General features: G+C 47.2%; 5 protein-coding genes, 1 non-coding gene and 1 pseudogene across 7 annotated transcripts; 5 read left to right on the top strand and 2 right to left on the bottom strand.

Moving 5' to 3' along the window:
• The first annotated feature begins 547 nt into the window (after window positions 1-547).
• Window positions 548-6037, top strand: LOC100844975 (lysM domain receptor-like kinase 3). Its single transcript, XM_003567054.4, has 11 exons — window positions 548-1346; window positions 2348-2419; window positions 2699-2998; window positions 3587-3732; window positions 3826-3915; window positions 4018-4123; window positions 4452-4603; window positions 4694-4791; window positions 4885-5035; window positions 5224-5331; window positions 5455-6037. The coding sequence occupies exons 1-11, from the start codon at window positions 707-709 to the stop codon at window positions 5617-5619; spliced, it is 2028 nt and encodes a 675-aa protein (XP_003567102.3). The 5' UTR covers window positions 548-706; the 3' UTR covers window positions 5620-6037.
• Window positions 6038-6043: 6 nt separating this feature from the next.
• MIR9489 (microRNA MIR9489) lies at window positions 6044-6164 on the top strand. Its single transcript, NR_127091.1, has one exon. It is a non-coding gene; the product is annotated as a microRNA MIR9489 (primary transcript).
• Window positions 6165-10854: 4690 nt separating this feature from the next.
• On the top strand, window positions 10855-15287 carry LOC100823266 (probable glutamate carboxypeptidase LAMP1). Its single transcript, XM_003569721.4, has 12 exons — window positions 10855-12059; window positions 12180-12247; window positions 12450-12531; window positions 12614-12706; window positions 12790-12945; window positions 13122-13184; window positions 13311-13398; window positions 13607-13696; window positions 13778-13866; window positions 14054-14170; window positions 14262-14402; window positions 14499-15287. Exons 1-12 carry the CDS (start codon window positions 11004-11006, stop codon window positions 14679-14681), a joined length of 2226 nt encoding a protein of 741 aa, XP_003569769.2. The 5' UTR covers window positions 10855-11003; the 3' UTR covers window positions 14682-15287.
• A 4033-nt stretch (window positions 15288-19320) lies between these two features.
• On the top strand, window positions 19321-25286 carry LOC100822748 (probable glutamate carboxypeptidase LAMP1). Of its 2 annotated transcripts, none has more exons than XM_010233986.3 (12): window positions 19321-20451; window positions 20556-20623; window positions 22546-22627; window positions 22800-22892; window positions 22984-23136; window positions 23517-23585; window positions 23751-23841; window positions 23919-24008; window positions 24098-24186; window positions 24289-24405; window positions 24503-24643; window positions 24737-25286. In XM_010233986.3, exons 1-12 carry the CDS (start codon window positions 19426-19428, stop codon window positions 24917-24919), a joined length of 2202 nt encoding a protein of 733 aa, XP_010232288.1. In that variant the 5' UTR covers window positions 19321-19425; the 3' UTR covers window positions 24920-25286. The 2 variants fall into 2 exon arrangements, with proteins under 2 accessions (XP_010232288.1, XP_010232289.1); XM_010233987.3 differs by having other exon boundaries at window positions 19322-20451; window positions 23754-23841.
• A 6516-nt stretch (window positions 25287-31802) lies between these two features.
• Window positions 31803-37267, top strand: LOC100844364 (annotated as a pseudogene).
• Window positions 37268-40006: 2739 nt separating this feature from the next.
• Window positions 40007-43290, bottom strand: LOC100822437. The gene is made up of 2 exons (XM_010233985.3): window positions 42380-43290; window positions 40007-40929 (listed from the first exon to the last, which is right to left on the bottom strand). The coding sequence occupies exons 1-2, from the start codon at window positions 43042-43044 to the stop codon at window positions 40242-40244; spliced, it is 1353 nt and encodes a 450-aa protein (XP_010232287.1). The 5' UTR covers window positions 43045-43290; the 3' UTR covers window positions 40007-40241.
• Window positions 43291-55827: 12537 nt separating this feature from the next.
• Window positions 55828-57001, bottom strand: LOC100822123 (profilin-2). The gene is made up of 3 exons (XM_003569717.4): window positions 56751-57001; window positions 56450-56587; window positions 55828-56357 (listed from the first exon to the last, which is right to left on the bottom strand). The coding sequence occupies exons 1-3, from the start codon at window positions 56871-56873 to the stop codon at window positions 56223-56225; spliced, it is 396 nt and encodes a 131-aa protein (XP_003569765.1). The 5' UTR covers window positions 56874-57001; the 3' UTR covers window positions 55828-56222.
• Window positions 57002-60160: the final 3159 nt, after the last annotated feature.

Raw genomic sequence — 60160 nt, 5'->3', positions numbered from 1 at the left:
ATGTCGGTAGAATAGGGAAAAGGTGTGGGTGGAAACTAAAACTAGGGTTCTAGGGACTTTGGTGGCACCTTTTGAAGAGAAGGAGGAAGAGCCATTACGATCACTATCACATATGCATGCCACATCACGAAGTGTAAGAGATAGAGCCCACATGATGAGCTTTATAGTAACAAGCTTGTCTTCGATAAACTAAAGGGTTGTTATCTGTTAGAAACGTCTTGATATACAAGCCAAGCGGTTTCTCTCGAGAGTGACGTCCTTTTATTTTTGCTTTTATTTTCTTCTCTACATCATCTTCATCGAGAGTAATGTGACTACTTTTTTATGTAAGGATGCAATCCGAGTCCCATTTATCCTGTTTAATTGATGTGTTAGTTCAAATATCTGGCCAAAATTTACATGAAGATTTAGAAACGGGATATATGCAGATCCCGTTTGCTCCTATGTTTTCAGTAACGTCACGCTCCACGTCACAGTAAACAGTCGTCAACCTGCCGCGCCGGTGCTTCTTTCTCTTCCCGGGCCGTGAGTGAGGCAGTGAGCCCGGGCAGGTGCTAATTAACCCCGTCTTCCCGCAACTGCGCGTTGGGTACTTTGGGTGACCCGACCACGCGAAGCATCCAGGGCTCTGCTCGCCACTGCCACCTCCAAGCTCCAGCCCCACCACCACCTCGCCACCCCGAGGTCCCAACCCTAGCCGGTCCCAATGCCTCTCCGTCGCCGCCGCCTCGTCTTCCTCCTCTTCCTGGCCCTTGCCTGCTCCGGCAGGGGCGCCGGCGCCGAGACAACCTCGGGGAACGCCACCTCGCCGCCTCTCTCTTGCTCCGAGCTGTCGCGCGTCTGCACGGCATTCCTCGCCTTCCCGGCTGCTGGCGCGGCCGCCAACGCCAGCGTGCTCGAGTCCATGTTCGACGCCTCGCCCGGCGACCTCACAGCCGACGCCGCCGCCAGCCCGGGCTACGCCTTCGTGCGCAAGAACTGCTCCTGCCTCGCCTCTCGCACATACCTAGCTAACACCACCTACACAGTTCCCTCGGCAGCGCCCCCCAACGCCACCGCGGCCGAAGTGGCGGCCGCGGCGTACGCGGGCCTCGCCGTGCCGCCGCCGGGTGGAGCGGCTCATCGGCCGCCGCGCCCCAGCGCCGTGGTGGCGCTCCACCTGCTTTGCGGCTGCTCGTCCGGCCCCTGGAACTACCTCCTCAGCTACGTGGGTGCTGACGGCGACACGGTGGAGTCTCTATCGAGTAGGTTCGGGGCAAGCATGGACGCCATTGAGGCCACCAACGACATGGCCGGCCCTGACCCCATCAACACGGGGAAGGTGTACTACATCCCACTCAACTCAGGTGAGCCAATGTTTACTGACCATTTTGTATAATTTGATCAAAATTATAAGAGTATTTTGTGGTTCTTTTCTCTTCCCTCGGCTTGTTGTGTTGTTGCAAGCATGGATCTCTAATTAATTGATCGCAATGAATATCTGATTCTTCGGATTGTGGGCCTGAGTTTGTGAATAGAGGTTGCATGCCAATCAACTTCTTATTCTTGCAGCTGCAACGAACTTGCTAATTATTTCATGTAGAATTTCAATTTTTGTGTGCGGAAACTCACATTTGTGTTCTTTTGTGAGGTGGCACCGACTTGCTTCCCCATTAACCGGTTAGAACGGGCTTCCACAGCTGATTTATCTCTAGATGATTTGATTCATTCAAATGGGAAGGTGTAGGAATACAATCTGAACCTCGAAGGATATTTAGTCCAATCTGTTTCGACAAGTTTGTAAAAATTGTATCAGTAAATGGACTAAAATAATCCCTTCACGGATATGGTAGCATCTCTAGATATGCTGCTAAGCTATGCACAAGTGAGCACAAGGAGGCACATTATGGCATTGCGTGATTGCAGGTAACATATGCCACGCGCCTAATTTGATTTTATAGCACAACTTAGTTACTGTCTCACCAAATAGTTATATATTTATTAGAATGTTTAATAGTAGCATTGACCATTGAGGCGGCATAGGTCAGAGTACTTCAACGCTGAGCTGAGCTGCTCAAAAGAACGAGGCAAGGCCAGCCTTATCAGCAACAATGTCTCTTATAATTTTTCTTTTTTCGCGGAGTCACCTTTCCTTACTGTTATATAGCATTTCCCCCTTGGCATAATTACAGTGAATAGTATTTGGTGTCATCAACATCCTTACTGTTATTTTTCGTTTCTGACTTCTACTCTGTAATGAAGTTTATCCTGGAAAGTATCTTTTCTTTTTTTTTTTTTTAGAAAATGATCCTGGAAAGTATTCGTCTCTTTCTTTTTTAAAACTTAATTATTGCATATGCATGTGCAGTTCCTGGTCAACCTTATTCTGAGAAGTCTCCTGCTCCCGCTTTTGCGCCATCACCACAAAATACTCTTTCAGGTACTACCTGCAATATTGAGTTTTACGGAGCTGTTCGATATTTTAAGAACAATTACTGCAATGCAATGATTATTTGCTGTACTTGTGGCCCCACAGTGTTGATATTTTTATTTTATTTTTTCAGCATATTATTCATGTCATTCCAAGGGTCATTGCAATATAGGTCTCTTTAAGTGTTAATGTAAAAAAAATGTCAATCATGTTTTGCTAGGAGTATCTCCAATTAACATGTTTATTTGTGATAACTTTAACTGAGTGTTGTATGGCATACAACTGCAGAGATATCAGATCATCATCCAGCAAGATTCCCTTATGGATGGGTTATTGGCAGCATGGGAGTTGCATTTGCTTTGATTGCTATTGCTCTCCTTGTAGTTGTGATGTGCAAATTCTTCCAATATAACCACCAAGTTCCAGATAACCAGAGAAAAAGTCCAGACCAGCCTATGTCACATGACTTTCGACTACTTAAGAGTGGTAGTTTTTGTTATGATTCCGGCAGATACTTGTGCTGCCAATTTGGTAATGCAAAAAAATCAAGAAAGGGTGCTGGAGATCACCGTATCAATGTCCCGAAAGGTCAGCTCACCTTCTTCTAACAATCCTGTAACTCTGCATCATCATGACTCTTGCGGGAAAACAGTTTTACGAAGTTCATATCACGTGGATATATTTAATTATCTTACATGAAAGGGTGGATTGATATGGTATTTTATAGTGACATTTTGCTATTGGACATGTAGTAAAGTGTAACTAAGTTCCTGATGGGATTGTGTAATCTGAGGGATTTCATAGAACATTTGTGTCAGTATTTTATTTACATTATCTGTTACCTGTCCTACCATATGTTAAGCAAGCCTACAAGTTCCATAACCAATTCAGTCACGTATGCTGATATGCCTTCAAGTAACACCAAATATAAATAAGCATATATCTGCACCCAAACTATGTTGAAATCGGATCCAAGGAAAAGAGAACTTTTTTTTTTGCAGGGCAAGGAAAAGAAAACTGTTGAGATACATATTCAGAATTATAGTTTCATTTAATGTAATGTCTTGACTTGACAAGCTGTTGTTACCACAGCACATACTAATTTAGATTCCTTGTATTTTTCCTTTGTTACTATCATTTATTAGCTGTTCTGGCCTTTTTTCCTCTCTATCACAGGTATGGTAGTAGACGTGTTTGATAGAGAAAAGCCTATTGTGTTTACATATGAAGAAATACTTGAATCGACTGATCTATTTTCTGATGCAAATCTTCTGGGTCATGGTACATATGGCTCTGTTTACTATGGTGTTCTTCGAGATCAGGTCTGAGATCCAAGGCTCCAAGCTGAGCATTTTCGTGGAGTACTTTTCCTATGATATACCTTGTCAGTAACAACTAACAAGTGTTGTTTGCAGGAGGTTGCAATAAAGAAAATGACAGCAACAAATGCTAAAGAATTCATAGTAGAGATGAAAGTTCTTTGTAAGGTCCATCATGCCAGTCTGGTATGCCATGTTACAATTGTCGCAAATTTCTCAGTCTAGGTTTTGAACTTAAATGTGCTATTATTTTGAACTTTAATTTGTGTCATCCATGGTTTGTCAAAGGTAGAGTTGATTGGCTATGCAGCAAGTAAGGATGAACTGTTCCTGGTTTATGAGTACTCTCAAAAAGGTTCACTGAAAAATCATCTTCATGATCCTCAAAGCAAAGGTATACTGCTTTCTGGTACTTGATTTATGAAAGGATATTGTGACTTTTAACAAGGCATTTATAATTGTTTAAGCCCTACCTTTTCGGTTTAACTCTGATAACTTTCACTTGTATGTTACCTTAAAGAAAAGGTAAGAAAAACATTCTGTTCCTAGAGTAACAGGTCGAAAAGTATAACACAAAAATTCTGAACGCTGAGTGCTTGAATGACTGTTAACTTGGTTTTGACGCCTCACTTCTTAAGCTACTTCGGTGTTTAGACACTCATTTATACTTTCTACAAGGTTACCACTTACCATAATTGATTGATTTTGTTTTCATCTTCCAGGTTACACATCACTTTCTTGGATTTATAGGGTTCAAATTGCTCTTGATGCTGCTAGAGGACTTGAGTACATTCATGAGCACACAAAGGATCATTATGTTCATAGAGACATCAAGTCAAGTAACATCTTGCTCGATGGTTCCTTCAGAGCGAAGGTTATGCGATATGAAATCGTTGACTTCGTGTTTTCCTGCATTGATTATACCGGTTTACAGACTGTCACATTGCAATTTCTTTGTCTGTAGATTTCAGACTTTGGTCTTGCAAAACTGGCTGTAAGGTCCAATGACGCTGAGGCTTCTGTCACCAAAGTTGTGGGTACTTTCGGTTATTTGGCTCCAGAGTAAGCACAGCTTGCTAGTAGCCTGGTACTCATTTAAGAAAAAACTTTTTGGCTCTAGTTCTGGTTCATAACAACATGTGTTTATTCTTGTAGATACCTGCGGGATGGCCTGGCAACTTCGAAATGCGATGTTTATGCTTTTGGGGTTGTACTTTTTGAATTAATATCTGGAAAGGAGGCTATTACGAAGACTGATGCAATTAGTGCAGGTTCAAACTCTGAGAGGCGTTCCTTAGCATCAGTTGTAAGTATTCGAAATTGTACACGAGTAATTGAATATGACTATGAATTTGCAACTTATGCATTTAGAATTATCTTGCCATCTGGGTTCTAGAGTGCCTTTTGTCAGCTTTGTTTGAGTTTCAGTGTATTTTACTCTTGTCTTTACACTTACTACAAAATATTTGAGCAACTTCTTGCTTGACTGGGCAGATGTTGACAGCACTGAGGAATTGTCACAATCCAGCGTGTGTCGGGACCTTGAAAGACTGTATTGACCCTAATCTGATGGAACTTTATCCTCATGACTGCATATACCAGGTATGGCCAGAATCCAACAACTATCCTGCTTGAACTCAGCATTACTTTCTAGCCTTTTCGAAACAGCATGTTTGCTTCAAAGCTAAATCATGAATCTTAGCGCTCTAAAATTCTTGTGTAAAGATGGCTATGCTAGCGAAACAATGTGTCGATGAAGATCCTGTTCTACGGCCAGACATGAAGCAGGCAGTAATCACGCTGTCGCAGATACTGCTTTCGTCCATCGAGTGGGAAGCGACGCTAGGAGGAAACAGCCAAGTGTTCAGTGGTCTTGTGGCCGGAAGGTGATCCTGTGAAACTACCTTGCTTGCTTCCCTGCTAGGTGGAAACAGCCAAGTGTTCAGTGGTCTTGTGGCCGGAAGGTGATCCTGTGAAACTACCTTGCTTGCTTCCCTGTGCTCTTTGGTATTCTCCTTTTCTGATCTGCTAGGGGCAATGTTCTCCCATAGTCTTGTCCTAAATTTCACTGGCCCCTTGTCCAGTTTGAGCAATTTCCCCTAGCTTCACCTGAGAATATGGAGCACAATGTCACATGTTTTTGGTTGGTCGTACAGCATGTAACTATGTATCTATACCGGACTGCAGGTTCTGGCAGTCCCGTGTTGTACTACTTCGTCTGTCGTGCTGCATGTATGTATACCGGAGTACCGGACAGCACGCTCTGTCAGTTTATCTTGCATGATTTTGTCTTTTTTAGGGAATCTTATTCCGGGTGTGTCTGGATTCTGGAACAGTTTCAGCTCCACGGACTTGGTGAAGCTGATTACTCATAGCTTCATATGAATGACTATCTCCACCAAATCTGTGGAGTTGGAGTGATCCCAAACACATCCTTGTTCTGTTATGCTGCAGCTCCAGCTGCATCGATGCTTCGGCTTGTGAACCAGCTTCGCAGTTTTTTAAGCAATCCCAAACCCGTATGTTGGTCCCTTTCTTTTCAGCTTGTAAACCAGTTTCAAGGTTTCAGAAAATCAACGGATGAAAAGGATAAAATGATAATTTCTATGTAGCTTTTCCTTTTGCCGTCCATCTTACCTCTCGTTCATTTTGAAAAGCTATGGTAGATCAGTTTTCTGAGCTTCTGCTTGACTTATACCCCCTCCGATCCATAAAGTGTCACTCATTTTGGCACTTTTTATGTATTGGAGGGAGTAAAAAATATCATCAAACTTTGCTCGCAAATTACGCCTCCTGTGTGAGGCAAGACTCTGACTCCCTGACCCGTCCACCTCGAGCGATTAGATTTTGTTTTCTCTATAAATAGAAAGATTTGGAAATACAGTAAAAAAATATTTGGAATTGTCAACGAGGAGAAGAATGTTCACAGGTGCTTCGTCTGAAGCAGAACGGGCCCACTCGGCCTGTTCTCTCCGATACTAAATTTTTATCGTGTTTTAAGTTCAAATTTGTACTAAATCACGGCAATAATTTAAAATTGGAGGGAGTATGTTTTATTGCTTAGTTTTTTTAAAATGCACAGAGGGTGCATGGCGGATCAAACGAAACAGGAACGTACCCAACCACACTAATGGGCCGGCGGTAAGCGCGGCTTTCTTATTTTGGCAACGTGCAGGAAACAGGAAATCCATTGCCGGTGCTCCCATGCCCAAACAATTTATTAAAAGACAATGAAAGTTTCTCAAAATAAATTATCAGATGTGAAATATATCTACCATGTCACAAAATTTCAAAGAAAAATCTGATTTACAATCTGAAGCAAAAAGATTTTGTCTTCAGCGATGAATAATACATATTTTAAATTGGGCTATTAGTCAGGCCCGTCGTCACTTGCAAACATATTCTTTTTTTCTTTTTAACACATCTTCTTGCTAATATAATTTTGACATGAACTTTTGTGTCATACACTAGATGTTGTACATACGTGATGAATTATTTTGAGAAATTTCTGTATTTTTTCCAACCGCCCGTGAAACAGTAAAGAAGAAACTTTTACTGGTTCGCTAGAGATGAAGAAACATGGGACAAGTTCTCCAAACCAAGCGCACAGCGCCCCTCCGTCACAACAAATCAATTGCGTGGACATGCACTCCAATATCCAAATGCACTGCCAACCTTCTGATAATCCAAAACTTTTCCAGTCGATGATCCAGCTTCAGTCTTCCGGCGAGGCCCCTCCTCCAGCAACCGCGTCATCCCGCCCAGGGGCGGAGCTAAAAAAAAATATAACCAAGTGTACAACTTTGACATTCACACAAAAGTGTGCGCAATTTCAACCAAAAATCATTGAAACTGGTGCACTGCTACTGCTAATTCCTGGTGCACCATAAAAAACTAGGTATAATTAGACATTAATTGTTGTTTTGACCCTAGTGCCTGTGCACTGGGGAGCTACCATGTAGCTCCGCCCCTGATCCCGCCCTGAGCATCGCCGGCATGCACCCGTAGCGCAACTTTCTAATAAGTGCTCCGGATTGCAGCGCCTCTTTATCCGCATAAATGAGGAGAGCACATGGACAAAATCCGGCCAAGGTCATATATTAAATCAACCGACCCTTACATACAGAACCATCTTTAAATTAAATGAAAACTACACTTAAATTCTTGTGGGTAAACGTTGTTGTCTTTCACCTGCACTCGCCGGTGGCGCGCCGTGAGCGAACCTCGATGTTGCCTCTGAGTCTTCGAACCACGTCGGAGCCAGGAAAACATTGTTGACGTAGCAGCCGGTAAGTCGCCGGTCGGAGCTAAAAGACGCTGGCGACTGTGAACTGTGAAACAGACCACCATCCCGGAGAAGAATGCGACGAAGCAGATTGGATGACCATCCCAGATCTATCTGAGATGACCTAGCCTTGCTAACTTCACAATAAGAGTCGAAGCTGGCCGAGCCTCGCCGATCGGAGAAGGAACCAATAAACGGAAGCACGCAGACTACCTGCAAAACACAAACACAAATCTAGATCCATCACTCCAAAAGAGCAACGACCAACCGTCCCGTAATTCTCAATGTTACCGGCGAGATCGCCTTCGACGAGGTGGACGAGGAATTGAAAAAACCTTATTCTAAATCCGCACATCGCCACTGAAGCGTCACTGTCAGTTGACCAAATACTAACTTTTGGAGACCTAGTAAAGCACCAAACGCAGGAGCTACAAGCAGAGGAGGCAGGGACGTTATTGCCGGCCGGCCGGGCAGAGGACGGATGCTGCTGGCGGCTAGGGCACCGGAGGCAGGAGACCGGACGTGAAAAAACAATTCGCTTAGTTAGATCCTATACGAGTTGTGCATGAACGATCCACTGTGTGGACCAAACTTCGCACGGTTGGATCATCCGATTGAATTGTAATCGAATGCCAACTGCACTTGTTGGCTCCATCAGAATAAATAGTGCGGTCAATGCAAGAGTCCAGTCTCCAGAGGGAGGTTCGTATAGGAGTAGGAATTTTCTTCCAGAGAACATAATGTTCTCCACTTCGGTTGGTGTTTTACTTTTATATCGTTGCCTCCCATTGAAACCTGGGGTCTATCTGATGAGCTACAGCCACATGGTGAGAAGGAAGGGCCGGATCACCGGAGCACATGGAGTAGAACACCATCTCGCGTACGCCAGCTCGGGCATGGTCGAAACAACAAGCGGCCACCAGGTTGACTCGTTTCACTCTATTTTTTTTTTACCAAACAAATTCTGGAATCTTTCTACTATCTCTCGTTCTCTCAACTGGCATTCGTCCCTGCTCCGGGGCTTCCGCGGTCTTAGGTCGTGATGCACGCAGCATGCGAGTTCCTTGTCAACGTCTAGAGCTTCCTCTCTGTACTTGCTCAATAATGCAAGCGTACATGCTTACACTACATGGGTTCTCCAGCGCTAGGGAAAAAGACATGGACTTGCACTGTTGTTCCCCGTCTCCTTCAGGTTCGGTACTATCATCAGGCTTGGAACGCTTGATTGTATCGTCCTCCTGTCCATTCCTGTTTCTATTCCGAAAATGACTTCAGAGAGTGGTTGTCAATAGCCAGTATCTTGCATTCTTGCTTCATCAACGATGACGTCTGGATGATGTGACTGCTCCGTGCTCCCGTTAATCCGTTATGATTGCCCTTAATCTCCCTTGTGGAGCAAGATAGTGCTCCCTACAACAACCACAAAAAGAGAAGAAAAAACCCTCCCTTGTGGGGCACTCATCCTCCTGGAATGTCCTTCTCGCGCTCGCACTTTGCTTATTAACAGTTTGGCAAAGGAAGACGCAGTACTTAGAATCCTGCGTTTTTTCTCAAGTTAATGAAAGAACTCATGGTACTCTTAGGTAGTGTTTGGTTGGTGAAACGAGGTGAAATGTGATGGGACCATTCTAGATTTGAGAGTGATCCATGCGTTTGGTTGAGAGAATATGTCAAAGTGGAATGGAACCAACTGGTTCCCACGGAAGGAATATTCCCTTGTTATTCGGAACCACCTCGTTCCTCCGAAAACAAGGAATGGTTTGGTTCCACTTCTTTCTCCTCTCGCGCCTGCTCTTCTCCTCACCGCCCATGCTCTTCTCCTCCCGGGCCACCATCTCGGCAAGATCCAGTGCGGATGCCGGAGGTCGACGATGGCGACTAGAATCCTGTCCTCCTCACCTGCCGGCGGCGGGGCGCTGTTGCGCGCGATGGGGAGCGGCTGTGGGCGGCAGGGAAAAGCTGCGGCGACGGTTCTCCTGCGCGGCTTCGCCTCCCTCCTCTTCTCTCTCGCGCGCTGCCCCTCTGCTGCTCCCCTCGCGCCAGCGCCCCTCTGCTATTTCATCTAGCCCGCCCCTCTGCTGTTGTGCCTCTCGATCCGCCCCTCTGTGCTTCCCTCTAGCACCACCCCCTCTGCTGGATTTGTTTTTTGAGAAACCATCTGCTGAATTTGTTGCTCTGCTGGCGACGGAGAGAGGAGGTTGGCGATGGGAACATCCCAGCTAGTACTATTGATCGATTGATGAGTAAATCTGATTAATCGGCTAAATTATTTTTTCTCCATGTGTATTTGCCTCTCTCATCCCAATCTCTCTGTATGGATCTCCATGGCCGTGGCTGCTGTACAGGATGCTTCTTTGGTGGTAAAAAAATTGTTGATGCTGATAAATGCAAATAACATGTTGATTTTTTTATCTAATGGTTGCATCCATACTCCAGTTTACAATGGTAACCTGACCGGTGGTGATTGCATCGATGTTATCTCATTCCATCCTCTCAACCATACACAAAATGGAACCATTTCATTCCATCTCCTTAACCAAACAAGATTCATAGTCATTTCATCTTCTCAACCAAACACTTGAACCTAATGAAATGAAATGTAATGTAATTGAATGGAACGGAACAATTCTATTCCATTCCATTCCACCCCACTCTCAAACAACCACAGCCTTATAAGATTACGGTTGCGCAGTAGTATGTCCATGTAACATTGCATTTCTGACGGCTTCTCTATTCCTGCGTTTTTGCAGCTCCTGCGCACGTTGATGGCGACTCGATTTATTTTTGCGATAAAGAAACATATACTGTCCTCTTCCTCTGCACCAAAAGTATACGATACAACGTCACTCGGCTGCTCGCTGGACTGCGTTCCAGGCACGTCGCCTGGACCGGCGATGATATAAAGCTCGCATCAATCAAACTCGTGGTTTGCGCCGACGACTCTTCAAATCGAATACTCCCATGTCAGTGCAGGTGCAGCAGTAGTAGCATGTCCGGTACTCCAGCGACTGCGCGCCCCATGGCCATGGACAAGCAGCAGCCGCTCCTATTCTACCCTGCGGCCGCCGCCGGCAGCGGCATGAGGAGACACAGGTACCTCACCTTCCTCGCCATCGCCGCGGCCTTGGTCGCCTCCTACCACATCCTCCACGCGCCCACCCCGTCCTCGCGCTACCACGCGCTCTTCCTCTCCCTCGGCTCCAACGCCACCGCCGCCGCGCACCTCCGCGCGCTCACCCTCCGCCCGCACGTCGCCGGCACCGAGGCCAACGCCCTCGCCGCCGAGTACGTCCGCGCCGCGCTCTCCTCCTTCGCCTTCCCCACCCGCGTCACGCCCTACTCCGTCCTCCTCTCCTACCCCGTCCACCGCTCCCTCTCCCTCTCCGCGGGGCCCGGCCGCCCCAACAGCGCGTTCTCCTTGGTCCAGGAGACCTACCCTGGCGACCCCTACGCCGCGGCGGCCGCGGAGGTCATCCCCACCTACTTCGCCTACTCCGGGTCCGGTTCCGTCGCCGCTGAGGTCGTGTACGCCAACTACGGCGACAGGAAGGACTACGCCTACCTCGCCTCCCGCGGCGTCGACGTCGCCGGGAAGGTCGCGCTCGTGCGCTACGGGGACATCCACTGCGAGGACATGGTGCGGAACGCCCGCGACGCGGGCGCCGCGGCGGCAATCGTCTACACGGACATCAAGGACTTCGGCGGCGGTGGGGCGAAGGGGAAGCGGAAGTGGTTCCCCAACACGCGGTGGCTGCCGCCGACCGGCGTGCAGGTAGGGACCCTCTACTACGGGAACGGCGACCCGACCACGCCGATGTGGCCGTCGTGCGCGGCAGGGGAGGACTGCGAGCGTCTGAGCATGGAGGAGCTGGACGGGAGCGGGGTGATGCCCGGCATCCCCGCGCTGCCGGTGTCGGGGAGGGACGGAGAGACAATCCAGAAGGCCATGGGCGGCGCCGTGGCTCCACCGGAGTGGCAGGGCGGCGAGGGCGCGCCCGTGTACCGGATCGGGCCCGGCCCGGCCGTGCTAAACCTGACTTACATCGTGAGTGGGCCTGCAGTTCCTGGAGCCACGGGTCATTCTCGTCGGGCGTACCGCGTACATCATTGAGCAGATTTTGGAGATCCCTTGCTCCACCCTCATTTGTGCTCTTGTAACCTGCAGGGAAACGACACCTTAGCAACCATAGAAAACGTCTTTGCTGTGATCGAAGGAAAAGAAGAGCCTGACAGGTAAAGACTCGACTATTCTCCCGTAGGTTCTTACGGCCAACTTTGATAAATCAAATCAAGGGTAAATTAGATGTTACAGCCACAATAGTTCCTTTACTTTCTCAACCGAAAAATAAAATACAGAAATCATGCAGAACAGTCAGGTAAAGGTTACAACTTACAACAGGACGATGTATGAACTGCCATTTTTGTATTTCTGCAGGTATGTGATCATAGGAAATCATCGTGATGCTTGGACATTTGGGGCAGTTGATCCCAACAGTGGGACAGCAGCTATGCTCGAGGTAATCAATACGGAACTGATTTGCAGGCAAGGCATCTTTTAATAAACTGAAGATCATGTCAGTACCCTACTTTTGTTCATAGATTGCGGAGAGGCTATCCAAGCTAGAAAAGAAAGGATGGAGACCTAGGCGGACAATCATCGTATGCAGTTGGGATGCTGAAGAGTTTGCTCTGGTTTGTTCTTGCTCCCATACTCTGAAATTCTTTAGCTATTTGCTGGTGTAAGCACTTAAATGTAGAAACATGCAACGCCTCAGATAGGGTCTACGGAATGGGCCGAGGAGAACATGGATATGCTGGCTTCAAGAGCTATTGCTTATCTGAATGTGGACATCTCAGTGTTTGGGCCTGGAGGTCTTATGCCCCGTGCAACTCCTCAACTCGATGAATTGATCAAAGAAGCGAGCAGAATGGTATTTAAGCACAACACCTCTTTCCTTTCTACAACTTGGGCACAAGCCATAAATGGCTCCATGCAATTGCATAACCGCATTTTAAAATCTATGAGCAGCACTGCATATAAGATTATATTAGAAATTTATGTGGATTCCAGATTTATTTATTTCCCCTGCCTTCATTTTTTTTGAAGGTACCAGATCCTGACGATCCATCACATACCCTGTATGACTCTATGATTCACCATAATCCTCCGGTGTGTACTTATGATGGAATTGTCTTGTAATTCTGTTCTGGTCCCAATGGGCGACAATGAGAACTTAATTCCATTTTATTTGAAATATGCGCCTCACGCTATGAACTGATAAGCTTCTATGTTCAGATTACAAGAGTGGCCGGTGCGGGAACAGATTTTGCAGCTTTTGTCCAGCATATTGGAGTCCCTTCACTTGACATGTCTTATGGACTATGTAAGTAACAATATTCATGGCGCATAAATCTAAAAACTGCTGAGGCCGATAGCAATAAAATATTCTATGACCTAATCAAAATCTAGAAAACTCGCTCTTTTTTACTTCATTTTTCTTATTCATTTGAAGGAATTCACTAGGAGGAAACATATGTGCTGTGTTATTATTACTCCTCTAGCATGTGCTCTAAATATTGTTGCTCTTGCAGTTTCAGAATACCCTGTTTACCACTCACTGTACGATGATTATGTTTGGATGGAGAGGTTTGGAGATCCCTTGTTCCACAGACACGTAGCATGTACTGAACCATCTCTCCAAAAGTAATCGTGTTTCACCTGAGCTCTGACTAATATATCCATGTTACCACCTAATCATGCAGTGGCAAGCGTTTGGGGTCTGATTGCTTTGAGACTTGCAGATGATGAGATAATACCCTTCAATTACGTCTCTTACACGTCTGAATTAGAGGTACCTTTGCTCTCTTTTTTGGCAACTGAAGATATACTATATTTAGAAACACAGGGTAAAACCCCAATTCAGTATGACTAATGTAACTGGATCAGATTTATGAGATGATCGTGTTGTTATGAAACTATCATCACTGGTAGAGCTAGATCCAACAGACATGGATTATCTTCCGTCTTGTTTATTGCAGGAGTGCACAAAAGTTGTGGAAGCCGGATGCCCCAGATGTCCCGTTAGTTTCACCCCTCTTCACAAGTCAATCAAGCAGCTTGAGAAGGCAGCCACGAAAATTCATGGAGAAAAGAAGGTAACACCAATCAGTTCCACTGAAACATAATTGCATGACGTGTAGCTTTCACGGAAACTCCCAACAAAAACATCAAATTTCTTCATGGTAGGTGCTGCAAGCAGAAAAGTGGGGTCTAAACAGTAGACAACGCACACTGAAGGTCAGAGAGATCAATGACCGATTGATGATGGCAGAGCGAGCCTTCACCAACCGAGAAGGGCTCGTGGGGAGACCGTGGTACAAACATATGGTGAGTGCCGGCTCCAGGCTTGCATACCAGTCTCAAGCGAACTCTGAAGCTGATCACTCTGATAAACTATGTGAAATGGTTTTTCTCTTTCGGCAGATTTATGCATCGTCAGACCAGGACGACTGGGGCACCAAGGCGTTCCCTGGCATCGTCTCGGCCATCGCCAACGCGAAGCATCTCAACACAACCGAATCTTGGCGGCTCTTGCAGCATGAAATTTACAGGGGTGCAAGGGCCGTGTCCAAGGCCTCAGCAGTCCTGGATGGTAGGCTAACATGATGCACATAAGTTAAACATCACCACAGCAAAAAAAATCTCACTTCATTATACTTCAATTCGAAGTGACTACGTATAGTTCAGTACATGCTTGTGCAAATACGAAGGAAGGAAAAAAAATCAACACTTGGCTCATAATAGTTGATGATGAATCACCCCTTGTTGATTCTCTTGGGAGAGTAATACCAATGGATTGTTTAAGAGTTGTGCAATTGTCCTACCCTTTCACCATCATAGTGTAGCACGGCAAGCAAGAAGGCCATATCTGCTCTTAAAATATCTGGATCAGGCGATGGATCTCTCAGCTTATTGGTGTGGTGTCCAACCGGATATCCTTCGCCGGCAGCATCAGCCGCCACGCAAGAACAGCTTCCGATAGCACAGCGTATTTTTCTGAGTGAATCTCGCAGCTAATTTGCTGGTTGATAGTAGGTCATTGTCCGTGTAGATGTAGAATATACATATCATCCCGTCAGAAAATGAGAAGAATACATGAAGAAATGGGATGCACGCAAAAGATTCCATGAGGGCAACGTCTGCAGGTCGATCCAATAATGTGGATCGTGCCCCTTGTACTTTAATCTATAAGGTGAATTGATTGGTTAGTAAGTCTGAGTCTGAAGTTGCTTTCTGAACTTATTTTATAATCTATCGAAAAATAAATACATAAATGCAGACAAAAATTGGTTAGCCAAAAGGCAAAAGAGGGCGAGACAAACAGGATTATGACAATCATCGCAATGTCAAACCGGCCTAAAACACAGAGAGTGTCAACCTATGAAGTTGGCAAGTACGGCGATCGACACACATATGGTACATGGAGTACTTCCTCCGCTTTTCAAATACGGTTCCGCTTTTCAAGTTAGAGATGAGTTAGCCGTTAGATTTGGTTTGTGCTTTAAGATTTGAAATGAACGATGGACAGATTGAGTTTGGATACCGTCCAAATTCTAGATCCCCTACTAAATCGATTGAGATCGATTTAAGCCTTTTGTCTAAAAATCAAGCGCCTGAGAAATAATCACGCATTTTCAAATATCCGAAATTTGAGATTGTAAGGTGTTTCTTCTATTCCTCTCTCTCAACAGCATGGGCTATTTACTCTGTTTCTCGTGATTTCCAAGTTGGTGTTAGTTCTCTTGCATGCATTGAACAACTTTTGGTTTGAAACCAACATTTTATCTTGGTACATGTGCTTTTTGACATTGGATCGACATTAATACCCTCTCTTTCCGCTTTGCCTTGGTACTAGTGTCTCTCTCTTGATATTTAGTAACACAAACGGAGGGAGTATTACATGTATATCCACATTGCATGTCTTTCTACTTATAAAGTTTTCATTTGGTGATCGTCAAATCACCTTTCATGTATCTCCTTCATGAGCATTGGCAACTGACAATAGGGTCCTTCTGGATCACAGTAATCTCACGTTCTTCTATAGCTTCAAATTCCAATCTCTTTCGGTATCTTCTTCCTTCTGCCCGCCTCCTCCCCAGTCAACCGGCAACTGCCGCCTCCATTCTACAATTAGCGGCGGAGCTGCTATAGAACCATTGGGTTCAAATAAACCCAATAAAATATGTAATTCCTTCATTAATCTAGTCCTTGATTTACTCATTAGTAAAATTTTACACCGTAATCAAACGGACTTAGGAATATTAAAACAGAATAAATAGTAATGATAAAAATCAAACAACGAGTGTTATGATTCCGTCGCAATGTAAGGTGCTAGTCCGTAGCACGGGCACCTTGCTGGTGTCTTAAAAAAAAACAGTTTACTACAGTTTCCCATTTGGTTTGAAACTTCAAAATGTAGTACAAGCACAGGTTTAGCCGGAGGCTGGAGCTAGCTCACTTGAATGGAGTAAGCAAAGCCCAAACGAATTAACAATCCCCTCGTAATTTAATCGAAGGCAGATCGATCGTGCAAGAGGAGGACGACGCGATTCCACTACTTCACTAGCACTATAATCTTTAGCTTCCATAAAAATGCAAACGCATGGCACGCAGAACTAAGTAGACGATCCGGCCGGAGCTGACAAGCTACGCGATGAGCTTGCGATCACGGTGGCATGGCATCCATTTGGTTTCGAGACGCATGGTAAAGGCAGCGCCGGACGTTAACATCACGAGCCTTTGGTCCGTTGCTGCCACCTGCCAAAGCCGCCGCAGGCCCGCAGCTGTCCGTTTGGTCGTATCGCCGAATCGGCCTCTCTGTTCTGTTGGGTACGTCGTATTGCAATTGCAACCCTCTGCGACACATTTTTAACGCCCCATCGCAAGAATCCAAGGAAACAAAAGAAATTTCAAACGTTGATCTGCGGATGTCGACGCTGTAGTACTAGGACAGAAGCTGTTTGTACTCGGTGTGAATTGATAAACCAGTACATGAATAAACAGATGGAGTTGGGTATGATCAATGATGCTCGGTTGCTCGAGCAAACTTCTGCCCGTATAATATTTTTGGCGTGCAAATATGAGCAACCGCATAGGACGTGGGTTCTCATTGTTTATTCCCCGAATTCCTCTCTTCTGTCACGTACTAGCTCACGTCCAGCAGTTTAAGTTGTTCATCTAACTAGCAGGCAAGTCTAAAGAAAATAAGGAGATGATCACATGGTGTCGACACCCCTAAAGCTAGGTCGAAAGAACAGAGCTGCATGATGCGAAACCGGCCCCATGACCATGAAGCTCCCACCCAACCATTGTTGATTGTTGCCTTTTGGATTTATAACAGGGAAATATATATCCGGCCCCTATCACAGGAAATAAAAAAGACTAATAAGAAGCTCCCGCTGGCACTGCATCCCGAAGATTTCGAAGTGGACGAGCTCGCCGGCAAATATAAGACGCGATAGCTACGGCTTGCGGAGCAGACCTTGCGATGTTTAATGTCTTGGCTATAGTCATCTGTGCATGCTAGATTGCTAAAAAAAAAATATGGATCCCATAACCGTGTGCCTGCCCAGCAGCCAACTGGGCACTATTGATGTTGACGACGCCACTTCCATATCTTGGCTATAGTCATCTGCGCATGGAGTAGTCAATAATGTGATCTCTTCTTGGTTGGGACTACAGTAATCTCGAGTAATTTGCTACGGATGAAAGGAAGTGAGACAACCATTAGTCAATCGGATGTTTCTATATGAGGGTTTTTAAGGTACTTTTTGATACTACAAGAAGGAAAGAGTAGTAGAGCGTTGATTACCGGGGTAATTTAGACTTTTTTACGTCCGATTTAGGCCTGACCGGATGAGGCCCAAAACTACTGACCGCACGAAGAGATCTTGGCTAAAGAAAAGATCGATCACATCTGCCCCATGCTGTCAAAAAAAAAACGCAGCACCGCCACCCCCCTCCCTCCCCACGGTAGACTCAGGCGGCCACATAGATCTCTTCCTCTCGTGGTCGCCGCCGGCCGTGCACGCCTGCTTGGATCCCCTGCCCTTCGCCGCACGTTCCGCTCCGATGTCTTATGCCGCTCCTTCCTCGGGATTAGGCCGGCCAACTTCGTTCCTGGTTTGGCGCAGATGGAGGGAGGATGAGGGAGACAACTCACGTGGTGGGCTTGGGCCGACATTTTCCTGTAGTAGTTTTTTTTTTCCCCTCATTTTACTACAACTCCGTTTTGATACTCCTGTTTTTACCACAGCACAAATTTATATGGGCCTTCAGATCTAATAAAATAAAATAGACGCCTCACAGCACACTTATCTCTATAGTTAACAGTACACGATTCGAAATAACACGATCACGATCGTTGTTTTAAAGAACAGTACAAGGTCGTTGTTCTAAAAGAACAGAACACAATCCTCCATCGCCGCCGGTCGTCAACAGAAATGAGACGCACCACTTCCTGAAATAGAAACTCTCCAATTTTGGAGCTTCCATCCATGGTCCATGGATGCTGTTGGTAGGCGGTGTTGCCTCGCCATCTGCAATGCCATCAATCCAGCATCGCCATCGCAACAGCCACTGGTCCACTCGTGATCTAGCACAGGCCGTCGCTACCTCCAGGAATTGCACACCCAACTCGTGGATATTCGGTACGCAGGATTTTGAAAACATAGGAATAGGAAAAGTGGAGGATTAGAAGGCCATGCACATTGCAATTCATAAGATTTTAAAATGAGGTCTCACCTAATGTTTAGAATTCTTAGAAATTAGGCCAATTTGGACACTTTTCTTAGAAATTTAGCATGTCCATTTTCACGAAACGAATGCTACGTATAGAAAAAAATCATAAGAGTTGAAATCCCGTAGAAATACTTTAAGAATGGAGCCGGGAAGCAGAGGCTCGATAGACCCCGGCCCTGCGAGTCTGCGACTCTGGCTTCCCGTCCAGTCTGCTGGACCTTCCATCGCCTCCGGCCGTCAACTGAAGCAAGACGCACCACTTCCACGGAAATATGAAACCTTCCAATTTTGGAGCTCTGATCCAAAATTTGACCGTGGTCCGTGGATGCTGTTGATAGGTGATGTTGCCGCACGGTGTGCAGTGCCATCAGATTGGTGATGTTGCCGCACGGTCTGCAGTGTCGCTATCGCCGCACTGCAGCAGCCACTGGTCCACTTGTAATCCCGAGCGCAGGCCGTCGCTATCGCCCGGAATTAACAAACGGCACGGCCAACTCGTGGAAGCAGAGCAAAACAGAGCACACCCCTCTCAAATTTCGTTTGACCCCATGCCAGTATGCCACTCTCCTAGCACCCGCGCTCTTCCTTCCAGCCACCACGATCTCCCGCCATGTCCCGCCTCGACGCCGCTTCCCTCCTCCTCCCTTCGCCTCCGCCGATCAAACCCCATCGCCGGGGCGGGCGCCTCCTCCCGTCCGCGCTAGCCGTCCTCGGCGGCGCCGTGGTTCTCGTCGTCTTCGTCCTCCTCCCTTCCCCTCCGAACCCACCCCGCAACTACGGCTCCCTCTTCCTCTCCCTCGGCTCCAACGACACCGCCGCCTCACACCTCCGCGCGCTCACCCTGCACCCCCACGTCGCGGGCACCAAGGCCAACTCCCTCACCGCCGCCTACGTCCTCCACGCGCTCTCCTCCCTCTCCTTCCCGGCGCACATCACGCCCTACTCCGTCCTCCTCTCCTACCCCGTCCACCGCTCCCTCTCCCTCTCCACGGCACCCGGCGGCCGCGGCAGCACCAAGTCATTCTCCCTCGTCCAGGAAACCTACCCCAACGACCCTTACGCGCCCGCCGCGGCCGAGGTGATCCCGACCTTCTTCGCCTACTCCGCCTCCGGGTCCATGTCGGCCGAGGCCGTGTACGCCAACTACGGCCGTGAGGAGGACTTCGCCTACCTCGCCTCCCGCGGCGTCGACGTCGCGGGCAAGGTGGCGCTCGCGCGGTACGGGAGGATCCACTGCGAGGACATCGTGTACAACGCGCGCGTGGCGGGCGCCGCGGCCGCCGTGGTCTACACCGACCCGCTGCAGTACGGCGGCGCCCCCGGGGAAGGGTCGTTCCCCAACACGCGGTGGCTGCCGCCGACCGGTGTGCAGGTGGGCAGCCTGTTCCGAGGCGTGGGCGACCCGACGACGCCGATGTGGGCGTCATCGGAGGGGTGCGAGCGCGTGAGCGTGGAGGACGCCATGGCCACCGACGACATGCCGCGCATCCCGGCTCTCCCGGTGTCGGCGCGGGACGCCACGGAGATCCACCGGGTTCTAGGCGGTGCCGTGGCGCCGGTGGAATGGCAGGGCCGGGGGGACGGCCCCGTATATCACCTTGGCCCCGGGCCGGCCGTCCTGAACCTGACTTACGCCGTACGGGGAATTGGAGCCGTTTTCTGTTTCTTCCTTCACTGATCTTGTTTACGGTTCGGCTTTCGCTGGGATGCTACTGATGATTTTGCTGTGGAATTTGCCAGGGGAATGATACGATGGCAACGATTGAGAACGTCTTCGCGGTCATCGAAGGCGAAGAAGAGCCGGACAGGTAACTGATTCTTTCTGAATTCTGAATTTCTGATGCTGTATCAACTATCAAGTACTCCGTACAGCTTTGCGTTTTAAAATGGCTCTCCCGCTTTGTCAAGGAAGCTTCTATTACACTGCAAGCTGTAGTAATGCATGCATCTCGGTTACGCATTTCCGAATTCCCAGCACTGCTTTTGGACCATCAGACATCAGTAGACCTTGATGGCAATTTTGAAAAACGGACCTGTAGACCATGATATACTGGCAAGTGCATGTCACCTTTGCTTGCTTGTTGCATCCAATTGTGCAATCCTACTCTTGTGCCATAGTTTTCTAATCCTAGTATCCTCTTGAGATCCACTTTACTGATCAGAAAGTTCTCCAGACACACTTTTTCTATATAAAAATGTCATGCATGTCACCTCCTATTTAGATACTCCAACTTCATATATCCATCTGAAATTGCCCCGGGTTTAATAAAATGATCTACAGACGTGCCAATGTACCGATACACCGGCCAATTCGTGAATTTGGAGTTCCAGAATCTTTCTACGTTTGTTTATAAAGTAAAATGCATCAGAGGTCCTAATTCTTTTGTAAAGGTCTCAAGTTAGTCCTAATTCTTTGAAACTGCACGTTTGAGTTCCAATTATTTCATAAGTAGTTCATCACAGGTCCTAATGTGGCTCAGACGCGTGTCTGTTGCTGATGTGACTACTTGGACCCACATGTCATATGACAAGGTGTAATCTCTTTTGAAAAAAAAACCTTCCTCCTCTTCTCTCTCCCACACCTCTCCTCTTTCTCTTCCGCACTGGTCCCCTTCTTCCCCGAAGCGCTCTCTCCCGAGTTCCCCCTCGAGCTTCTTTCTGGCTGCTCCTTCTCTCGTTGTTGGTGACGCCGTCGAGCTCATCCTAGGCCGGTGAACCTCGCCATCGCAACCACTTAGTCGCGCCGCAGCTCCTAGCATGCTTTCTGCAGCCTGGAACGCGAACGGCATGGTCGTTTTCCAGTGCGCGTCCGCGTGCCGCCACCTTGTACCGCCGCGGCCAACGACTTCCTTGAGCCACGAGACCTTGCCCACAAGCTCCGCCTCATCTCCCTCTGATTCCCAGCCTAAGGAATCGTCAACAAGAGCCTTGAATAGCTGCCATCGTGGTCGTCTTCCTTGACTCCGGTGTCGAGCCGCCGCCGCTCGATCTCCTCCTCCGGCGAGGTCTGGACTTCACCGCCTCCTTTCTTTGCTCCGCGAAGATGTCCTGAAGCCTCTGGTGGTCTTCCCCAAGCCCCGCTCGTCCCGAGCTGTCCCCGCACCGTTCCCCTGCCTCGGCCGCCGCCGTTCCCTGCTCGGGACCTCCTCTGACAGATGGAGGCGCTGATGAGGGAGATCCCGCGCTGGAGTGGCCCAACGACGGCAAAGCAGCGGTGCCCGGCGGTGGTCTTCGTGGCGGGGCTGCTCAAGGTCGCGCCGGGCTCGGTCGAGGGCGGTGGCAGCTTCGAGTGCGCAGCGGGGCCAAGCGGAGGGAGATAGCGAGCGGAGCTTGAGGAGGGGTTGCAGCGGGCTCATCAATCTCGCAGGAGCTCATGGCTCGGGGTGGGAGAAGAACACGGGAAGAGGGCTTCGGGTGGGAAGAATCGAGGGAGAAGAAAGAAAGAGGCAAGGGTTTTTCTGTAAAAAAGAGTCCATCTTTTCACCTGACATGTGGGAGGCAGCAGACACCTGTTTGAACCACGTTAGGACCTGTGCTGAACCACTTATGTAACAATTAGATTTCAAACGTGCAGTTTCAAAGAATTATGATTAACTTGGTACTTTTACGAAAGAATTATGACCTCTGATGCATTTTACTCTTGTTTATACTACTCTTAGGATGTGATTGAGTTTTTGTTTAAAAAAAAGGATGTGACTGAGTTGGCCAATTTTAACCTTCCGTGATATAGATATGTTATCCTGGGTAACCATCGTGACGCCTGGACGTTTGGAGCCGCTGACCCCAACAGCGGAACAGCTGCTATGATCGAGGTAATTCACCTAGCAATCCATTAATTAGGCTGTTCTTGTCTCTTAACTCTTCTCTGTGCCATAAACCAATAATCCTTTGGAGTGTATGAAATGACCTATCAGCAGACATCTTAAACAATATGATCATGCCTACTTCTTGACCTGTTGCCAATTTCACTTGTTGCCCATCTAGTTGGCTCACCGGTTTTCGATGCTGCAAAAGCAAGGATGGAGACCTCGAAGGACCATTATTTTGTGTAGCTGGGATGCGGAAGAGTACGGATTGGTATGTGTCTCACTTTCTTGTTACCACATTCGTTAGGTATATATAGGTATAGGCAGCTTCTCAACTGCAATGGTTATCACAATTTATGCAGACAGGATCAACTGAATGGGTTGAAGAAAACAGGGAGATGCTTTCTTCGAGAGCTGTTGCATATCTTAATGTTGACGTTTCAGTAGTTGGTCCTGTGTTCCAACCATGTACGACTCCCCAACTGGATGAGCTTCTCCTGGAAACAATTAAATTGGTATTATCCCATTCCTGAATCTTTTTAACATATTCACATACTCCCTGTACCTGTAGTAAAGATACAATACGTTTTGGACATAGTTATATTCAAACTTTCGAAATTCATCTCCAAAACTATTGTCGTAGGACAACAATTTTATTAGATTTACAATTGTATTGCAGTAGAAATTAATGACCAAATTTACAATTCATAGACCATGTCGATGCTGAAACCGTCGTCTTCTATAAAAGACTGGGTACTGACATTCACCAATATATTATACTTGGTGTACTTTATTTGGTTTTGGTCACACTGAATGTGGTGGTAGTGGTCAACAATGGGTGTCCATTTTCCTTATTATGATTTTAGGACAGTCACTATTTTCTCAATTCATGAAGGTTCAAGATCCTGACAACTCATCTCAGACGGTGTATGATTCATGGGTGAAATCCAACGTTTCTCCCAAGGTGAGTTGTAACATGACTTCATCATTAGTAGTTGTTCCTTCGTGCTTAAAATAGAACTTATAGCTTCTGGGACATTTTTCTCTGAACGTTGACCTGTAAATTTCAGTTCCAACTCTGAACTTGTAGCTTGTATTTTAACATATATTGTTGCTGATCTCCTGCAAGAAGATTGGACGATTAGGCGATGGAGGATCAGATTATTCAGCATTCGTCCAACATGTGGGTATTCCATCCACCAACATGATATTTGGAGAAGGTAATTAAGGCGCTTCATGTTGGAGATAGTTCTAATGTTTTTTCATATTTCCAACGGAGTGCCTTGGACTTTCACAGGGCCAGGATATCCAGTTTACCACTCTTTATACGATGACTTTGTATGGATGGAGAAGTTCGGAGATCCTGGGTTCCGTAGGCATGTTGCAGGTGCTGCTCCCTATTGTTCTTGTGCGTTGTGTTAGTAGCGGCACTAATTTCTGCACCGCTGCATGCTAACCAACATTGTCATCTTACAGCTGCTAGCATCTGGGGAATTATGGCTTTGAGGCTTGCTGATGAAGAAATCATACCCTTTGATTACATGTCCTACACAGTCGAACTTGAGGTAACACTGTCTACTGACTGCAATAACATTTAGGCATAATGGCACGCAAATAGAGGAAACACCCAAAGCCTTATGAACTTGCAATTTCTATTTTTATGTCAGAAATATACAGAAGTTGTAGAGCGTGATGTCAGGGGGACGCCTATCAGTTGTTCCCCATTGTACAACTCAATCAAAGCTCTGAAAAGGGCAGCTACAAAAGTAAACAATGAACGAAAGGTAACTTGGTTACTTCAGAATTGCTGCTCTGCCATACAATCTTGTATGTTAGCTTTAAACTTCTCATGGTGACTGAGGAAACCGATTGTTTTTCCAGGAAATTCTAAGGGAACTGTCGAGAAAGCAACTGAGCAAGGGTTCGTCGAAGGTCCGTGGGCTCAACGACCGGCTTATGCAGGCAGAACGAGCCTTCACTAACAGGGAAGGTATCTTCAAGCAAGAATGGTTCAAGCATCTGGTCAGTGAACAATTCTTCCTTCTCTGGGTTTTACTGCGTTATCTCGTATTCTCGTGATCTATAGCTGATGTTTGTGGGTGTCACCTCTCGCAGATCTATGGGCCTTTAGAACAGAACGATTGGGATACCGCGTCATATCCTGGTATAGCCAATGCCATAGCCGCGGCGAGGAGCACCAACACTTCAGCGTCATGGAAGCTCGTGGAGCACGAGATTCATAGAGTCGCCCGGGCGGTAATGCAGGCATCTGCTGTGCTTGGTGGCAGCCTGACATGACAGCACTGGACAATGGAGTCCGCAGTGTACGGACCGTAGATATGGAAGGAACACATTGTTTGATCATGTTTGCAGTCGAAGGATAATCTTGCCCATTAATCCTCTGGGTAATATGATCATGGATGGATAAGAAGAAGATGTAGCTGTACATATGCATGTGCTTTGGATGGATGTATTGGATTTTACAAGAAGTAGCTTTATTGATTCTCGGCTAGGATCAAGCCGATACAGCCGCATAAATGTTAGACACCTGGCTGTTTTCTTACATGATGCACGCGCTCATGCAAGGAACTAAAGATAAACATTATGTGAACTATGCGTTGGGTAAAGACCTCACTGATCGTTCGCTCGACTCTTCGTATAAGAATCCACTTTTCATCCATTGTTCGACAATTTGTGACAGTGTTTATCCATTTTAAAATCGCTGCCACGTTTTTTTAGAAACACAGTACAGACTCAAGCAGTCGCACACACACGTACATTCACCCCTATGAACGCACGCACGCACCCTACCCATATGAGCACCTCCGAGAGACTGGGCCGCCGGCAGATCATCTTGAGATTGACGAAGTCACCACATACGTCTCGTAGTTGATGGTGAAAGATCGAGTATGTCTTCAAGAGGGGGGGGGGGTGAATTGAAGATTATTAAATTTTACTTCAAATTAAAACAGATTCTTCAAACATGATGAAACAAGTGAAGACAGAAAGAAATTCTGTGTCTTAGCAGAGTTACATCAGCGGAATACAGTGAAGAAAAATAGTAACTGAAGACAGTTCAGAACAGTTCAAACTGAAGCAAACAGTTAATGAAGACTGAAGATAAATATGTGAGAAAAAATATCACTCAGACACAGAGACACGATGATTTGTTTCCCGAAGTTCAGATTGTTGGCACAATCCTACGTCTCCGTTGAGTGGGTTGAATCACACAAGATTCGCGGACAAACAAGTCCACCCAATCCTCCTGAGTTAAGACCAAAGTCTCGCCCAGTTACTCGTGATAGATCTTTCTTCGCAGAGGCGATCTTCAGGCCTTCATAGACTGTTTGACGCAAATCACACTTTGATTGCTCTTCAACGACGCCTAGCCGTCTAGGTACTGCCAAACACCAAGAGTAACAAGTTCTTCAATGTTCGGCTAGGAGGGAGAAATCATTTTCTGCAGCTTAGCTTAGTTCTAAGATTTTTCTTCACAAAATCGTTTTCGAGATCTCCACCGAATGGTAGAGGGGGTCGGCCGCTTATATAGCCGGGTGAAGCGACCGCTCCCTTACAAGGGTTCGATCTCTGTGCTTACCGTACTAGTACCTAGATCGATTCACTAGCACACACAGTTTCAAAATGTAATACTAAGATACAAAGGTCGAAAGTACTTTATTACATCGTATCATCCAGAACTTAATAGTACTTACAAACTTACATAACCCCTTGGGTCAGCATAACAAATAGAGTTCCAGAATAACCAAAATATTGTTTCATAAACAGCAGCGGTAAAAGTGGAGCAAGTGGGCCTCAACTACTTCCAGAGGAGAGAGCATGTTGGAATGTAGGTACATGACCCAAAGAACATCGACGAACCTCACTCTTCGTCAGATTCACCTGCATTGTTAATTGCAACCACTACGTGGTCAATACATTGAATGTATTGGCAATTTCACCTGGAAGTTATATCAGATCTTACCAAGTATACGCAATTGAGGTATAGTGGGGTTCAGGCTTTATGGCGTGGTAGCAAAACATAGTTTATCCTACTACAATTGAAGGTTACATTATTGTTAACTAATGGACACCGGGTAGAAACACCGATGCTCCTATTAATCTAAGGACATAGAGTAGAAACATCAATACTCCTAAACCCAAGTTCAAACCATTCATTTTATTTAAGAAATTGGAATGAGTGAGACCTTCCTTACAGCCCCAATATCTAGTTGCTCATGATTGTCCGTAACCGGGGACACGGCTAAGTACTTAGTTTGACACTCTCGAGAGGTTGTACACATTCCCCACAAGAAATCGATGTGTTAATCCCTTGCTGTCCTCTGGGTGGAGTAGCAACGGCATCGACTTCAAGAATTTTCAGAACATGTTCATCCAGACCACCTGAAGGACCCGCGCTCCCACCTACACAATTACCTCAGTACAATCCCTCGGATCTGGGTAAACATTTCTTACTCCATCTAGGCAGAGCTCATATTACCATGTGGTTGTATTGGAAGCTACTAAACATGAAACTAGTCCAGTCTCTGATACCCCAGGTGGCATTCCACATTTGCGACGCAAGCGCTCCCCGAATCCACGGAAGAGACGTCCATGGACGATCCATCTCCGAATCCACGGAGACTCGACTCAGAGGGACCCATAAAAATGGACCTGACGTCGTATAACATGTCAAAATCTCAAAGCAGTCCACCCAGGATGGTTCATTAGGGTTGTTTTTGCCAAGTTTCCAAAATCACTCCACATCATCATTTCACAGTGATTGAGATTTCCCTCCCACGTTTAGTAACATAGCATGGGTAAGCAATACTAATCACGATGGCTATTGGTGGAGGATTCATGGCAAATGTAATCCTATAGCTAATAGGTAAATCTTAGCTAGCATAAGTACGAGTAATAATCCTGTCAATGCATTTCTACAAACAAATCTAATGCATAAATATTTTAAAAAAATATACAGTAATAGGATATGATCAAAGTGAACTTGCCTTGGTAGCAGTTGGAGTTCAAACACTCGTCACAATCACAAGCTTCGCTCTCCGAGAAAACTATACGAAGCAAACAATATACACACACATAAACACACACAATTCAATCATGACAAAAGAATGTATGCTATGATTCAATGCAAACATGTGACATGATTGGGTTTATTTTACTTCGGTACTCAACTGATCGTAAGCATTAGTAATTAAAACAAATGCATTAGGGTTTTAACAAAAAGGCAAAGACAATTTATTAAAACCGTAAATAAGGTTTTATTGGCATCATCCAAATAATTATATTCAAAATATTTATTTCTCTTTCCCAATGGACAGAGGATAATAAAACAAAATTTTGGGCACTGGTTTCAATTAAGAAGGATTTCTAAATAATTAGTTATGATTTAAATGGCATTAAACTCTATTCTGGTAAATTGACTGTGATTAAAATATTCAAATTTGAAATTGGGAAGTTCCAAAAGATTTTACATTTACTAAGGATTCCAAAAAGGTGTGGATCATCAAATTTGGCCAAACAGATTAAAAGATATGATCATTTGAAGTTACAGGGGCTTTTTTGCAAAAGTGCCATTTAAATCAAATCCGGGATTAAAATTTTATTCTCGTTTTTATTTAAGCAGTGATACGTGGCGGCTTCTCATTGGTCCGTACCGGTTCGGTTAAAAGGAATTAACCCGATCTAATCTGAGCCATAGATCAAAAATGGACGAATGAGATTGAATCGAGCTCACCTCCGAGAACCTAGGGTTCCGGCGAGCGGCATCTCTGGCAAAGCCGGCGGCGCGGGGAAGCGCGGGGACGGAGCGGCGCGTCGAGGCGGGGTCGGGGACGCGGTTGGCGACGCTCGGGGACGGCGCGAAGACGGCGGCGAGCGGCGAAGCGCCGGCGAGCGACGGGCGGCGCGGTTCCGGCGGCTAGGGGGCACCATAAACGAAACCACGCGTGTCAAAAGAAGCGCAAGGTCGAGGCGCTCTAGAAATTTGAAGATGCGGGCGGAATGGCTCATCGGTGAGGTCGGCGCGGCGCGAGAACGGCAGCGGCGGCGGAGCTCTTCGGCAGTGAAATCCGGCAGCGTGGGCGCGAGGAGACGGGGCGAGCAGAGAGGGAAAAGGATGCGGGGCACGCTGGCTTTAAAGGGACGCGGTCGGGGCACTTCGGAAAGGTCGGGAACGGCGGGCGCGGGGATGGCGCGCGCGGAATTCGGCGCGGATTCAGCGGCGGCGCGGGCGGCGCTTTCCTAACGAGGACGAAGGCCCTGACAGGTGGGCCCCATCTGTCAGTGGCTGCGGGCGCGCGCGCGCGGACCGTGCTGGCTTGGTTCGGCTCGGGCACGATCGGGAGTGGGCCGGTTCGGCCCAAAACGACCGGTCCGGTCCGGTTTTCTTCTTTTTTTTTTCTTTTGGCCTTTTCTTTTTCCCTTTTTTTTATTTCTTTGATATCTTTTGATTTTGAACTCCAAATTGGTCCAAATAAATTGCAGAAAATTTGTAAAATTATGTTTTATCATGATACAACTTTTGGGAATAGTTTCCCCTCAAAATAAAATATATAAAAATACATTTTCCCGATAAATGCCTTTAGGGCTATATAACTATTTAAATAAAATACTTTTCCAACTACAGATAATTATCCAAAAATTATGAGATAGCTTATTTATGCAATAAATCCCTTTTATAAATAAACCCTATTGGTTTGAAGATCCAAAGCTCAAATGGGTGTAAACCCTAGAGTTTAAATTGAAACAAAATCTTTTAAAACCTTTTTGAGATTCAAATTTGAATTCAAACATGCAATGTGGTATGATGCTCGTAAGTGAAATGCACATGTTAGAATTTGAAATTTTGGGATGTTACACCGGGCCGAAAAAACTAGCTGTTACCGACAGTTGGACCCCACTGAAGAATTGAAACACCACCGGTCTCGAGACACCTATCGTCTCCGTGTTCCACCGAAGACATTTTTCTTCAAGTGCCAACGGTCATTGTAACAACTAGTTTGACTGGTCAGACCAAAAAGCAACACCACGTTTTTTCAAACATTTTTGAATTCAAACTCCTTTTGAGAACAAAGCAAGTCTTCAATATGAAGAAACTGATCCAGGAACATTCGAGCTCTTCTTCACACATGAAGACAGCGAATCTCGAAGCATCCTAGACTCAACTTTCTTCAGAACGAAGACACACCATTTTTATCCTAAGTTGAGCATGAGGAAAATGAATTCTTCACAACCAGCTTACCGCTTGGAACCCCTCTTAATAGTACGGCTTGTCCTATACTCAAAGTGAAGATAATTCTTCACAGAAATTTTAGAAAACATCCTTAACCTACCCGTAAGCCTTGATGCTTCAAGCCTTCTTCCTATCTTCAATTTTGAGGGATTACCAACGCCGGTTGGAACTCTTCATCCATGGGACTAAGCATCTGGAACACTCAATTTGCACATTAGTCCCTTAACCAATTTGTCATGAATCATCAAAACCCATACGGGGGCACATGATTCGCTTTCAGACAGGTACGTCACTCCCACTGAAAGCACAACGCCGGTTAAACCCTGGAATAAATTCAGGAAAATGCGAGCACCCATGTCAAGTCTGAAACTTGAACTTGGGTGGGCTGGTTCCACCACAAGGAACCAACCACCTGAGTTAGGCCAATTAGGCTAACCAATTTAACCAATTGGCTAGGAACGACCACGTCACTCCGAACAATAGAACCAACATATCAGAATCATTAGGCTATTTGGTTAAATCGGTTAAAAATGTCACGTACTCTCTCTGTTTCATAATTCTTGTCTCAAATTTATTCAAATACGGTTGTATCTATTTCTAAAAAACGCCTAGATACATGTAATGTTTCGACAAGAATTATGGAATGGAGGGAGTATTTATAAATATGGGGTAAATTGTGGTACTCCCTCCGTCCAACAAAAGATATCTCAAGTTTGTCAAAATTTGAATGTATCTAGTCAAAGTTGAGACATCTTTTGTTGGACGGAGGAAGTATAATTTTAGAATGGGGTAAACACGGTCACAAATTGCCAAATAGAGAAAAAAAAAGTGGAATTCACTCTATTAATAACATGCATGTGGTTATGACTTTATCTCTAAGTATCAATTTTGGCATGGAGCCATAACACAGAGCGCTACTCCCAAACCATTTTTTTGACCTAAGCTTAGAGCCAATGCCACACAGTCAGTTTCCAAACGTACCTAGATGATAGACCATGTGGGACGCGAGAACCGATATTCACGGAACAAGTGTTGAACTGTCTCATCTTGAGCATAAGAAGTACAATGTTTGTCACTTGGCCAGTTTCTCTTAAGTAAGGTGTCTTTAGTGATAAGAGCATCTCCAGGGAGACATTAAAAATCAAAACCATTAGTCAAAGTAGCCCAGTGAAACATATCAAATCCATGTTGCTCGTCAATTGTCTACGGACATGTCAAGCCAATGCCACATTTTTGTTGACCATGAGTTGATTAATTTTGGAAAAATAAAATTTAGACGTCAAAAAATCATCTCTCATAGTCTCATCCAAATAAGCATTAAAGTTTTGGCCATGAGCAAAATTTTGGCACTCCTCCGATTCATAAAAAGTGCCGTCCACATAGTACAAAATTTGTTCTAACTTAGTACAAAATGGGCGACACTTTGTATAGATAGGAGGAAGATTGATTTATTTTAGACACCATCTAAATATTGTCAAAACTTAAGATATGTTAGTTAGCAAAATCTTTACTGGTCATTTTTCAGAAACGTTTATTTCCGGATCGACTTACAAATAGTTACTCCTTAAAGAAAAAACTTGCAAATAGTTATTTTTCAATCGCCAAATAGCAAAACCGGTTTTAACGGGATAAATTTGGACTCAGAAGTCAGAACCAAACAACCCTTGTCGAAAAACCTAAGGACATCCGCAAAAACTGACTCTTGATTATCTATTATTTGAAATTTGATGATGCAGAAGAAAAAGATAAAAGACTCTTAAGAATCGACTAAGAGTCGATTTTTTACGCGCATTTAGTGTTAACAAAATATCTAGAATCAATTTAAAAACACAAGGAATTCTACCGTTTGGTCTAAGATTACATGACGCGAAGAGTCAGCGGTGGCTCCACTGTTGCGATTGCAGATGCCATTACAGCGCGACAAGCGTCGCACGTGATGTTGCCGCACGATCAGCGGCACTATCCCCTGCGACTCCGGCTCTCCTTTGCCGCTGTTTCACACCACCACGATCTCCCGCCATGTCCCGCTTCGACGCCACTTCCCTGCTGCCCCCTCCGCCTCCGCCGACAAAACCCCGTCGCCGAGGATGCCTCCTACCTTCCGCCGCCGTGGCTCTCTTCTTCTTAGTCTTCCTCCGCTCCCCGCCGAATCCACCCCCCAACTACGTCTCCCTCTTCCTCTCCCTAGGCTCCAACGACACCGCCGCCTTACACCTCCGCGCGCTCACCCTTCACCCCCACGTCGGGCACCAAGGCCAACTCCCTCACCGCCGCCTATGTCCTCCACGCGTTCTCTTCCCTCTCCTTCCCGGCTCACATCACGCCCTACTCCGCCCTCCTCTCCTACCCCGTCCACCGTTCCCTCTCCCTCTCCGCGGGGCCCGGCCGCGGCACCAAGTCATTCTCCCTCTCCGCGGGGCCCGGCGGCGGAGGTGATCCCGATCTTCTTCGCTTACTCCGCCTCCGGGTCGGTGTCCGCGGAGGCCGTCTATGCCAACTACGGCCGCGAGGAAGACTTCGCCTACCTCGCCTCCCGCGGCGTCGACGTCGTGGGCAAGGTGGCGCTCGCGCGTTATGGGAGGATCCACTGCGAATACATCGTCCGCAACGCGCGCAAGGCGGGCGCCGCGGCCGCGCTGGTGTACACCGACCCGCTGGAGTACGGCGGCGCCCCCGGGGAAGGGTCGTTCCCCAACACGCGTTGGTTGCCGCCAACCGGTGTGCAGGTTGGGAGCCTGTTCAGTGGCGTGGGTGACCCGACCACGCCGATGTGGGCGTCGTCGGAGGGGTGCGAGCGCGTGAGCGTGGAGGGCGCCATGGGCACCGACGACATGCCGGGCATCCCGGCGCTTCAGTGTCCGCGCGGGACGCAACGGAGATCCACCGGGTTCTAGGCGGGGCCGTGGCGCCGGCGGAATGGCAGGGCCGGGAGGACGGTCCCGTGTACCACCTTGGCCCCGGACCGGCCGTTCTGAATCTGACCTGCGCCGTACGGATAATTCAAGGCGCTTTTGTCTCTTCCTTTACTGATTGTTTGACTGCTTAGTGCTTTTGCTTTTGGATCTGCAGGGGAATGATACGATGGCAAGGATTGAGAATGTCTTCGCAGTGACCGAAGGCGCGGAAGAGCCGGATAGGTATCTCAGTATCTGTTTCTTTCTGAATTCTGATGCTGCATCAAGTACAACCCTTGGTTTTTAAAATGGCTCTTCAGCTTGTCACAGATCTATTACGCATCTCTGCGTATGTTTGAGTTTTTTTTTTTTGAAGGGAAGTAAGTCTGAATTTTGAAATCTGCTTTTGGGCTATTCGTAGCTAATTTCGTCAGTGTGACAATTCTGAAAACGGGGCCTGTAAGTTATGATATACTGGCAAGAGCATGTCACCTTTGCTTGTTTGTTTGTTTTTCTTTTTCTTTTGGAAAAGGAGGATCCCGGACTCTGCATCGACTGATGCACACAACCATTTTTTTGCTTACTTGTTGCATCCAATTATAGTCTTGTCTACCTCCCTAAATATCTGATCATACCGTATCCTTTTGGGCTCCACTTTACTTATCAGAAAGTTCTCCAGCTACACCACTTTCTAGCACCTGATCTGCTCCTATTTAGTGACTCCAACTTCATAATATCGAATCTGAAATTATCATGGTGTACTTGATTTATGATTTGTGAGTACTTTGACTAAGTTGATCTGTAACTTTCTGTTTGATGAAGCCATCAAGACTTCCCTTGAAAGTCAAAAGTCGACAGCATTTTTCTCGCCTTTCAATTAGGCCGTTTGATTGGAAGCAAACAATTAGATGCTGCGTCGTACTAGTTGTCAAATGAAACAAATAACAATATTGCCATGGTTTAATAAAATGGTTTAGAGACGTGCCAATCTTACATACACCTACCCTGAACTTGGATTTCCATGATCTTATTTATTTTATAGTACTACTTCGAATGTGACTGAGCTGACCAATTTTTACCTTTCGTGGTACAGATATGTTATCCTGGGCAACCATCGTGATGCCTGGACGTTTGGAGCCGCTGACCCCAACAGAGGAACAGCAGCTATGATCGAGGTAACAAAATTCCATCTCAGCAATCCAGAAGTATAATATACTTAACTGTGCACCGTGCCATAATATACTTGAATTGACATAGCAGCACAAATCTTAAACAACATGATCATGCTTGCTTCTTGACACATTAATTTTACCTGTGCGTGGACCATTCAGTTAGCTCAAAGGTTTTCGGTTCTTCAAAAGCAAGGATGGAGACCTCGCAGGACCATCATTTTGTGTAACTGGGATGCGGAAGAGTATGGGTTGGTACATCTCTTTCTCTCTCTGTACCGTGGTACCATGTCCATCCGTATATACATAGGCAGCTTAGGGGCATCTGTAATGCCGATTATCATTTACGGTTATGCAGATAGGATCAACTGAATGGGTTGAAGAAAACAGGGAGATGCTCTCTTTGAGAGCTATTGCATATCTTAATGTTGATGTTTCAGTAGTTGGTCCTGTATTCCAAGCATCTACAACTCCGCAACTTGATGAGCTACTCCTGGGAACAATAAAATTGGTATGTGTATCTTTCCTGAGTTCTTCTGAAACTGATAGCCACCGACATTTTAGTTTACTTATTTTGTTGTCACGTCATAATCATAGTGGTCAGCAATCTGTATCTCGACATGGAAGCACCTATGTGAGATAATTTTCATGCTTATGCCATTCTCCTTATTAAGATGTGCAAGTGTTCCTTGTGCAAATCCTGAAGGTTCAAGATCCTGATAACTCATCTCAGACGGTGTATGTTAAAAAAAAGTAACCAGTGGAAAAGCATAACAAAGTAAGTAAGTTTATGAGCTATCTATCCAGATCAGGGTTGAACGAAGCGAATGGAAAAGCCAAAGAAAACAAAAATCCATTGCGATTAGAAACCAGTGACTCTAACCGCGAAGCGGAAGACACGGTCGGCCAGCCTACCGACCTGGAGAAGAGCACCACTTGCCCCAAGCACAGCATCTAGAGCCCTCTCCACCGACTGCACGTCCAGCTTGAAGTCAGCACGGCCAAAGGAAACCACCATGAGGAAGGCAGCCTCAGCGGACAAAGGGTGAACAGGCTGCCGGTGAGATGAGAAGATCGAGCGCGCAAAACGTTGACCCGCGACGATGTCGTTGAAGCACGGGGTCGTGGGCGAGGCCGGTGATCCAGGAGGAGGCCCGGGAAGGGAGTGCTGCAGAAGGAACTCCGGGAACTTCTGGAGAAAAGAGGCCAATTGCAGCACCGTGGAGACCCCGGCAGCACGGCGCGAGGCATCCTCCAGACAGACAGACTGGAAAGCCTCCGCCTCGGAGTAGCCGGCACGGCAAAGATCACCAAAGCAGTCGATGAAGGACGACGCGGACGAGGGCACCACAGCAGGGCGGCGTGAAGGAGGCGTGAGGAAGTCAAAAGCAACCTGCAGATCCCGAGCAGCATTGAGCCAGAATTCCTCGGCAACGGAGGCCGGGCCGGAAGGCACCATCGCAGGCAGGGCGACAGTGGACACCGCATAGTCGTCCGCAGGGAGCAACGGAGAGGCAGTTCGCACAGTGGACGTCGAGGCGGCAGCGGCATCGACGGGCGCAGATAGAGGAGCCGCCCAGGCCGTTGGGGTGGCACCGCCAGCGGGGGCGAGGCCGGGCACCGGCGGCGGGGGCGAGGTCGCCCTCCCGCGGGAGCCGACCATTGGAGTCATCATTCCTTTGTTCACCTGTTCCTTTATTACAGTTATCAGATCACACAGCATTCGTTGAACATGTTGGTATTCCATCAACTGGCATGGTATTTGGAGAAGGTAAGGCACTTCATGTTATTAATTCGAACAGTCCTGTATTTCTAATGGAGCTCCTTGTACTTTGACAGGGCCAGGATATCCGGTTTACCACTCTTTGTATGATGACTTTATATGGATGGAAAAGTTTGCAGATCCTGGGGTTCCGTAGGCATGTTGCAGGTGCTGCTCCCTATTCTTCTTGCGTGTTGTGTTAGTAGCGGCACTAATCACTGCTGCATGCTAACCAACATTGTCATCCTACAGCTGCTAGCATCTGGGGAATTATGGCTTTGAGGCTTGCTGATGAAGATATCATACCATTCGATTACATGTCCTACACAGTCGAGCTTGAGGTAACACTGTCTACTGATTACAAGAGAGGAAACACTGAAAGCCTTGTGAACTTGTAATTTCCTTCCTTTATGTCAGGCATACACAAAAGCAGTAGAGCACGATATCAGGGGGACGTCTCTCAGTTGTTCCCCATTGTACAGCTCAATAGGAGCTCTGAAAAGGGCAGCAACCAAAGTGAACAATGAAAGAAAGGTAACTTCGTTTCTTCACAATTGCTGCTCACTCAATGTGTCTTGCACTCTAGCTTTTCAACTCTTCATGATGACCGAGGAAACCGTTTTTAATCCAGGATATTCAAAGGGAACTGTCGAGCAAGCAGCTGGGCAGGAATTGGCTGAAGATCCGAGGGCTCAACGACCGGCTTATGCAGGCAGAACGAGCCTTCACTAACAGGGAAGGCCTCTTCAAGCAATCATGGTACAAACATCTGGTCAGTGAACAGCCATCCACACTCTTCTCTGGGATTCATGCAGTGTCTTTTATTGTCGTGATCTCAAGCGGATGTTTGGGACTGTCACCTCTCGCAGATTTGTGGACCTTCAGCACAGAACGATTGGGATACCGCGTACTACCCTGGCATAGCCAATGCCATAGCCACCACGAGGAGCACCAATACTGCAGCGTCCTGGAAACAGGTGCAGCACGAGATTCACAGGGTCGCCCGGGCGGTAACGAAAGCATCTGCTGTGCTCGCTGGCAGCCTGACTTGACAGGACTGGAATCCGTTGTCATGTAATGGGCACATTCTTTCTTAGTTAAATGATAGTACAGGTCATGAATCAACATGCCCTGCCGTCTATTAACCTTCTCGGCTATATGATTCTGGGGGATAGACGGGAAGGGAAAAGATGTAGCGATAGAACGGATGACTGATTGCGATGTGCACGAGATGGGTCTCTCGCCCATGCACGCCCCAGATGTTTTCGGTGTTGCAAACCCTTGTATCCGTATTCTGTAAATGGACTTTCTTGTTGATCACTTGCCGCAATTCCTTTGGGGGACTATGTAATACGGAGTACCAATCAGGGCGTATAGGTCGTCTCCAATGTGGCAAAAATATGGGTCTTATGGACTTTTCTACGTCTTAAGGTTGAGTCTTATACATTATGGGAGTGTGTATTGAGTCTTATACATTGTGGGAGTATGTAATAAGGATTTTTCTTCAAGTAACACTCATAGCACCATGGATAGGTAGTAAGAAAATAAAATATAAAGATGAGCTTTGTACTATTGTATGACATGTGGATCATATCTCTAAAAATTCTAGAGATGGTCCCATCTTGAACACAAAAGTGGATCTTGAGCATTGTGGAGTTTATAGTTTGTTATAACATATGTGGTGGACCCAGCTTATAACCAGTTGTAAAATAAACACCGGAGATGCCCTAACTAGATTACAGAAAGAAGTTTTGTATATTGATATGTTCAGGAATTTATTTAGAGCAACTCTAGCATATTCCAAACCCGGCCAATCCGAACTAGCCGGTTCGGATCAACTGAATTTCATTATTCAGTTTAGAAGAACGCCGGGCAGAACAGAAACCGAACTAATCCGAACTTTTCAAAACAAACATTCGCGTGTCAAGTAGTTCGGACAGATAGCAAGTTCCTCCCAGTAGTTCATCCGACAAATAAAAAGTTCATACATTTGACCTAAAACAAACATGGATTTAAACCTAATAGTCGCCGGAGCTAGCGCCGCCGCGTCCTCGGCGAGGAAGATTATCAGTCGGCCCGAGAGCGATGGATGGCCTCGACGAAGTCTTTCTCGAACTCCGCCTCCCTCTAACCCGCGCCTTCTTCTGCCGTTTGCTCCGACGCGAGTCTCGCCTCCTCGTACGCCGCCACTCGTCGTACGACGCCTCCACGGCCTCCGGGATGGCCTTTGGGATGCGGCGGTGGGAAGCGAAGGCGGACCTCTCCGCCTCGGCCTCCTTCCGAGCGCGGTGGCGAGAAGCAGAGGAGGAGCTCTCCATGCCGACCTCCGCCTCCCTTGCGCGGCATGCACACGCTTCCTGGATGGCCTTGGCCTTCGCTTGTCGGGCGAGGATATCCGGCAAGGAGCGGTCAAGGCCCCTCGGAGCGCACGCGTGCCCGGCGAGCTTCCTCACTCTCCGGCCGCCGAATGCGCCAGACGGACCGCCTCCACGTCCGAGGCGCCCCACCAAGCCGAAGCTGTTGAAACGTTGCATTCTTCGGTGGTCCGGTGCTCACGTCGCTGGATAAGAAAACCTAGCAAGCGCTACATATAGGGCGTGAAAACAGGCCGATTCAGGGAACCGAATTAGGTTTTTGGTTCCCGGGCTGTTTCCGGTACCTGGTCTGGCCTCTTTTTTTTTGCCCAAAACTGAAAAGGTAGTTTGGATTGCCGTTTACAGGATCTGCTAGAGTTGCTTTTATACCAGGAATTACTGCGCTGTCTGAACAAAGGTGGAGGTTCGAGGCGAAGCCCCTACATATATGATGTACTTCACGTAAATAGTGGAGTTCTCCGTATTAATCAAGCCATAATCTTATCCCAGAATTACGACTTCCTGTTTTGCTAACTGTTTCTGAATATTCATCAACATGATTGAACATGCCAATTGAATCTGTTGTGCCCGTGGCACCTGAGGTGCCAATTGGCACTAACGCGTGGGTGGTGGCACAAGTCCTGGGCCGTGAAGCGGGGAAATGACTGCACAGTAATGATACGTGCCCAAAAGCCAGAAAGGGGCCAAACTTCGGTGCCGGGACGAGGCTATATAAAGCCTTCCCCGACCAAGTTGAATGGCACAGGCAAGAAGCGAGTGATTTTCCAGAGGCACGGCGGCAGCAGCACCGCCACCAGCTGAGACGGTGGCGTGCTGACGCTGCAGTGAACCCGACGACTCCCTCCATGGATGGGAAACATTACAAACCACTCAAGAGAACTACTGCGGACCCTCGAGTTCCCCGCCGCGGTGCAGCGAGAGGAAGCCGACGGTCAGCTACCAGGAACTCACTTCTCGCCGTCATTGTGGCGGGGAATCCGGAGCTCCCCCGAAGGCAAGATTAGGCCCCGGAGGCGCGATAATGTACAAGAGAAAATGTAATGAAAACCTGGTGGCCTCCCGGGCCCAAAGCTGCGGAAGGGTGCGTTGCATGAGCACGTGGCACCAATTGCCCCTTCCGTGGCCACCGTATCTTCCGATCCGGGGGTCCACCCAGAACTCGCTAGGTGAGTAGCCCCGGCAGGGCCAGGAGGAGAACCTGGGGGTTTGACCCCCGCGAAACTAATGAGCCCACCTGGGGGGCTTGGACCCTGGGAAGGGAGTTTGCGTGTGTGCAGAAAGCAAGTGACACGTGGCGCATCCCGTAAGCGCCCGAGTAGCAGCTTTGCAGAGGAGGGCACGCCACGACAAGCGCATGCAGGTAGGGGATCTCCCCTGTTCCTCGACAAGACAAGACCCGCGCCGACTGGTCAAGGCGGATTAAACGGCGCGATCGGTCTTGTCAACCCAGAGGCAGGAGGGACGCGTGGAGGGGAAGCTCTGACGGCCAGTGCCGCCCGTCAAGGCACGTGACACGCGTCGAGAAAGAGTGCCCATGTGTGGTATCCCCTTGCAGTATAAAATAAGGACCAAGGGATGTGTAGGAAGGTTAGACAGGGAGTTGCTGAGAGAAGACAACCAGTAGTTCATCTCAGCCAGAGGAGTAGGAAATAGATCTAGCATAGGGAGCCCTCGGGAGCTGGTTGAGCGTCCCAGGGACAGTGTAAACACCCAAACTTCATAAAGCATCCTGACAAATAGGACATAGGGTATTAGACTTCGGCGGTCCGAACCTGAGTAAATTAATCACATGTGTCTCATTGCGTTACGTGTGCATCAGTGCGTTTGTTGTTCCGCATCGCCAACACAGCACCCTCGCCCTCCACGAACAAAAGGGATGTGTTTGAGCCCTGGTGTCGGATCAGTTCAGGCACCGACAGAATCGAACAAACACGGGTAACACATAAAGTTGCAACTAAAATCACTACTCAATTTTTCAAACAAGACGAGCTGACAAGAACATAGACGTATACTACAAAGAATCGAAAGAATATCGTAATGAAAGAATAGACGCACCCCGTTCGATCAGTGTTCTTGTGATCCGACCAAGCCTAGACTAAAAGAAACAGCCACAGGCCATCACTTCCACAAGAAGGAACTAAAATTCTTGACCCATCACTTCCATAATACCACTAGTCGTCTTGGTCCTGGCACAGCTCCTTCCTGAGCCTCTGCGAGAAGAGCTTGCAGGCGTCCATACAGAGATCGACGGCAGCGGAGAGCGCGACGAACACGGCCACGTCGCCCATGCACGACGCGTGCTGCACGCCGACCTGCACGGTGGGCCGGCTCGCCTTCCCCTCGCCCTCCACCGTGGACCCCATCACGAACCCACCAGCGAACGGCCACGATGCGCCGGCGGCGCCCTCGGGGAACGTGGCCGGGTCGATCACGAACTGGCCGCCGCGCTTGGTGCTGATGGACGACTCGGCGATGGGGACGGCGCACTCGACAGGGCCCGAATCAAAGACCAGCTCGAGCCGGTAGCCCAGCGCGTCGATGGGCCCGCGCTCGCGCCAGGCCTCCAGCCGGGCCCAGGGCTTCCAGCTTGACGGGCCGGCGCCCGTGGGCTGGAGGATGAGCCAGGCCCCCGGGTTGGCCCGGGAGACGCGGCCGGAGCCCGGGGACGGCACAAACGGGGTCACCATGGACGCCGCCGCCACTGGGGAGCCCGACAGGTCGTGGATCGTCACCATCCAGCCTTTCCGCTGCTCCCGCCGCGCCCGCGCGTCTCCTCCGTCCCCGCCGTGCAGTGTGCTCAGCCAGGACCGCAGCCTCCGGCTGGTGCTCCGGGTCATGGACGATTCCGACGTCAGAGATCTGGTCAAAATACAGATTCATGTGGTTAGTTTTGTTTTTTAACGCGCATGGCTAGTAATTAAGCAGCACTGACAATTGTTTTGGGAGGTAGTTTAACTTACTAGTACTACTGGCCACTAGGTAACAGCAATGGCGTGGTGCCAAGTGTGAGTAATACAAAAGGACACTAAGCGTAGTGGACATGATCCATGGAAGATTCTGAACCAGCTGAGGTTATTACAGATCAGCAATGCGTAGGCAGGACCAAATTAATGAGGTTGGTAAGTCCGCCACATGCACGGTTGGTGTGCCTGTCTATCTGAATAATCTGATCATGCTGGATGTTCCACAATAATCCTACATGGCTACTGCTAGCCTAGCTACCTGCCTACGAGTAAATTCATCTTTCTTATGCTACCTTGAAGACTTGAACACGTATATAAACACATAGGTAGACGGAGATCTGAGCTGGCCGGCTGACAGTGAAGGTTATCATCCATGAAACTAAATTGACAGCTGGTCAGATCGCAAACAAGATAACATTTTCTGGAGTTGTTTTACTCTCTAATGTTTTTGTGAGCGGTGAGTTGGATTGAGACTAGCTAGTGTTCTCGATATGTTATTTAACCCTCCACCCAATTTAATTCGTTACAACAAGCAACGCCCCATGGCTCCCATCCCATGCCACGCTGAATTATTAAAGAGTCCTAGCTACTTGCAAATGTGCAAATGGGTGTTGCAATTTATTTTTATAAAGTGATCATGCCAATACCCATACGTTGTATGATAGTGGTATCTATTATGGTTCTACGAGCTGTCATCCAATAATGAAAAGAATGAAGGGCGAAAGAAAGGCAAAGTGTTCCCCGAAAAAATAATATGAAAAGAGGGAGAATTCTTTTCGACTTTTCTACGAGGAGAGGTGCGCATCACTTAAGCTGTGCTACCTTGCTGTACAGGTCGGAATATGGTGAATCTGACCCGTCAACCCGTTACGATAGGTATCAACTATATCAGCTCTTAAGTATAGCATTTGCGAACATCTCAGTTTTGAACTTCGCAAAATTCTCATTGAGTTGGTGTAAAACCCCTACGGGAATATAGCCAGGTTTGTCTTCGCAAAAAAAAAAATATATATATATATAGCCAGGTTTGGAACTTCACAAAACCTGGAGTCTTGAGATGTTAGGATGCATGAGCTGAAGCAGGCACAGCATTTTTCTTTTTCTTTTTGAAAAGGGGTTCTCCCGGCCACTGCATCGTTGTTCCGATGCACACAGCCAAGCATTTTTTTTAAGGGAAGGGACAGCATATCATACTGTCACATTGCCATTTATACACATGCTAATTATTTGTACCCTCACTTAGAATCAAAACGTGTAGCTTAGCAACTAAACGAAGGATGCAAGCTTGCATATGGTAACCGTGTAGCTGTACTGCAAAATGCAAACCAGAGAGAGCTACCACCAACCTGGTCCTGTCTGCCCTCCGGCCGGCGCTGAAGCGGCAGGTGAACACGGGCTGCCGCTGCCCGGCTCCGGCGCCTCCTCCGGGCACCTGGTACACCACGGGCCCGCACTCCGGCTCGCCCCCGAACTGGAACACGTACCGCGGGTCGGGCTCGGCGCGCACCACCATGTGGATCTGCGCGCGCCCGTGCGACGCCGACGCCGAGCTCTGCTGCTTCTTCCCGACGTCCACCCACCCGTCCCGCGCCACCACGGTCTCCCCCGCCGCGGCGCGCGCCACGTCGACGGGCACGCGCACGCGCCCCAGCGCGCGCCCGGCGCCCATCATGCCGCACCCGGCCGCCGCGGCGCTGCCCCCCGCCTGGCCCGCGTGCACGGTCACGACGAGCTCCGCGGGGCGGGCCGAGAGCCTCTGCACCGCGGCCGCGTCGAGGCTGAGCGCCACGACGGGGTCGGCGCCCGGGACGCGGTTAGCAGCGCAGGCGGAGGCGAGGGGCAGCGGGGCGGTGCGGGAGAGGGAGGAAGGGTGGTCGTGGAGGTGGAGCGTGCAGAAGCAAGGGGAGGTGGAGGGATGCACGCCGGCGGCTGCCGAGTTGGGGCGCGGCACGGAGGGGAGCTTCAGGAGGAGCTGGTCCACGGTGAGGCGGACGAACGCGCAGGGCTCCATTGGCGCAATGGCACGCGCTCTCGATCAGCCCACGAAAATGCGAAAACAAGTGTTACTGGTGTTTGGGTGCTGCGCATGGGGGTTATATGTAAACCATGGTTGGGTCCTGGAGGTTTGGGGTCTGGCTTTTAGCGTGCGTGGCGATCGACATGCTTTGTGCTGAGCAAACCGTCAAAAAGGGCTGGTTAGGGAGGGGATTTGATTTGGTGGACGGAATTGTACGCTAGTACGACTTGCATGTGGGTCGTGGGGATGATACATTGCTCCTTGGTTAGCTTGTGCCTAAACAGCCTAAGCCCTAAACAAATACGCCGCTCACTTTTGTTTGATCATCCGAGACCAAACAAGCATCTAGCGAACGTTGGTGCCAACTGCCAAGAAGGCATGAACTCCATAACACATACCATCTCTCGTTTCTCGTCTCTGGTTGCACAAGTTTTTTTTTTATAGAATACATCCCGGCAGATGTATCATCATTTAAAGGACAAAACTGTCAAGCAGTGAGTACATACCGTATTAGAATACAATTTGCCCGTATCACGCCACGGAAAAGTCCATACCCACCGTAATCTCGCTAATGGTACCTCTCAATATCCTCGCCGAGAACTAACTTCTACTTTCGGCAATGATGGCAGTCACACTCACAATGCTTGCAACACTAGCAGTAGCTCCATCGAAGACCACTCCATTCCTTGCTTCCAAATTGTCCAGCAAATTGGCGTTGCTTGAGACGCGAATTCCTTCCTTTCCTTGTTTGGCAGCGAGACAATCGACCACCAGTCACCCAGTCCAACGTCCTGCACCGGCATGAATTGAAGATAGTTCCACCGTCGGAGGAAGCGAGCCCAGACCTCCCTCGCAAATACACAGCCCAGAAGCAAATGGCCAATGTCCTCCGGCAGATGATCGCACAATGGGCGAGCCGGCGGGTGATCCATTCATCTCCTCTGAAGCCTGTTCGCAGTCCAACACCTTTCCTTACACGCGAGCCACAAAAAGAACTTGCATTTAGCTGGCTGACTTCGCCAAGAAAGAGCCATTCACCGTCCAACGCCGTCTAAACTCATCTCTTTCGTCAGAAAGTTCCATCTCGAGACCACGTCCCACAGCGTGCCATGTATCCAATATGGCACAACTCAGCTCCATGATCTCGCTTTCAATTAATCTCCATCATTGTAAGCTTAGTTCAAGTTAAACTTCCACAGAACAAATCCGCAATTCTATTTGCTCCAAAAAATTGTATACCTTTCCGTCCGTCGTTATCAAAATTAAGCTGTCTGTCGATCAGACCGATTAAGTTTCTAATTTAACTACACCTTCAAAAAAAATAGTTTCTAATTTAACTAGAACATGCACGCGCACTCTATCCGAACGGTCAATCGGTCATGCATGTATGCATGCAACAGCATGTTCGCCAACGATGCGTGATGTGGCTATAATGCGCGCATCGATAGCGAGTCTCCTAGTGCACAGATTAGCAGCACATGACCATGCAAGACTACTGCATTAGTGGTGTAGGACATGCATATAAGTTGCTCCAGCGAATTTCTCAGAAGTCAGAACCATGGAGAAGCCAGGAGTGGTAACATCACCATCGATCAATACGGCAGGTGGACCGAGTTCTCGGGATGCCGTTGGCCAGGGTTTGGATCAACCCATGATTTGCCCTCCCCATACCCAAACAATGAAATCCCCATTTCTACCCTCCCCGAAATTTACCCATTACCCACATTACCCATACATCAAAGAACAAGTAATCCAAATCTCAGGTGCAAATCAAAGAAAAAAGGAAATACTCAAAACAAATAATCTTCGATCCAGCAACGGCGGCGGCGGCGGCCCAGACTGATGCCTTCCCACGCCGGTGAGGAGGGAGAGGGTGTCGCCGGGGAGGCGGGAGAGCGCGGCGCCGGCGAGGAGGACGGGAGGAGGAGCCCTCTCTCCCTTGAGCCGTCCCGCGCCGTGGAGGAGGAGGGGAGGCTGGCGGCACGAGGCAATCAGGAGGGCGACGAGGAGATCCAGGAAGGGTTCGGGTGAGGGCGAGCGCTACGACGAGCTTGGAGAGCGCGTCGACGGCGAGGACGCGGTAGTTGAGCGCGTAGGGGTCGATGCGGGCGGAGAAGTCGAAGGCGAAGAAGGTTGCTCTGGATAATACCCATACCCTCCTCATTTTGTATGGACAATCACTACTAGATATCACATTTTAGCCGAGGGGTAAATCACCGTCGGCTATTTTCGATCACTGTCGGCCAACAGTTTAACCGACGGTGAACCGTCGGCTATCCCCCGTCGGCTATGCGGCGTCAGCCATGACTGTAATAGCCGACGGTACAGTCGGGTATTGTATTTACCTGCGGTAATTATCTGACGGCTGGCCGCTCGGTCATGTGACTCTGATAGCCGACCGTGTCCCGTCGAATATGTATTGGCCAACGGTTATTTTTCACCGTCAACATGTTTAATAGTCGACGGTATGTGTCCCGTCAATTAGTATAATCGCCGAGGGTACGCACATGCCGTCGGGGATACTTATAGTTGAGTGGAGTCCAGCCCCTTCAGTTTGTAAGATAGCTGACAGTCCAAAGTTCCGGTCGGCCTATATATATCCGAGAGGTTTTGCACTGTCGGGCATCGGTAACCCCCCAGGATTTCTTTTGACGGCCTATCATATTATGTGTTTTAATTATTACTAGGCAGCATTACAAGTTAAATATTTTTGACATCTTTGTCCATGCGATACATACGGGAAGGGAGCTAGACTCAACCAGTACGAGCAAAAGCTGTCAATATGGATAATTTTAATGTTTCATGTTGGCAGAGACGCGCCGTTCCAAAGGACTCACTTCCATAATACCATTTATGGGATTTTTAGATATGTATATTTAACCTCAACCGCTATATGGACGATACATATAACCATATCCACAGTAAACTCAATTATATCTTGTGCCTCCTCTACACCGATAGAGACATTAATGTCTCCATTCTAAGCTATCTTGATGGTTGAGTCCATGTGATCGAACAAATTAATATACTGACACAAGGCCAAATATATTTTTGCATTGCAATTTTTCTCCTAAAAAGACTCATCAACTAGGTTATTTTCCCCTTGATGCCCACAAGTCATATCCGAGGACACCATTCGTCTCAAATAGGTATGGCTAGATGATTTCTTACACCACCGGCATATTAAATAATGGTCGTGGGTCAAAGCACCGTCAAATATCCATATAGTTGACGGTTGCAGTGAATCGTCGGCTATATGTACGATTGAGCGTAAACGTCAACGGTCGGCTATTACTAAACCCGTCGGGTATACGAACTCATAACCGAGAGTTGGCTATTGACCGTCGGTTATTGTAACTTATAGCCGAGAGTTTTAAATGAACCGTCGGCAATGTGTATTCACCGTCAGCTATGTAACGTGAATAATTGTGGGTCAAAGCCAAACCGTCGACTATTATTATTCACCGTAAGCCATTACATTTGATACCCGAGCGTTGTTTTTCACCGTCGGGTATGTTGTATCACCGTTGGTTATTCATTGACATACCCGACCGGTTCTACCGAACCATCAGCAATTACTTACACCGTCGGGTATTACTGTATTAGCCGACGCTACGTCAGGTATTAATAATCAGCGTCGGCAATATGAGAATATCTAGTAGTGAATTTTTTCTTTACCCTTACCGACCCAAACGAATGGGTATGGACAAGATAATGGGTAACGGGCACCCAGCGACAACCTGACCGAGTTCTGATGATTCATGGTTATTGAGACGATGATGCTTCTCATCTTTAAATTTGGGTTGCTGTTGTTTCCATAAGTTGGGCGTGTATGATGCAGCAGGCGTGACCTGTCAGCGGCCATCGAACTCGTGGGCCCGATGGCGGGCTAGCAGCTGATGCATGCCAAGCTGTAAACACATGCAAGTATGCCGTGTGCGCCCCTAGATTTACGCGCGCCGCGCACCCGGCCAGCTGATCTTGCGCTTCTTCGCTCCATATCTTGATCGACCAATTGATGATCTTGTCGACTCGATCGCCCGGACACAACAGCTTCCGGATTGGCTCTGGTTTAATTAATTAATGATCGCGTTTGTCCCACAGCACAATTCAGTTGAGGCTTGTAGCAGAAATGAATGCTCGATCGACTGCGTACTGTATAGGAAAAACGGAACCGCATAATTGTACGTGCATCAGTTGTGGTCTTGTGGCTGAACACGTTCTTTTGCACCGGCGGCCATGACTGGATACTCTGTTGATCTGTTCATTGCTTGCTTAGCTTCTTCAAGACCAGAATGATCGAGCAAGCTCGACTTTTGAGAAGACGTGTGTTATTACAGTGCCATAATAACATGCTCGTAGTTGGATCTTGCGTGCTAAATTAAATGGATCCAGTGTGCACAGTTGGAATGATCACTCCAGCGTGTCAGACGCATAAAGGTTATGCTGGTAGGTTAGTGTGTAAAGCTGCCAGACTTGCATGAAGGCCAAGTACTAAGCACCATAGTAGTTGCAGGCGTGATACTTAATTACGTGAGGCTTGCACGGCCGTGGCATTAACACACGCTTAAAAGAACTGCCTCCCATCACCCAACAAGTTTGATCACTCATTATAAGAAGAGTTCCATAAGAAAAAAAAATGGAAAAAAAAAGGAGAAAGCACGTATACCATTGGATGATTTGGATCTCATACTGCCACGCACACGTACGATCATCTGAAAAGTGAAAACCGATGATGAAAACTCCAAGCTATATATGACGAATTCACTAATTAGCACATAACCCACTACTACAAAATGCATGCCAATCATCGCTCATTCGAGTACGGAGTATACATAGCATGCTTCAAGGCGAGCTAGCTAGGTACGCTTAACTCACTGTTTCGGGAAGAAAACGGGGCATCCACCAGAGCGCAGCACACTGTTTCTGACTTCCTGGCCAAACAAACAGCAAAATACAATGGCTCCCGGCGTACATTGCATCTCCGGTGTGCACGTCTCTCCGTTCCGCGCTACATGCATGCATCCGTCGTGTGACGCGAACGTTTCACGAATGGCTCCGCAGGGCATGCGTGGGCCGTGTACGTACGTGACCGGCCACTGAGAGGATCTGCTTCCCCAGAATAAAACCCTGGGTCGTTTTTTTGCAACGTGGTCGATCTCTCGGCGGAATATATGCATCCCATGGCAATGACCCAGAGATACCATTTCAGTTAAGTAGGAGCATAAAACCCTGGATCGTTTTTTTTTTTTTTTTTGCAACGTGGTCGATCTCTCGGCGGAATATATGCATCCCATGGCAGTGAGGCAGAGATACCATTTCAGTTAAGTAGGAGCATATATACCTGATCGATATATTTGGGTGTTGTGGTGTGTATATACCCGGCCACGTGCCATGCCCATCGAGTGGATCGATTATATTAATTGACACGCTAGCTATTTTAGCTGGGGGTGTCTATTTCAGTTAATTAGCAGTCCGTGTTAGCGTGCTTTGGAGACATGGTGTCGTGGATTTGTTACCGGGGGAAACCCTTGGTCGGATTTTCCGGCCACGACAGCGGTGATGTTCATGTGCGTTTTTCCCCTTCCTTGATGCGTGTCGAGATACTTCCACTTCATCCCCGATTTAGGTTCCTGGGTGAAAACCTGAAGTCTTCGGACTTGGGGGCGGTAGCGCTCATGGCATCGTTTCCCCCCTTGAGGGCGCCTTCGGGGGGAATGCTAGATCTGCGGGTGAGAGGGTGTTGGTCGGATGACGGTTGCTGAGCGTGTTGGTGGCTCTGACTTGCGTCGTCGATGTCAAGCCTTGCAACCTGAAATGCTTCGATCCTTGTCTTGAAGACGGGTTGGTGGAAGATGGTGGCGGCTAATTCTGGATTGTGAGCAGTTGGCACACGTGGAGGTTTAGCTTGACCGGTTGTGCCTTCGTGGCCTCCGGATTTTGATGTTAGCTGGTGGTTTGCGGTCAGGGCATGCGGCCCGTGACCACCCTCTCATCAAGATTGTAGGCATAGTTTGATTGTTTTAACCTGTTTGATCGATGTTTTTTGTTGCCAGACTAATTTAATAAAATGTGATTGTGTGCATCATTTTGCTGCATAGGCCGGAGTTCCATCCTCCTTTTCGAGAAAATAAAGTATTTACAACTTCAATCTCTTTGGCTTGCTAATTCCCAATGTAGAGACTATGTTTTTCGTTTTCGGAGTGATGTAGTACATGCATACCCCGCCAAAAAATAAGGCGATGTACATGCATTAGCTAGTATGATGAAGTGACAGTGCGACATGGCGATCACATGGGGAATCGCTATGAGGAACCTAAATCTGATCTCTGTCTCTTTTGTCTGCACGTAAAGCTAGCGGTCCTCCTTGGATGAAAGCCATATGCTATCTGGCACCTCCTGGCCTGATGTGATCTTTTTATTCAAAAAACATGCATAATCATCATCTGCTCAATCAAATCCTTTATACGTAAGCTAGGTCAGCACACGTAAAGTATTTAATGTTTTCCTGAAGTTAAGTTGGTAAAAACGATAAAATTAATTCCAAAGGCTGAGCAATCAACTTGTCACTAACTAAAAATTAAGCAACTTAGATACAGCATTATGCTTACGATAAGTTACGCATGTACGCGAACAGTTAGTTGTATGAACATTTGATTCTACTATGAACATCGGAGAACTGAAGCATCCACATACATGCATGGGTTCCATATATAGGACACATATCTGTACAAAAGGATCGATCTACTGATAATTGGGGCAGCAGCTATCCCTAGATCAAATCAAGGTCAAATCACCACCACCGATCAATAAGTAAAGGCGTCAAATCACCACGGATCAGTAAATTAAGCCGAGGGCGACCAAATCGGAGTTATCGGACAGAATCACAGTCGAAGATGGTGACTCTGGAACTCCAGAATCCTATACGAATCAGAATATCACCATGCAGGAGTAATTTACGGAGCAAGTTGCAACAGTTTTAACGGCCAGCCGACATAGACACGGGACCGACCGCGGGCCAATCCGACGCGGCGCGCGGCGGCATCTCGATGCGCCTATCGTCGTTTGCTTGCTCAGGATCCAATGGCGCGTATGGAAGCATGCATAGAGGCGTAGAGCTCGTGCGTGCAGGAGCAGGGCACCGTGATCCGCAGCGAGATACGGATGTCTCGCGCCGGCCGGGCGTCCGCTCTTCCATCCGGCCGCCTCGGCCGGGGGGTCCCTCCTCTGCATGTGGGTCTGTGCGTTCTGTTAGGTGTGCATGCGGCGCAGGGGCGCGCACACATACGCGTAATTATGCATATGCATGTGCGTATGTGCGTTTTGACCCGTTGGATATCGGATGCCACTGGCCGGTCCTCTTGGTCTTGGACCTCTGATCGATGGTGGTTAGGGCGTGCATCGAGATACGGGTGCTGGTGGCGCTTGGTCGTTGCAGCTGGTTGTTCGGTGGTCTTATACCGGCCGCGGCCGGTTCTTCGCGATCCATGTATATATCCGATGCTTTAATCCCGCAGCTTGCAGGGTTCAGATCGACAATCAGATCGTGCTGCTCGTTGGACGGCTAGGCTCCCCAATAAGTTGATCCATCTTGTATGCTTGTACAAACATGCAGCCAGCCGTCTGTCTAACCGCCAAGGCGGAGACATGCAACTATGTGGAGTTCTGAAAGATTGTCTTACGGTTGATTCAGCAACATGAAATTATGTCACGTGTTTGGCCGTCGGATCTTAATACAGAACATGCAAACAGTGGTTAAAAATAAAACCGTAAAAAAAAATCAGTAAGGTGTTTCTTCGACCTTGATGGGCTCTTCAGAGCCTTGCGGCCGTGCATTTGGAGTGGAAACCCCCGGGGAGACCTTGGGTGCATGCATGTTCTGCTGACCGGAGGCTGCAGGGATCGATGTTGATGCGCGCGCGCAGCGCATACTACCACCTGCTTGCCCACTGGCAGCAACCACCGGCCGGCAGCTGATCAAAGCTTCGATGCAGTTTGCCCCTAGCCTGCTGCATATGTAGATAGCAAGCTCATGCACAAATTCTAAAGCTCGAATCAACTTGCACTAATCAATCGATTAATCACAGTAAGAAGTACCACCAACTTGCAGCATGCATTGCAGACAGCATAATTATATACTGTATAAAGTATGCACATAATGAACAGCTTGGTACCGCTAGCTTCAGCGTTTACCGAGAGAAACTGAATGAGCATCATGATCTTATCGTGGATCTTGTGAACTGATGCAGACCATCACAAATTCGGGACGATCAATGACCCAATAAATAAAAGAAGAACCATACTTCCTCCGTCTCATATTAAATGACCTTCTATTACATGTATCTAGATGCTTTTTAGGTATAGATACATTCATGTTTGGGCAAATTTGAGTCACTTTATATGGGACGGAGGGAGTAAAATCGTTCATTGAGTGCAGGTATGTTGGCAGCCTGTGAATGAATACATGTTCAGTTGTACACGGATGACGGATGTGCCATGTGGGCTGTATGCGCAAGTGTCACACCACACTGTTGCCAACGTGTCACACTGTCGCCAATGGTGTATTTGTTAGCAAAGCACATCTCATATGTCAGTACGGATGGCGGACCCAAAACTCAAATTTAGGTGTGGGGGAAGATCTATAATATGCACAAAACTAAATCCAAACACAAGCTAAAAGAGACAATTCATTGCTGATAGATAGATAAGAGAACGATATGAAAATTGTAAGGTAACCATTTTTTGCCACATATGTATGTCCCGGCAGATCTACCAATCATCCTTTCACAAAGCAGAGAAGGTTTTACAATGCTCCAAAGTGAACGGTAGCCATGCCATATATATAGCCAAAAAATCATTATATTATTGCATCATAGTTAAAGAAGAGAGACATTGGTAGGAACTCTTGACACAAAGCCCTTATGTATAATCTGAGGTGGAGCCATTGAAATGTTAGAATAATACTGCTGCAAATTATTACATGAGCAACATTATGTAACACTGTAAGACATCATACATTAGAAGATATTTTTTTATCTAAACATCTAACTGCAATAGAAACGACATGGCCCATCGGAAGTAGCCTAATAATGCCGCTGCTCATATAGCCAACCTAAAATAAATGTTTTCAACGATGAATCTATTAACTTGTCGATCCCGTATAAATACAAACCAATTAATTAGTGATCAATCATGGTATACCAAACTCCATCATTTGTGTACCCATTATTTCTTAATTCATACCATACAAAAGCATCTCACTAAATTCTACTGTATTTCAGTTCATGCTAATTTAACAAAGTAAACATTAACATTTCCTTTGCCAAACTTGACACACACACACACACACACACGCCACTACTACAAAAAGACTCATTAGTGACAGTCAAAAAAGTGTATCAGTAACGGGCGGACCGCCCGTCACTAACTTCCTGTTATTGATGTGCTTAACATCAGTAACGGGCGGTCCACCCGTTACTGATGAGGGCCCTCATCAGTAACGGTCAAGCTACACGTCCGACACTGATATGGATTAGAAGAAAATAAAAAAAAACGAGGCCGGCCACAAGCCCGCCCCGAATCCACAAATAAAAAAAAATCGCCGGCTTCTCAAGGACACGGTGCCGCCGCCCGCCGCCGCCGGTGCTCCAGGCCCCCCGCGCTAATGCTCCTCCGCATGCCGGTGGAAGAAGGTCACCGGATCCGATGCCGATGAGGAGAGAGCGAGCCGCTACGAGAGATCGACAGAGAGTGAGAAATAAGGGGAATAGAGAACTGAGAGAGAGGGAGGGGGCATACCTGAGATCGACCGGCGTGGAGGCCGAATCCCGGCCCGCGGCCGCCGGATCCACCGGCATGGAGGCCGTGGCGGCCAGATCCACCGACGTGGAGGCTGAGGCGGCCAGATCCCGGCCCGCGGCGACCGAATCTGCCGGCGAGATAGAGCCAGCCCCCCCGTTGGCGGCGCCGTGGTCGAAGAAGAGGGAGGCGATGGCGGGGCCGAGCCCGGCGAGGAGGTCATGGAAATGCGGCGGCGGCGGTTCGGGCGGGGAGGAGGCGGGCTGGAAGGCGACGGGCGACGGGGAGGAGGGGCGCTGGGCCGCTGGCTCGGGGAGGGAGGAGGGGCGCTATGCCGCTGGCTCGGGGAGGGAGGAGGGAGGGAGATAGAGTGCGGCGGCTGGGGCAGGAGAGATGGGGATGGGGGAGATAGTGGGGGTGAGGGGCGGGCACTGCTGTGGAGGAAGCTCGAGGGGCAGGGAGGAGGGAGGAGATCGGGGAGGAGGGAGGAGATCGGGGTGGAGGAAGGAGAGAATGGGGGCAGGGAGGAGATGTGCGGCAGGGGAGGAGAGATGTCCGGGAGGAAGGGGAGCTGGGGCTTTTATACGGCGCCCTCCAAACCCTAGGATTGGGAACGGACTGGGCGTTTCAGTCGGGCTCTAGCCCAAGGCCCGTCACTGATAAGTGTCATATTATTACTTTTAATTTGTTATATAATATACAGTTATAATATATAACTAATTTTGTCTATAAGTTTAAAATTACGGTCTATTTTGTGTGAAAATTGACATATGTCATTTTGAACCATATAAATTGTACTTGCTTCACAAAACACGCACAAATCACCCCATTTCTTGCACCATTTATCAGTCTTATATAACACTTTGGTCATTTGGCTTGAAACACATAAAAGTATCTATAAAGCTATAAAAGTCAATATCTTTGGACATTAGCATTGAAACAAGTTATAATTTGTTTGAAAATTGGATAAGTGCCATTTGGAACAATATTAAGTACAAGTGCTTCACAAAATACCTCATTTTTGTATTTGGAAAATAGAAAATCATTTTTTTCACCAAAAATTTGTAAACCTATTTGGCAATATTGTTTGTCATGACAATATGCACTCTTGTGCAAAAAATGGATACATTATCATAAAATGTGGCATAGAAATGGAAACAGTTCGGTCATTTGGCTTAAATAAAACATAAAGTTCAACTATGGGAAATAACAAGATATAATCAAGAATACTTTACACATTTCTTTGGCAACACATTTTGGCATCGTAATATACACCTATGTGCAAAAAATGGATACATTATCATGAATTAGGACATGGAAATGGACAAAACTTTGATCATTTGGCTTAAACCATACACTCAACTGTGGGAAACTACAAAATTGTACTACACAAGTCATTTTTCAAATGTTAACATATGATATTATTATACCATCATGTTAATCAAGAAAAACTAAGACTATAGCAAAAAGAATCACATTTTTCTGATTTTTGATGAATTAGTTATGATTTTTTCAATCTTCAAAGGTTTCTAGGGCTCATCAGTGGCGGGCCTAGATATTGTACCCGCCACTGATGTGAGCTTTTCTGAATTTTGTTATTTTTCGCATTGAACCATTAGTGACGGGTCTCCCGGGCCCGTGACTGATGATTGGTCATCAGTGACGGGCGTGGACGCGACCGTGACTGATGTTTGTCATTAGTGACGGGCACGAAAGGCCTGTGACTGATGACAGTCATCAGTGACGGGCGCAAAATGCCCGTCACTGATGTCTCGTCACATATGGACCGTTTTGTAGTAGTGCGCACGCACACACAAAAGAGAAAGGGAGAAGCGGCAAATCCTTATGATTGACTAAGTTGTTCTCACCCACCAAGTTTATAGACCTCCTATACGATTTTCTCAATGTCTTATACTTTGACTTTATGATTGTATTCCATGCATAGCACAGCATCACTATGCTTTCATTTCACATGTTAGCTGCAGCTGGTGTATGCAGCAGCATCAGCTGCTGCTATTTAGTGCTGCACATGGTTCCTTGGTAATTTCTTGCTAGTTTGATAGTAAAACCACTAAACATAAATCTGTCAATAAGGGTGGCAAATTTGGTAAAAAGGAAGAAACTTACTTTTTTGACGTGAAACTTATAAAAATGATTAATCACGGGGGCGTGGATTTTATATGCTACACATTTGAGGGACTGCGTAAAATGATCAGGATTTATAATTGCAGGACAAAATGGGAGACTGCGTAAAATGAACCAAGTGTAGAATTGCAGGATAAAACAGAAGGCCTGAATGGGTAGGCGACTAGGCCCTTAATTCATTTCCATGAGGCCATTGCGTACGGCCCAAAAGTAGTCCCAAGCCTAGTACAATTACTGTTGGGAAAAAACAACAAGCCGGCCCAATCAAGAGCTTATGTCCATGGAAAAAAAATAGGAATGTCTATTTCTAAGTCATCTAAGAAATACTAGTTATTTCTCAGTCAACAATCGTAGGCATTCAATAAAAAAATTCTTATCCATCAGAGCTATATTGATCTTACACGAATCTCAATGATTGAGTCAAAAGGTTGTTATCATCGACTAAGAAATACTCTCTCTGTTCCTCAAATTAAGGCCTATATTGTTTCCTTTGATCGAGTGTTTGACCAAAAATTACTCCATCAACGTCTGACTTATGCGATATAAATCATAATCATAAACAAATACTTTTGAATGCTAATCCAATGATATCAATTTTATTTCACAAAAAATATATATTAATATACCAAATCTGGGTCAAAGGCTTGGTCAAAGAAAACAATATATGCCTTAATTTAAGGAACGGAGTGAGTAGTTATTTCTCAGTCATCTGACAAATAGCAAAACCGAAAAAAATAATGTTGTCTGCTAAAGAAAATACAGTAGTAAATACTCCGTAACTCAAAAAAAGAGAGAGTAAATACTCCCTATTCAAAATAAAATCGACAGGAGTAGTACAAGAACATTGGAACGGTATTGTTTCGAGCTGGAGGACATGACGATCAAAATACATATATACTTTCTCGTATTACAAAGAAACGATGACAATCACATATATATTGTTCCGGCGGATCCACAACTCAAACGGCAACCCAAATGACCAAACCGGTAACATAAAACAGGAAAGTTATTAGCTGGAACGGCTTCAGAAAACAAAAGGAAAAATATCACGGATCAAGAGGTGTAATCGGCGACGTACGTGCCAGGACAGACTGAGAAGGAAGAGGATGAGAAAGAAACTGAACCACAATCCCATGCGCGGTGGCTAAAATAGCGTGGATCGAGATCTACTGTGCGTTGTTGGCTCTGTCGTTGGTTTGTTTGGTTTCGTTGCTGACCGCGGTGATCATCTACATGCCTTGCTCTACGAGGTAGTCGCCGAGCCTCTCGACCACCATGTTGCACTGCCCGGGTGTCATTGGCTCGTCGTAGATGCCGACCACCAGCGCCTGCCCGGTCTTCTTCAAGGTGATGCCCCCCGATCCCTGCCGATTCCAAGTGCGAATTGACGAATAATCAACGGTACAATCTTGTAGGCGGCGAGGGGAGAGATGGACTGATCCCATGATTTACGTACCTTCTTGCCGCGGATGACAGCGCCGGGTTCACCTTGGATGACCATGTACTTGGCTGACGCGAGAAACAGCCCGGTGGGGGCAAGGGTCCCCGGCTCGTCGAAATCCTTCATGATGTTGGTCATTTCCTCTGGCTTGAACTGGATCATGCAACAGAACCATTAATCCATGGGTTCGTGGATCATGCAAGAACATATGTCGACCAATCAATCAACTGGCGCATTGGCAGCTGCCGGCACTCGGAGTTCAATGGGCCGGAGGAGACAGCAATAGGAGGAGCGCGGGCATGGAGAGAGCTCTTACCGACGGGAAGTCGGCGCTCTGGGCCCAGACGGTGCCGTCGTGGCCGAGGATGGCGGCACTGACGAGGTGGTGACCCTCGATGTCGCACATCAGGTGCTCGTCGACGTAAGTCTGCCACGACATCTTGGCCTTAATTTCCCTCCTCTCCTCCTCCTCTGGCCAAGAAACGGCCTCGCTCTCTCGCTGCTGTGGCTTCTCGTCGGTGGTCGGTCAGGCGCACGGTAACCGTGGTGCTGTCCAAGCGCGGGGGGACTATAAATAGGGAGGAACCAAACGTCCGTCTGGATCCCCCGCTACTTGGGTCGTCCCAACCACCCGTTCCATCTTGAGTTCGCCCTTCAACTTCGCGCCTCATTTGGTGCACTGCCGCAGCCGCGCCATGCGTGCCACCTACGACGCCCGTGGATCACCCACCCCTGGGCTCGGCCTTGCCATTGGTCGTCGTGCGACCTCACTGTTTCACCATGGACAAATCCTGAATTATACCCATGGCTTGTAATGTCCTACTACTTCGAATGGTGCTATGGTAGTATAGCTTTACTTCTGAAAGAAAAATTGACTATGGAAACTGAAGCATCTAGAGACAGTAACCGGTTTGCGTTGTTCTAAGCGAAACGAAACGCATTTGAACCTGCACATTAAAAATAAGTGGATGGTTGCAGTTAAAAATAAAAAATAAACGTGGGCATAATCATCAAGCTTTAATTCGAGAATACGCAACTAACGTGATGAGCAAGGTCCAACGAGTTGATGGCTGTACGTCGGGCCTGCAATCGTACTGACGAGTGACTGGCATGGGCCATCCGAATCTTGCTTTCCAGCCATCTGCACTCTGGCCGAAAGCGGTCGCCAAGCTGTTGGGCTTCCGTGCTCATAATTTTGGAGGCCCGAATTAATTAGTTTTCCGTGCCCATTAGTTTCTATTTCAGACGAGCAAGCCCTAGCCGCCAGGGCTTCGGATGAGCGTTTCTCTTCCGGTTCCCCTCGTCTTCGACTGCCGATTAGGCATCGGGTGACGAACAGAACCATAGATCAACGTCTGGCTACAGTTTGTCTATTTTTTTTGTGAGATTTTTGTGTCCTCGCGACGTCGTCTTGGTGGAGGAGGCGATGGCGTATGGAATAAAAGTCTCCTGGCTCCATCCTCTTCCTGGTGTAGTCAACACGGTCTACTCCATGGAGCTAGCGGATTTCACAGTTTGTTTTTCGTTATTTTGGTCTTCCCTTTAGTTGGTTTGGCGACGAATCAGCAGAGCGACAATCTGCCTTGCAAAGTTGCAAGGGGTGTGTCCCCAGACAGAGTGCGTTCAACGATATCAAGTTCTCATCAGTTGCGGTGAGCGATTCATGCGGCTATTCAAAACCTATAAAGTTAGTCCAGCTTGTGCAATTTTGGTCTTCTGCAATTTCATCACTGGATGCATGGAGAGTTTTCAAGATAAGAAGACGATTCAAGAGTTGTTTATTTCAAAGAATCTTAATGTAACTTTTAGTTTCATTAGGGTTTTTGTTGTTGGTTTTCTTTCAATTTCCATCACTTGTACTTTGTTTATTGAATCAATACAGCCAGATGTTTCTAAAAAAAAAGTTTCTATTTCAGTTTTGTCAATCTTTTGCTGCGGCACCATGATAAAACAAATGCATAAATATGTGCTTAAAATTAACTAAACCTAATGATGAAAAACAAAAATGTTTTTGCTTTATATTTAAAAGCGATTAAACCTAAGAAGTATGTGACAATATGATGCATGAATGAGAAAAAAAAATTCACAAAAAAATACATGATAGAATTGATAGAGTAATGCAAAGAAATAAATGAATACATGCCTGGCTTGAAAATAAACAAGCGTGGCTTGATTACGTGGCATGGTTCACATGGTAATGTAACGGCCTGATTAGGTGACATGCTTGCATATTGAGAGATGAATCAAGAGAAAAGTTTATTTTCAACCCTGAACTTGTAGACAAAGTCTGAATCAGACTTTAACCTTTGAATCCTGAATTCCAGACCTGACCTTACCAATCCCGGTCAACTAAGCCCCTTAATCCCGAAAATGGTGTTTGGCGGACTGAATTTGTTGACATAACACCGGGATTGCTGGCTAAGACTAGAGGAATGACCCAAATGATGCTCTCGTATCTCTTATTTTTTTAATTTTGATATTTTTAACTATGTTTAGGAAATAAATAACGAGAATAACCGTTACTAATTTTCTTAGAGCGTCCTCTGATATATTTTAAAAACAAAACTAAGGTTTGCACACGTCAATTACTATCATCTATTTACTTTCCACGACATCAGAAATGAGAACCAACTCTGCAGTTTGGAATATTTTGAGGAAATGCACCAGAAAAGTACACAAATCTGCCGGATCTTAATAATTCCACACCTCCCTCACCCGATCCTAAAAAATCAAACCAGCCAACAACTTCCTCCTTCATCGGCACCGCCGAGCAAAGCCCGCGCGGTGTCGGCGGGGCCCCTGGCCATACGGCGGTACCGTGCAGGCGTGCCATCTTGCCAGCGGCACGGGCCAGATCCTGACGGCGGTTCTTGTTGCAGACTTGCAGGGGCCGTGGTGGCGGCGGCCGGTTGGTGTTGGGAATATGCCCTAGAGGCAATCATGTATGATGTAATTCCCAATGTATTCATAAATATTATTAAGTTGTCCTTGTTTGAACATCTGATATGTATCATTGAATATGTGATTTGATTGTGGAACTATGTATTCATGTTGTTCATACTAAATTGTCCTTAGTCATTGAGGTTGTGCTGGACACATAACCTAGACTAATGTGAAAGTTGGCTGATGACTCAGTTCCACTTTTCATGGGCATGGTGATGTCATTCCAGCTTACACGGACTCGGCTAAAGAGTTTAGCGAGTCGGACTGACCCATATTGAGATGCAACGAGTAGGTCGTCATTTGCATGTCTCAATCAATGTAATCCTTAGACCTGAGGTTATCGCACAATCCGAGTTGTGGATCACCAACTTAGGTTCTGTCAAACGTTGTTCCGTAACATGGCAGTTATAAAGGCAGAGTTCGGGTTGACTGAGAATCAAGCTGTGTGATGTGGATAACCAAGATGGGATTTTGCCCCTCCGACTGGAGAGATATTCTCTGGGCCCTCTCGAGTGATATGATTCGGGAAGCATGGCCATGCGCGACTTGGTTAACTGTTAACCGGGTCGATCGACTAAGAGTTAGTCGGATGAATCGTATATCACGGATCGAGAAGAGAGTTGAACTATTAAAGGGATGACGATTAATCGCCTATAGTTCGACAAGGTATATCGTGAGGCAAAAGGGACTAAGACGTATGTCACATTGGAAGGTATGTCGTCATGACTCGATGGTACTTGGGAGTCGGCACGTTCTGCTAGGAGCCGCTACCGATTGATCGAT

This window comes from Brachypodium distachyon, chromosome 2, assembly GCF_000005505.3.
Source record: "Brachypodium distachyon strain Bd21 chromosome 2, Brachypodium_distachyon_v3.0, whole genome shotgun sequence".
In the NCBI taxonomy this organism is placed as follows: domain Eukaryota; kingdom Viridiplantae; phylum Streptophyta; class Magnoliopsida; order Poales; family Poaceae; genus Brachypodium; species Brachypodium distachyon.
The sequence above is the reverse complement of the archived record's forward strand: the minus strand, read 5'-3'. Positions and strand labels throughout refer to the sequence as shown.

Coding starts and splice junctions, on each gene's coding strand:
- LOC100844975 (XM_003567054.4), top strand. CDS start 707: ATGCCTCTCCGTCGCCGCCGCCTCGTCTTCCTCCTCTTCCTGGCCCTT. Junction 2,420..2,698: donor ACCACAAAATACTCTTTCAG/GTACTACCTGCA, acceptor ATACAACTGCAG/AGATATCAGATCATCATCCA. Junction 2,999..3,586: donor CCGTATCAATGTCCCGAAAG/GTCAGCTCACCT, acceptor TCTCTATCACAG/GTATGGTAGTAGACGTGTTT.
- LOC100823266 (XM_003569721.4), top strand. CDS start 11,004: ATGTCCGGTACTCCAGCGACTGCGCGCCCCATGGCCATGGACAAGCAG. Junction 12,946..13,121: donor TCAAAGAAGCGAGCAGAATG/GTATTTAAGCAC, acceptor TTTTTTTTGAAG/GTACCAGATCCTGACGATCC. Junction 13,399..13,606: donor TGACATGTCTTATGGACTAT/GTAAGTAACAAT, acceptor TTGCTCTTGCAG/TTTCAGAATACCCTGTTTAC.
- LOC100822748 (XM_010233986.3), top strand. CDS start 19,426: ATGTCCCGCCTCGACGCCGCTTCCCTCCTCCTCCCTTCGCCTCCGCCG. Junction 20,452..20,555: donor TCCTGAACCTGACTTACGCC/GTACGGGGAATT, acceptor GGAATTTGCCAG/GGGAATGATACGATGGCAAC. Junction 23,137..23,516: donor TCCTGGAAACAATTAAATTG/GTATTATCCCAT, acceptor CAATTCATGAAG/GTTCAAGATCCTGACAACTC.
- LOC100822437 (XM_010233985.3), bottom strand. CDS start 43,044: ATGGAGCCCTGCGCGTTCGTCCGCCTCACCGTGGACCAGCTCCTCCTG. Junction 40,930..42,379: donor CGGAGGGCAGACAGGACCAG/GTTGGTGGTAGC, acceptor TATTTTGACCAG/ATCTCTGACGTCGGAATCGT.
- LOC100822123 (XM_003569717.4), bottom strand. CDS start 56,873: ATGTCGTGGCAGACTTACGTCGACGAGCACCTGATGTGCGACATCGAG. Junction 56,588..56,750: donor AGAGCGCCGACTTCCCGTCG/GTAAGAGCTCTC, acceptor TGCATGATCCAG/TTCAAGCCAGAGGAAATGAC. Junction 56,358..56,449: donor CTGTCATCCGCGGCAAGAAG/GTACGTAAATCA, acceptor TGGAATCGGCAG/GGATCGGGGGGCATCACCTT.